This window comes from Oncorhynchus gorbuscha, linkage group LG18 (genome assembly GCF_021184085.1).
Source record: "Oncorhynchus gorbuscha isolate QuinsamMale2020 ecotype Even-year linkage group LG18, OgorEven_v1.0, whole genome shotgun sequence".
Classification (NCBI taxonomy): Eukaryota; Metazoa; Chordata; class Actinopteri; order Salmoniformes; family Salmonidae; genus Oncorhynchus; species Oncorhynchus gorbuscha.
In genome coordinates, this window is record NC_060190.1 from 54,898,911 (window position 1) to 54,963,664 (window position 64,754).

The window sequence follows — 64,754 nt, forward strand, 5'->3', positions numbered from 1 at the left end:
AATATCCAATAAATGTCGTTCCACTTCATGATTGTGTCCCACTTGTTGTTGATTCTTCACAAAACAATACAGTTTTATATCTTTATGTTTGAAGCCTGAAATGTGGCAAAAGGTCGCAAAGTTCAAGGGGGCCGAATACTTTCGCAAGGCACTGTGTGTATATATATATATACACTACCATTCAAACGTTTGGGGTCAATGTCCTTGTTTTTGAAAGAAGTGCACATTTTTTGTCCTTTACAATAACATCAAATTGGTCAGAAATACAGGGTAGACATTGTTAATGTTGTAAATTACTATTGTAGCCGGAAACAGCTGATTTTTAATGAATATCTACACAAGCGTACAGGGGCCCATTATCAGCAACCATCACTTCTGTGTTCCAATGGCACGATGTGTTAGCTAATCCAAGTTTATCATTTTAAAAGGCTAGTTTTTCATTAGAAAACACTTTTGCAATTATGTTAGCACAGCTGAAAACTGTTGTTCTGATTGAAGAAGCAATACAACTGTCCTTTAGACTAGTTGAGTATCTGGAGCATCAGCATGTGTGGGTTCGATTACTGGCTCAAAATGACCAGAAACAGATCTTTCTCCTGAAACTCGTCAGTCTATTATTGTTCTGAGAAATTAAGGATATTCCATGTGTGAAATTGCAAAAGGATTTTCTAATGATCAATTGGCCTTTTAAAATTATAGTCAAAAATTAACATCCAATCACATTAACCTTACTCTCTTGCTGGAATTCCACTAACGGTCCGTATGTGTCACGTTCTGACCTTAGTTCTTTTGTTATGTCTTTGTTTTAGTATGGTCGGGGCGTGAGTTGGGTGGGTTGTCTATGTTAGTTTTTCTATGATTAGCTATTTCTGTGTTTGGCCTGGTATGGTTCTCAATCAGAGGCAGCTGTCAATCGTTGTCCCTGATTGAGAACCATATTTAGGTAGCCTGTTTTGTAGGTGATTATTTTCTGTTTTCTGTTGTGTGTCTGCGCTAGCCAGAACTGTCTTCGGTCGTTCTCTTTGTTAGTTTTGTTATTTCCGTGTTCATTTAATAAATATGGACACGAACCACGCTGCACCTTGGTCCTCACCTTCTTCCACCAACAACGGCCATTACAGTATGTAGCCAAACATAGCTGCTGCTCATTCCGTTTGCTCAAAAATAGATTTAAAAAAAAAAAGTAAGTCCGCGTAGAGACACATAATAGGACAACAAGGAGGATATTTGTAAAGTACTGGACAGCTTTGTGACATCAAATGGACTTCGATGGTCAAGATGTGTTGGTGTCTGTACTGATAGCGCAAAAGCCATAACAGGTAGACATAGTGGAGTGGTAACGTGCGTGCAAGCAGTTGCTCCCGATGCCACTTGGGTACACTGCAGCATCCACGAGAGGCTCTTGCTGGCAAGAGTGCCTGACAGCTTGAAAGACGTTTTGGACACTACAGTGAAAATGGTTAACTTTGTTAAAGCAAGGCCCCTGAACTCTCGTGTATTTTCTGCACCATGCAATGATATGGGCGGCGACCATGTAATGCTTTTGCAACATACTGGTTATCAAAAAGCAAAGTATTGACAGGTTTTTTTTAAATTGAGAGACAAGCTTGTCTGACCGCTTGCATGATGCTGAGTTTCTCACAAGACTTACCTATCTAGGTGATGTTTTTTCTCGACTCAATTATCTGAATCTAGGATTACAGGGAGTCACCTCAACTATATTTGATGTGCGGGACAAAATTAAGACTATAATTAAGATGTTGGAGATCTTCTCTGTCTGCATTAACAAGGACAACACACAGGTCTTTCCATCATTATATGATTTTGTGTGCAAATGAACTCAAGCTTATGGACAATGTCAAATGTGATACAGCGAAGCACCTGAGTGAGTTGAGTGCGCAATTACACAGGTCCTTTCCCGAAACGGAAGACACAAACAACTGGATTCATAATCCCTTTCTTGCCCTGCCTCCAGTCCACTTACCGATTTCTGAACAAGAGAGCCTCATCGAAATTGCAACAAGCGGTTCTGTGAAAATTGAATTTAATCAGAAGCCAGTGAAAGATTTCTGGATTGGGCTGTGCTCAGAGTATCCTGCCTTGGCAAATTGCGCTGTTAAGACACTGATGCCCTTTGCAACCACGTACCTATGTGAGAGTGGATTCTCGGCCCTCACTATCATAAAAACTAAATAGAAGCACAGACTGTGTGTGGAAAATTATTTAAGAATGAGACTCTCTCCGATACAACCCAACATTGCAGAGTTATGTGCATCCTTTCAAGCACGCCCTTCTCATTAATCTGGTGAGTTATTCACAATTTCCAATCAACACATAAGATTTTATATGTAAGATGGTTAAATAAAGAGCAAAATTATTGATTATTATTATATTATTATTTGTGCCCTGGTCCTATAAGAGCTCTTTGTCACTTCCCACGAGCCGGGTTGTGACAAAAACTCACACTCATTCTTATGTTTAATAAATGTATTGTATAGTGTGTGTGTGTGTGTGTATGTGTGTGTGTGTGGCAGACTTACAATGATGGCGAAAAACAACATTTGAGAGTGCGCTGACCCTGGTGCTAGAGGGGTACGCAGCTGGAGTGTGCTGACCCCAATGTTTGAAGGGTTACGACACTATAAAAAGTTTGGGAACCACTGGTGTAGTGTAATAGTCTAGTGTAGTAGTATCTTTTTTCCTCTCAGACTTAACCAAGTACTGCTGCTGGCATTTCATACACTTTGCCAAGCATCTCACAGACAGTACTGCCAGATGACCTCACACCCAACTTTCACCACCTTCCAGTCATTGTGCAGATGCTCGCAGATACAGTCATTGTGCAGATGTAGCAGATACCCATAGACTTCCAGTCATTGTGCTAACGCTAATTAGCATTGGCTCGCAAATCTATCTCTACCTTCCTTCATACTGGACACAGAGACATACAAATGTATTCCTTTAAGATTAATTACTTACTTTAAGTCGCTCTGGATAAGCACATCTGCTAAATGACAAAAATGTCAAATGTAGATGTTTTACATCCAGATCTGATGTAATTTTTTTTTACAAATATTGATGTCACATTTTTTACATTTGACTGTTTAAAATGTAGTTATTTGTTACATTTGACTGTGTAAAACCTAGCAGTACTACTTATTTCTCTGAGAGACATTTTGCAAGAAAACATGATTATTTGTCACTCTGAAATGAAACCAAGTAAGTGATAGATTTTAAACAAATATGTCTGTCATTGAACAACCCAATGATATGATTAGATAGTGAAAAAACACACCAATTTCTTTCACAATTTCTTCAAACAATAAAACCTCATTTACCAACATTTCTGAAAATGATATACTGTATAGCGTTTTGGAATATATGTAATAGTAATTTAGTGATTGTGTTTTATAGCATAGTCATGGAGTTCAGCAGTTTTGATATATGAATGAAATAAGATATTAAGTTGATAGGTCTATTTCTATGAAGGTCAACTTACAAATGCTGTATATTTACAGGCTCTGTGACCTGACCATGCAGCTGGTCATTCAGTAGCAGCCTTGAATCTCCATGCCAGACAAGATTATTGTCTGCAACACATTGGCAGGAGAGAGCAGGAGTTTACTTTGGGGCAACCAACAGAGCCAAAATAAATCTGCTCTGAGGAAAGTTCTGCCCTCTGATATGAGACCCCCTTTAGTTTTATGGGTGATGCACAGTGACCAGCAGATACAGTTCAAACTGACTGGTACGTCAGTGGAATTGTGACTGGCAGAACTCTTATGCATGAGTCACAGTAAGTTTAGGCCAAATATTTCCACACCCATATCAGTTTTTGTTACAGTTGTATCCTATACTAACCAGTCAAATATGTCCGGTATGTACACTACATAACATTATTTCAGCTTTAATACCAAACAATTATCTAATTACATAGGAATGCAAGCCTTGTCCCTCATCATTGACTATCTTCTATCAACACAGTGTAGGTGTTGTTTTCCGGATCCTGACGGTACCACAGAAATATTGTGTAATGAATTTCTTCAGCTTACCTGTTGTCATATTGATTTATTTGACACTCATTCAATAAAGCATACATTATGTATGCACCCTTTAGCTACTGCAATATAATAGAATGGATTGCAAGATCTAAGTTGAAAAATATTCACTGTAAAGTAACCAGGTCCAATAATCACACACATTCATCAAAGTATAAGTAAGTATAAGTATATCTACCCCACATCGTAATATGAGTACCCTACATTGACAAATGTATAAGTATAAATGGTAATGGCCTACCATTGCACAATGAAATCAACAGGTGCTTACCTTTGTATCATAAGGTCCCTTCACCAAGGCTGTTTTCTCTGTGGAGATGATCTGCACCTGTTTAACCCCATTGATAACAGTCATCCTCGAGTCTCTGTTATCACAACAATGGAGTTAATAGAAAGACCATCTGTTATAGGAGCGTACAGCGTCAGTCTTCTGAATCTATGATCCTGGAGAGAAAAAAGAGGTGAAGAGAGAAAAAATAAAGTTAGCGGATGTCAGTCAGTCTCAGCCTCCCACTGATGATTCACTTGTCTTCAACAGTCCCTCTCTCTCCTCTCCTTTCATCACCTGATGCACTAATGCTATTAAACCATTAGCTTCTCAGGGAGACCATCAGCCCATCATGGGGTTTCAGACTGTTTTTTTTCTTCACTTTATACAAGGCCATTCAGTGAACATGTGGCAGTATCTCAGATTTCTTAATTGAATTCACAACTAGGCCACCTCTCAAAATAGTGTTCCTCAGAGAGATGGTGTGCCTCAGAGAGATGGTATCTTACAACTTCATAGCTCTGAGCAAATTGTGGGCCCTTTTTTGTATTATGTAGATTGTTATGTTCTCCTTTTGTTTGGTTATGGGTTTCATGTGGATTTAATTTAAGCATTGTAAAGATAGGGTAGCACATCCTGAGTAATGCAGCTTATTTTTCCACCAGCAGGTGGCTGTGTTATTTTGTGATCCTTGCTGCTCATTTCAGGAGGTTGACTACACACCATTTCAATATTGTCCACTTGGTGACTGTGAATGTGCTCCGTGATTAACTAACTGGGTGATTCAATGCAATAAGCCCATTCTCTAACTCCTCACATCTGGTCTACAACAGCACCACAACAGAGAATCTGGTGTTATTACTTTATATTTTTTTACAAGAAAGCCATACTGCACTGGATTGTAAAACAATTATTCTAACTCTTCTACTCACAACAGTTTATTGTAGACACATCCATGTCGGTTTCTGTTTAGTTTCAGATCTAGGACTATATTCTGTTTCTATATTGATTCGTGAGTTTGCATGCTCAACTAATGATGTTGCTGTTGAAAGCATTGGTGCATATGAGAAAAAGGGATTGGCTCATAGACGACAGGCTAATGTTTTTAGTCAACCAGGGGATCAACTAAGCTGAGGTAGCCATCATTAATATTTCATTATGATTCTCATGAACAATACACACATTTGCTTCATATGGCAGAATGGTGTATTGAACACACCTCGTCATAGTTGATTTGAGGTATTGCATACCATTGCATTATCCTGCTGTCTGCCTTTTCAGCTCATAATAACGGGTCTTTTGGGAATAACCAAGTTACTGAAACCTCACATCTATGAAGGTTCTGGGAGGTAGGTATCAAGGGGGCTGTGAAAGAGCAGATAATTAACTCATGGTCCAACCAAATGTGTAGTATTCTGATAAATTATTCAGCATTTGCACTCCATTTGCACTTCCTGCTCATGTTACAGGAAGCACCCTGAAACATTAGCAATTAATCTATTCTATTGTCATATTATTACCATTGTTCAAAATTCGAGCCTCGGCCTCATGATTCAAAGTTGATGTATAAGGCTTTGAAGAATTACAAAAAAATGTAGAAAAGTACATAATCTTTCAGAATTTTTGGGAAAAAGAGCCTGTCCATCCCTTGTCATCATTTCAAACTACAACACTTGCTGTTCTGAATCTGCCTCTGTTCAATCGTACATGTTACTTTTAACAGTAGCTTACATGCAGTGTGAACAGAAAATGAAAATTTTCTCTCATTGGTTTAATGAGAGAAAAATTATGGAAATCTCACTAAGGCTTCAAAGGGGTGGCTGGCTGATGGTGCACAACCCCCTGAGGTCAAGGATACGGTTCCGTGCCCCACACATGCCTCATAATGAGGTTTCCCAAATGACATGGGATTGTATGGCCACCAGAGGAGGCTGGTGTGATGAGCTATAGGGGGATGGGCTCATTGTAATGGCTGGAATGGAGTCAAATGTGGTTTCCAAATATTTGCTGTGTTTGATACCGTTCCATAAATTCCATTCCAGCCATTACAATGAGCCCATCCTACAGCTCCTCCCATCAGCCTCGTCTGATGACATCTATGCCCTATTACATCTTTGACCAATCAGCATTGCCACAGAGCCTATTGTGTTTTCATGCACTGCATTTGTGATAGCACTTACACCCTGACATTTGAATACATTTACCTGCATTGTAACCCCTACCCTCTGACATAATACAACGGGTGTATCCCTTCCCCCAGCCCTGAATTGTACTCTGGACAATATTACCATAATTTAATGGATGACATAGAATTGTAGTTCTATATGATCATTTTGAAAATGCCAATTTTTACAACTTTCTTATCCAGAATTGATGCTGACCTCATTATCTAATAAGATATTTCACAATACAACATTCACTCTTTTCTATTTCGCTCTCTCTTTTTGTTCATATGTTTATTTTTGCGCTGTCTACGTAGCAATTTAAAGGCATGAGCGAATAAAATCCCGGCAAGGGTTAAATCCCTCTGTGTTGCTATGGAGACCATGCCATTCTCAGTAGTACGGTCACCACTAGATAGCACAGTCACAAAGTAAAACATTCGTACAAATGTGCTTTTCGGTCTTAATTTAAGGTTAGAGAGAAGGTTATCCGTGTCGTTAAGGTTAGGGTTAATGTTAGGGTTAATTTTACAATCAGATTTTAAGAATAGAAATTGTAGAAATATGCGGGGTTAATTACTTTGTGACTGTGGTAATTAGTGAAGACCATGTAGTCTGAACGTTCTGCCCATTGGGTGAATGTATGTCACATGTTATATTCTGGAACGCTAATTCATATATTTTTTCCTCCCACCCCTGCTCCTACACTTGTGCTGGTTTATTCCGACTGTATCAGAAAAAAACAAGATTCAGAGATGGTGTAGAGTAACAGGAAAGGAACACGAGAGTATTTCCAAGCAAGGAAATACAAGGCATTTGGGGAAGGTATGGCAACAACATTTTATTTTGTTATGATAGTTCGTTATCGGCCTCGGTCCTCTAGTTGTACTTCTGCGGTTAATGGCCGTGTTTGTCTGAGCGTGTACATGCTAGCCGGGAGGGACCTTTATTGAGCAGACAACCTTCGGTGTCTGACTGGTAGAGCCCTGACAGAGCTGGCTGGCTGACGTTAGCAGTTAGCTAGCTAAACAATAGGAACTTCATTGCATTTGTGCATTACACAGGAACACACCAATGAGCAGGTATAAACGAAACTATTTTGTGTATTTAAAAACAAAAGTGCTCGAATCAGCTAGGTGGTGTTCTTGCCTTTGCATGGGTTGTACATTCTCCAACACCCAGCACTACCTTCCCTGGACATTTTTGGGGGGGGGGTTGGTGCCTTTTGAGACTGTGTCCCTTGGGTAACGACCCCTAGGGCGTGGGGGAGGAGGGGGTTACTTATTTTGACAAGTGCAGTAACGTTAACGTTATGGCTGAACGCTCATTGTAGTAACGGGCTAGTTGTAGTGCCCTTGGCTCTCTGTGACCCAAATTACACAAATATATCAATATAGGCTACATGAGTACCCCACACCTCTGTTCAATGTGTGTCTGGGTATATTACATGCATATTACATACCTAGCAATCGTCACTATGTAAGCTGTTAAACTGGACAATAAAAAAATAAAACATTGGTTACTACTATTACAGTGAGGCTCCTGTAATTTCCTCGTGGTTTTTGAGGTTAATTGTAATGGGACTCCCATTTAGTGCTCAGTATGACAGGAAAGTAGTATGGGATAGACATAGTATCTTCCCTTGGATGCCAGGTCACAGTGCTCTGGGAGAATTATTTTGAGTAGTGTGTAGGTTACTATTTGAGCATGCACAATTTACAGTCATCCCCTGTGTGTGGGAGGGTGGGGGGTTCTTAACTCACTCATTTGACCCAACCTAATCGGATATTTAGATTTCCGACTATATGACAACAACTTGCTGCTGGCCAAGGCACTCATTCCATTGTATTCAATACTTCTGAAGACTCTAGAAATATGCAAATCTCTGCTGTTGGGATAAAGTGGCATTATTTTTATGGTTGATAGTCTACTCTGTAAATAAGCAAGATGGTGGAACTGCCCTTTTACCGCTAGTCTTGCCCCTGTCCCACCCATGATGCATCAAAGTTGTTATTAATTTACTTCTTCATGGAGAGCTAATCCTTTACCTCTGCAGAGATCATCCCCCACAGGGAGACCTCCTGGTCATCATTGGGATTGGTGTCTGCAGACTTCAGCTGCATGAGCCCATATCAGGGGGATATCAGTTAAGTCTGGGCCTCCACTGCATCCCAGGGAAAGAGGGCTTATTGAAGACCGTGTCACCCTTGTGGTAGTCTGGGCTTCTCTGAGGATGATTGGAGTGGATGGATGCTTGGCTTTAGTTTTCTCTAGGAGTGTCTGCTGGCTTGTAACTGCAAAGTCATATTTTCTCATCCACAACTAAACAGCATGAGTTGCTGTTTTCCTTTTATTAACTGAAACTAGATATAGTTCAGAGTAAGCAGTGAGACCGCTCATGTCTAAGGGTAGGCTAGCTTTATTCAAGCAATAATGCCAGAGTAGGTGTGTATTTAAGCCTGACCCACTTGGCACACATTGGTTGAATCAACGTTGTTTCCAAGTCATTTCAATGAAATTACGTTGATCCAATGTTGAATAGACATCTGTGGGGATGGGGTGTGGTGTATTAATAATAATGTATACTTTTACTATGGCGCTTTTTATTAAAATCTAAAAATGCTTTAAAATTGCAATATGTAACTTTTTGGGGCAACCCAACCAAATTCCCATAGAAATGTTAGTTATAGATCTGTAATCCTCATTGACAGCTAGTCTAAGAAACGGTAGATATATTCTGTATATACTTTCTATGTTTCCCGTTCTGATGTTTTTTTAGTCTTTTAACTTTCATTTTTTTTACACCACCTGGAAACACAATATTTGGGGTTATTGAAAATATATTTCACAGCAGTTTAGATGGTTTTTAGCAACCAGGAAATGGTGCAGCAATTTCTGCATATTGCGCCAATAAGCAAAAAAATAATAAAAAATGACATTGGCCATATACCACAACCCACCGAAGTGTCTTTTTGCTACTGTAAACTGGTTGCCAACATAAATGGAACAGTAAACAAGTATTTTTGTGTCTAATATACACGGCTGAAATACTGTTTCAGCCATTTGGCATCCAGGACCCAAACTACCCATTATGACACTGAGGTATCACACAGCACATTGTCTTCCAAAGCAAGCATTTCTCAAGAAAACATTGATAATGATATCAGAGGGAGCAGAACATCCAGCCAAGGGTTTTGGGAGACCCTGACTATCATGACAAAAAACAAGGGCATAGCAGGCCAGTCACCCAGCTGCATTGAAGGTACAGTAGTTGACTGCTAAGAAAGCAAATCAACCACCATCCCCAGGGTGGTCTTGTCATGCTCTCAGTTATGTCCAACCAGAGACAGGCTGGCCCACAGCTGGCAGAGTCTTGCTAAATGTCTTCTGATGAGCCCAGTGCTTTCACTCCTCTGTGCTCACTAGTCACTACCATTGCTCATGCCTGACCTATTTTTTCATTTGTTGTTTAGTCCCACATAGGGGAACGATTCCTTTGAGATTGAGTCATAGAATAGTGTCTGGTTTGAACCATGCTGATAATCTGTGGCTTTGGGGGTGCTGTTTGATAGAGGTATTTATAGACTGGAGTAAGCGAGGAATGTTCAGTATGAGATTAGTTATGTGGTTCTGTTATTGAGGTTTACTGGGGGAGTCAGTGGGGTTTTAGCACCTAACAGCTGGGTGTAGTATTGTTCTAATTGAAGATGTAGAGAAAAGCAGAGAAAGAGCAGGCAGGTCCTCTGGGCTACATCTGGTGTGGGCGATTTTTTTTTTTTTTTTTTTTGTAGCATGCTGCCACATAAGGCTGAACAGTATGGGCCCAAAAATCTAATAACGATAAAAATACTAGGGATGCACGATATGTATCGGTGAACATATCGGAATTGAACAATATTAGCTAAAAATGCCAACATCGGTATTGGCCCGATATCTAGTTTAACGTCAATGTTATAAACCGATGTCAACAGGACGTAATCACGCTACATAACATTTTGCGCTACACGTGCAACACAGCATTCCTAACCTAGCCCACAATGTCTGATGTGTGGATCGAGCAGTCAACAAGTCGAGCAGTCATTTGAAAGAGTAAGACATTTTCAGAGAGACAACTCAAATGCGAAATACATTAACGCCAAGATAATGGAATTCATTGCCCTTAATTAACAATTAGCCGTTCTCTGTCATGGGTGATGTTGGCTTTCGCCGATTGGTCGAGCACCGGTACACACTACAAAGTGCGCTATTTTCCAGATGTTGCTGCACCGGAACTACACAGTAATAGCGTCACTGCTATTAGCTTCACAACATGCATACTATGGAACACCGTTGGGTCATTGCATGTCAAAAAAGAAACAGTAGCACTGTCAAAGTTGTACAAAAAAGTCTGCAAACAAGTAAACACTTGCTACAAACTATGTGTTTACAGTATTTGACGTGTGTCTTTTTTGACACGCTTAGACCCAAACGGCGTTCCATAGAAATCCAGGTTGAGAATGAAACGACTGAACAAATGAACAAGAAACAGCACAGCAAGTAAGTGAAAGAAATAGGTTTTGATTATGTTTTACTGGTAATGGGGACATATGTAAATGCCAACAAAATAACGTTTTGGTGTGTGTGTGTAACCTTTTATTTAACTAGGCAAGTTAGTTAAGAACAAATTCTTATTTACAATGACGGCTTGGATGTGTGTGTGTTAACTATTGAACTGTACTAGAATGCTTAAAAGGGTGCTAAAATTGTAAATATCGGATATCGTTTTTTTTTTGCAAGGAAAATATTGGGTATCGGCCAAAAATGTCATATTGGTGCATCACTAAAAAATACATTTGAAAAAGATTGCGATTTGACTTGGGATTTAGATCAAAACACATGGGTGAACTGTTGCAATTGGAAATCAAATGTATATTCTAGTTCTATAGTTGGAATTACAATGGGCACTTTGAATGTGTTTGACATGTTAACAAATTAAAAAGCCAGGGAGGAATTCTTGTGACATTGTAGGAACCTGTTGGCCAATGTTTTCTAGGGGACCCTAAGATGTTACATTTTTCTCTTGATTCATGTAACATATTCATGCTTTGCCTATTCTTCTTTTATTTTGAACATACCGTAGCACAAACAACTTGCTGATCTAGGCCTATGGATCTAAGCCTAAATCAGCACTTGTGTCAGGCTGTAGCGAACTAGTGATTAACATCAGCGGGTAGCACAATCTTTTTTATGCCACAACTTTGTAAGAAAATACAAACTAACTAGCTATTTGCAGAGAGTAAGATACACAAACAAATAGTGTAAATATAGAACTCATATGGATTGTTGCATCTGTTGCATTGACCATGCACAGTGAATTTGGAACGGCAAGTGGTGGTGTTCGAGCAACTGCACTCCTTGATTGACAGGGGCGGGGCCTGGTGTGTGTGGGAAGTGGGAGAGAGATGACTCAAGTAGAAAATGGAGTAAACAATTAAAGCGGACATTACGTGCGGCAGAGTGGCGTTTCAAAATATTGCAGATTCACAGCCTCTTGCAATATGGAATTTTCTATCTAAATTGCCACGAGTCATAGACACACACACCTGGAAGGGGGCCAGACTCTCTTTGTAATGGCCTACTCAGCTGTGTTATAAAAGTCCATCCGAGTCAGACAGCTCAATTACACCCCAGATCGATCCGGCCTCTGGATCAAGGGAGACTTTCTCTCTCTTGTTACTATGGGGGATATACCATTTATACTGTTTCCTGGTGTATTGTTTTTTGGGGGTGGGGTGGGGGGTTGAGGGCATCCCTACATTGTGGGGGTGCGTGCTACGCCACTGCTTATAACTATAAGTAGAACTCTAAGATGTGTCAAATACATTTTATTCACCTCAGGGCTCCAGCAATGCATTTGGTTTGCTAACATGCTAGCTAAGTGGCTAGATGTCAAGCTCAAGCTTGTTGGTTACAGCAGAGACATATAATCTGCTCCTGGATCAAAGATCCCTGTTGCTTAAATTGTTTTGTATGTCAAATATAGTGCCCCTTGTGTGCACTTCTGGTTATACCGTATAGCCGGTATGGTACAGAAACAGTAAGACTATGAAAATCTGGATTTGTTTTTTAAAACTTTTATTTAACCAGGTAGGCCAGTTGACAGCAAGTTCTTATTTACAACTGTGACCTGGCCATGATAAATCAAAGCAGTAGGAAATGTGAGGTGCCTGTACTCTGCTACGGTGAGCGGAGTACAGAATGTTATACATTGAGTGCAATCTTCGGGCCGGACCCAAGTTTTTATATTTATATATATTTTTTTTACCCCCTTTTTTTTCTCCCCAATTTCGTGGTATCCAATTGGTAGTAGTTACAGTCTTGTCTCATCGCTGCAACTCCCGTACGGACTTGGGAGAGGCGAAGGTCGAGAGCCATGTGTCCTCCGAAACACAAACCAAACAAGCCACACTGCTTCTTGACACAATGCACATCCAACCTGGAAGCCAGCCCTAGTGCGAGATGAGACAAGGATATCCCTGCCAGCCAAACCCTCCCTAACCCGGACGACACTGTGCCAATTGTGCGCCGCCACATGGGCCTCCCGGTCGCGGCCGGCTGCGACAGAGCCTGGGATCAAACCCAGAATCTCTGGTGGCACAGCTTGCTTTAGACCACTGCGCCACCCGGGAGGCTTCGGACCCAAGTTAATAGTTGATACGATGTTTCAAGTTTGTTGCAGACAGGCCATGTGTAGCCAATGTGATTTATAGGATTTTTTTTTCAATATATTTTCTACCTGCAGGCTGCAATGTTTTTATTTGTTGGAGTTATGTAGACTATTTTACAGCCTTGGCAGTGGCAATATAAGTTATTTTTTAGGTTAATTATTTTCATTTATATTTGGATAGAATTTTGATTAACTACATGACAATAATTTTGAGATATGAAAATGTTATTATACATTTAATGAAAATGTGCATATGAAAACCATAACTGGTTTGCAGATCGGTAAAAATGGAAAGATAAATTGGCATTCAACATGAGAAAGGTTGCCGACTCCTCGTGTAGCGTATTATCGGAAACTTCAGAATCTGAGAAAGCCAGCAGGAGCGGGAGGAAAATAGTTGGATCAGGTTAAGTTTTTCTTTTCTTCTGGTTATCTGATATCTGGCGCCCTCTTGAGGTGTTTGTCTTATTTCATCAAACCGTAAGCTTAATGCATCAGACAAGTGTAACGTTCTGGGTGTAGTGGGTGAGAAGTCAGGCGCAGGAAGCAGAGAGTTCAGAGTAGTGCTAATTTAATGCACAAAACGGGGAACATAAGCCAATCCCACGAAAACACAGGGCGTACAACAAAACAAACGCCCCAAACACGGGGACTTAAACTGTCCCGCAAAAGCCACGAAATGGGAAACACGTAACCCACAGACGTGCACACAAGTTACACAAAACAATCCCGCACAAAGAGCAGGCAGGCCGGCTGGCTAATAAAGCCCAACTATTCAGCAAATACACAACAGGTGTAACCAATAAACCGACAAGGAGGGGGAGGAAACTTCGGTAGGAGTCGTGAAAACAAGCTCAGTGCAAATATTGGCTTTTATTAAAACACAGGGTGTGTCTATATGTGGAGAAATACATGTTTAAAAATGTAGACTAATCAACCAAATTTTTGTCGGGGACAGCCCTAATGAGTCTGGCGCTGCTACGGCAACGGGCCTACCTGCTCTGCTCGGAGAAGATGGGGGAGGAGAGGAGAAAAAAATTCAAGGAAAATGATAGCAGTGGCAGCTGTACAGAACTCATCCAAAGGGCTTTGACTTCTCAAACACGGCAGAAAGCTAACGCAATATGATGCCCCATCACCTTATTAATTCAGCCACTTACTTAACTAGCAAGTAGTGATGCCCCGATATGACATTTTTGGCCAATACCGATATCTGATATTTTCCTTGCCAAAGAAAAAACCCAATACCGATAATAATAAAAAATGTGCGGCCTTTTAAGCATTCAAGTTCAGTTAATTAGTTAACACACACACATGGACACAGCAGTCTAATGCACTGCATCTCAGTGCAAGAGGTGTCACTACAGTCCCTGGTAAGAATCCAGGCTGTATCACATCTGGCCGTAATTGTGAGTTCCATAGGGCTGGGCACAATTGGCCCAGCGTCGCCCGGGTTAAATAAAGGTTACACACACCACACTGACTAAAAAGTAATTTTGTTGGCATTTACATATGTCCCCATTACCAGTAAAACATCATCAAAACCTATTTCTTTCACTTACTGTGCTGTTTCGTTGTTCAGTTGTTTCATTCTCAACCAGGATTTCATCATACATGTCAAGCAGTGAAGTTTCAGCTCTGTCTGTCCGTGGCCTCTCTTCCTTGGTGCACACTGTCACTGTCCGTTTCCATCTTGTCCAGCTGTGTATGTAACATTTCAGGTAAACCCTGTTTTTTGTCTGCATCGAAGTAGCGGGCCTTGTACATAGCATTGAGCTTGGTGACGACACAGTAAAGAGAGAATGCCAGCAGACGTTTCAATGTCATGACAGAGGATAGCACGTCTGCTGCAGGTGCAGTTGATGAGGTTATTTCTTGAGTCAGTTGTGCGAATGGAGCTAGCAAGTGTGTTCATGTTTCCAAGTTTCAAACCTGTTCTCAAATGCCATTAAAATGGCAGCAGCGGTATGACAACCAGCATATTCTTGAGCATGCAATACGACTTTCCTCAGTACGAAATCCTCAACGACCCACTGTGCTGTCAGACTCAGCATGCTCATGGGGCTGATATCGTTGGTCCAAATGTCAGTCGTGAAGCTAATAGCAGTGACGCTATTACTGTGTAACTCTGGTAGGGCAACATCTGAAAAATTGCGCACTTGGTAGTGTGTACCGGTGCTCAATCAGTCGGTGAAAGCTAACATCCCCCACGACAGAGAACAGTTGATTGTCAAGGGCAATGAATTCCATTGTCTTGGCATTAATGTATTTCGCCGTGGAGTTGTCGCACTGAAATTGTCTTACTCTTTCAAATGACTGCTTGACTTGTTGCAGACATTGTGGGCTAAGTTAGGAATGCTTTGTTGCACGTCAAGCTCTAAATGTTATGCAGCGTCATTACTAGGGTTGCACATTTTGGGGAATATTCAGAGGTGGAAACTTTCCGTGAGAATTAACGGGAATATATGGGAATTAACAGAAATATATGCAAATTAATATTAATACCGTTTTAAATGTAATGTTTTTAGCATTAGATATATTTAACATATATGGAGACAGAAACATAATAATTTTACCTTATCCTAAGTAGACATAATTGCAAATGATTAAATCCTTCCAATAGAAAAAAATAATAATTTAGTTTCGAATTTTACTTTACTTAAATGAGTTGACTCTTCACATGGGATGATTTCACTGAACATCAAAAGAATGGGAATATTGAATGATCCCCAATGATCCATCGCATCTCCCCAAAACTTTTTCAACATACAGTTGAAATCGTTAGTTTACATACACTTAGTTTGGAGTCATTAAAACTTGTTTTTCAACCACACCACACAATTCTTGTTAGCAAACTATAGTTTTGGCAAGTCAGTTAGGACATCTACTTTGTGCATGACACAAGTAATTTTTCCAACAATTGTTTACAGACAGATTATTTCACTTAATTCACTGTATCACAATTCCAGTGGGTCCGAAGTTTACATACACTAAGTTGACTGTGCCTTTAAACAGCTTGGAACATTCCAGAAAATTATGTCATGGCTTTAGAAGCTTCTGATAGGCTAATTGACATCATTTGAGTCAATTGGAGGTGTCCTGTGTATGTATTTCAAGGCCTACCTTCAAACTCAGTGCCTTTTTTCATGGGAAAATCAAAAGAAATCAGCCAAGACTTAAAACAAAATTGTAGACCTCCACAAGTCTGGTTCATCCTTGGTATCAATTTCCAAACGCCAAATTATCAGATAAATTGGCATTCCACATGAGAAAGGTTGCCGACTCCTCCTCGTGTAGCTTATTACCGGAAGAATCTGAGTAACGGCAGAATCTACGAAAGGATTATTTCACTGAGATTGGCTCAACTCAGACAGGTGTCTCATGTGCCATAAAAATATATATAAACAACTGAGACATTAACTGAACATGTTCCACAGCCATGTGACTAACATAAATGGAACGATGTGTCCCTGAACAAAGATGGGGTTAAAATCAAAAGTAACAGTCAGTATCTGGTGTGGCCACCAGCTGCATGAAGTACTGCAGTGCATCTCCTCCTCATGGACTGCACCAGATTTGGCAGTTCTTGCTGTGAGATGTTACCCCACTCTTCCACCAAGGCACCTGCAAGTTCCCGGATATTTCTGGGGGGGAATGGCCCTACCCCTCACCCTCCGATCCAACAGGTCCCAGACGTACTCAATGGGAATGAGATCCGGGCTCTTCGCTGGCCATGGCAGATCACTGACTTTCCTGTCTTGCAGAAAATTAAACACAGAACGAGCAGTATGGCTGGTGGCATTGTCATGCTGTACCACATGAGGGAGGAGGATGTCTTCCCTGTAACGTACTGCGTTGAGATTGCCTGCAATGACAACAAGCTCAGTCCGATGATGCTGTGACACACCGCCCCAGACCATGACGGACCCTCCACCTCCAAATTGATCCCGCTCCAGAGTACAGGCCTCGGTGTAACGCTCATTTCTTCGACAATAAACGCGAATCCGACCATGATTCTTGGTGAGACAAAACCGCGACTTGTCAGTTAAGAGCACTTTTTGCCTACAAGCCCTCAGTCCAGCCTCTCTCGACCTATTATGGACAGTCTGAGCACTGATGGAGGGATTGTGCCTTCGTGGTGTAACTCGGGCAGTTGTTGTTGCCATCCTGTACCTGTCCCACAGGTGTGATGTTCGGATGTACCGATCCTGTGCAGGTGTTGTTACACGTGGTCTGCCACTGCGAGGAAGATCAGCTGTCCGTCCTTTCTCCCTGTAGCGCTGTCTTAGGCGTCTCACAGTACGGACATTGCAATTTATTGCCCTGGCAACATCTGCAGCCCTCATGCCTCCTTGCAGCATGCCTAAGGCACATTCACTCAGATGAGCAGGGACCCTGGGCATCTTTCTTTTGGTGTTTTTTTTAGAGTCAGTAGAAAGGCCTCTTTAGTGTACTAAGTTTTTACAACTGTGACCTTAATATATGCCATTTAGCAGACGCTTTTATCCAAAGCCTTAATTACCTACCGTCTGTCTTAACGACTGTTCCACAGGTGCATGTTCATTAATTGTTTATGGTTCATTGAACAAGTATGGGAAACAGTGTTTAAACCCTTTACAATGAAGATCTGTGAAGTTATTTGGATTTTTACAAATTATCTTTGAAAGACAGGGTCCAGAAAAAGGGATGTTACTCTTTTTGCTGAGTTTATTTATTTGCTACTGCTCGACAAAAAAAAAATTGGTCGACCAAACAATCGACCTGTCAACAAATTGGGGTCAGACCTAGTTGCACGTCCCTGATCACTCTTATTGAAGCAAAGAAAACACTGACTTTCAATATAAAACGCAACCACTGTCAATACACAGCTGGACTGACCTGGTCCTGCTTTCTCCCGTTGTGCTATTTACAAACAAATACGTGACTGGCTCAACTGTTCTGGGGAACTACAGTAAGCTTCATAATGTAAAATAATGTGACAGGTGAAATGTAGAACGCAATCCGATTTATCTCTTAAACTTCTTAGGGCTGAGATCCTGTTAACGGGATCGATATGGCAACAGCTAGTGAAAGTGCCGGTCGCCAAATTCAAAACAACAGAAATCTCATAATTAAAATTTCTCCAACATACAAGTATTTTATACCATTTTAAATGTAATCTTGTTGTTAATCCCACCACAGTGTCCGATTTCAAATAGGCTTTACAGCGAAAGCACCACAAACGATTATGTTAGGTCAGAGCCAAGTCACAGAAAAACAGAGTGGAGTCACAAAAATCAGAACTAGAGAGAATTAATCACTAACTTTTGATCTTCATCAGATGACACTCATAGGACTTCATGTTACACAATAAAGGTATGTTTTGTTCAATAAAGTTCATATTTATATTTTTTAAATCTCAGTATGCATTGGCGCGTTATGTTCAGTAGTTCCAAAAACATCCGGTGATTTTGCAGAGAGCCACATCAATTTACAGAAATACTCATTATAAATGTTGATGAAAATAAAAGTGTTATACATGGAAATAAAAGTGTTATACATGGAAATAAAAGTGTTATACATGGAAATATAGTTTAACTTCTCCTTAATAAATAATAAATGGCTAAGGTGTATGTAAACATCTGACGTCAACTGTACATGAGTATTCAGACCCTTTCTCAGCACATTGTTGAAGTTTCTTTGGCAGCGATTACAGCCTCGAGGCTTCTTGGGTATGACGCTACAAGCTTGGCACACCTGTATTTGGGGAGTTTCTACCAATTCCTCTCAGCAGATCCTCGCAAGCTCTGTCAGGTTGGATTGGGAGCGTTGCTGCACAGCTATTTTCAGGTCTCTCCAGAGATGTTCGATCCAGTCTCTGGCTAGGCCACTCAAGGACATTCAGACTTGTCCAGTGTTGTCTTAGCTGTGTGCTTAGGGTCGTTGTACTGTGTGAAGGTGAACCTTCACCCCAGCTGAGGTCCTGAGCACTCTGGAACAGGTTTTCATTAAGGATCTCTCTGTACTTTGCTCTGTTCATCTTTGCCTGACTAGTCTCTCAGTCCCTGCCTGTGGAAAAACATCCACACAGCATGATGCAGACACCACCATGCCTCACCGTAGGGATGGTGCCGGGTTTCCTCCAGACGTGACACTTGGCACAGGCCAAAGAGTTCAATCTTGGTTTCATTAGATCAGAGAATCTTGTTTCTCATTGTCTGAGTCTTTAGGTGTCTTTTTGGCAAACTCCAAGCAGGCGTTTTTTGAGGAGTGGCTTCCGTCTGGGCACTCTACCATAAAGGCCTGATTGGTGGAGTGCTGCAGAGATGGTTGTCCTTCTGAAAGATTCTTCTCCACAGAGGAACTCTAGAGCTCTGTCAGTGACTATCGGGTTCTTGGTCACCTCCCTGACCAAGGTCCTTCTCCCCGATTGCCCAGTTTGGCCGGGCCGCCAGCCCTAGGAAGAGTCTTGGTGGTTCCAAACTTCTTCAATTTAAGATTGATGGAGGCCACTGTGTTTTTGGGACCTTCAATGCTGCAGAAATATTTTTGGTACCCTTCCCCAGATCTGTGCCTCGACACAATCCTGTCTCGGCGCTCTACGGACAATTCCTTCGACCTCATGGCTTAGTTTTTGCTCTGACATGCACTGTCAACTGTGGGACCTTACATAGACAGGTGTGTGCCTTTCCAAATCCAGTCCAATTATTTGAATTTACCACAGGTGGAGTCCAATCAAGTTGTAGAAACATCTCAAGGATGATCAATGGAAACAGGATGCACCTGAGCTCAATATCGAGTCTCATAGCAAAGGGTCTGAATACTTATGTAAAGGTATTTCTGTTTTAAAACCTGTTTTCGCTTTGTCATTATGGGGTGTTATGTGTAAATTATGAAGAAAAAATATATTTAATACATTTTATAATAAGGCTGAAACGTAACAAAATATGGAAAAAGTCAAGGGGTCTGAATACTTTCTGAAGGCATTGTATATGACCCTATCCTGAATGTTCATGTGTAGACTACAATGTATGCTTATAGACTGATATGTTATAGCCTAACTAATCTCCTAATGCAATAATAACAGATTGAATAATATTTTCTGTAAAATACATAGATAGTTCTATACATTTACAGATTGAGTTTTGTGCTTATCCAATATGATTTTGGTGATGGTTTGGCTATTATATGGCCGAGGCTTCATGCTACCATATTCAGTATTCTGGCAGGGGGAGGGTAGAGGGTGAAATCATTATCATCATCTTCATTAGAGGGGGTCCTTCTGACCAATCAGCATACTGCACTGCACTGGGGTTCCATAGGCACCCAGTTGACTGTCGCTAGGATACCTCATAATCAGGAGGAAGGCAGGGGCCTGGTTGGCAGGCTGTGTCTGTGTTGATGTTGGGATGGGGAGCGGAGTGTTAGTAGGGATAGAGAGAGAGGCTAATGTTTGAATCCACCACACAGACATAGGCAGACAAAGAGAAGCAGCATCCTACAGGACCAGGGTCCCGGGGGATGGGGCATCACACTCCTGCAGCACGCTGGGGGGCCCAGAGGAGGTAGGAGCATTGGGGGCGTTGTCTCTGCAGCACCCCTTGTTCTATTATACCCATGAAGCCTTTCTAAAAGCCATTGATGTACATTAGCTGTGCTCTTTTACTATATTGATCCTGATCATTTGACTAATGCAGTGTGTGTGTGTGTGTGTGTGTGTATATATATATATAAATAATTTGTGTCAACACAAACCGTCCTCGTTAAGTGATGGGGGCTACTGCTCTTACTGCACTTAGCTCTGTAGAGACAAATGCAAATTGACACCAGACTCTCATTTTGGTTTAGAATGACAAGAGCAAGCCTATGAATCCAATAGCATATTTGTTATAGCTCTGTGTCTAGAGATTTGGTTTGCGATACAGCCCACTCCTAGTGTAGCCCTGTGCTCTCACCAACGCGACCCAGTACAGGATTCCTGCTGCCTGCCAGTTGTGGGGGAGTAGGGTTCCATGACTGATGGATGAGTGATTCCTCTTGGAGAAACAGGGACAGTAGGTTTGCCAGAAAAGGCAATAAGTCCGAGGCTGTTCCCTACACCATGATGAAGAGAACGATGCTTTGTTCGATCCAAAATCCCTGTGTAACCAGACTAGATGTCAGGCATAACTCTCTCTCTGGAGCAGGATTAATTATAGGGGGTACATCCAGATGTGAAATAATGCTCTCAATGATTGGAATTTTTGGCAGCATAATGCTTTTGTATTGTATAGCCATGGATAACCAGTAACTGTGTGATGCTGTGTGTTGGAGTTAGTCTGGTTGTGCATGAGGTTGTAGTACACAGTACCAGACTTTATGGTGGAACAAGGTGAGGTTTGTCATCACTCAATGTTTCTTAACCTACAGTGCACTGTATGCTACAGCTTGCCTGAATCCACTGAAAGTAGAATTAAAAGGAGGGGAGAGAAAATAGCTTAAGAATTGCAGCATCGCTGTTAAAGATCATATTAAATTATTTCCATCACAACCCTCCCCCAACCACTCACACAGTCAAAATCCACAATACATTCCAAAAACTCAATCTCATCCCTAGGTTCTCTCTTTTCCAGTCCACCTTCCTCCCAGCGTTCTTAACCCCGTCAGCTGTTCTGCTCTCTCAGCCCATCCATCTCATCTGCTCAGTCTACTGAACCTCACTTCCTCTGCTAATGGGGCAGCAGAGCACTAGGGTGACAGTCAGTCACTGGGATGCTCTAGAGTCAACTACTAATCTTTTCATTCTCACATGTTGAAGTTTGAAGACAGAAAGGGTTCAGCAGCCAAAAGTCTAATAAAAGAGTGATTGGAGTAGATACAGTATAGGTGTACTTTAACTGTCATTTAAGTACTTATGTTGTCAGTCCAGCTGTGATTAGATACACCCTTCTTTCACTTAAATATGTCACTGGAATTCATTATCTTTCAGAACTTGCATTTTTCTGCCACTACCAAATTGGATTTAATGCTCACCATTAGACATGTTGAATTAAGTGGGCTATTGTTGTGGTAATCTGAGAATGGCGTGGGTTTCGTTTATTTTTAAAAGGCCCTTGAAACTCAGTTCCTCTTCTCTGTTATGAATTTCAATACGAAAACAAAACTGCCTTCATTCACCAGAGAGCTCACGCATGGCATGGTGTGATAGTTACGGGCATTTGTATTGATGAAAACCTACACGTCCCCTTGTCTGTCACGAATGTTGAATAAAATTAAGTTGCCTATTGTCCATGGGGTTGGTTCTTATATAGGTCGGAATTTGAAATAGAATATCCAAAGGAACATAATAATAAACCAACTTTCCAAACGTGGGTCTGCTGCACTCTCTTCCTTTGTTAAAGTAAAAGTCACCCCACAAGTTATCGCTTGCTTGTGCACATAAGGAGCACGTGCATTACTTTTATTTTGACATGTGTTGAAGCAGAGAGTGAGTAGGTGATATGCAATGCACCTGCTGCAAACCCACGTTTATTTAAGTTCCTTTGGATATTTTGTCAAATTCCACCCTATATAAGAACCAACCGCATGGCAATCGGCGGAATAAGTTCAAATGGAATTGTATTCAACATTCGTGACACAGTGGACGTGAAGCTAGCTTTCCTGTTTTGACAATAGCGTTTTGCGTGCTGATATCCAGGAGATAGCATCGGTGCATCACGCCTGAGTGTGATGGGGCCTGTGGCGATGTGGACTGCAGCCAGCTAGTTATCTAGTTTCCTAACTCACTCATTCTCCTCTATTCCCCATTCATGGACCAAAACATAAGTGCCTGAATATGACCTGCTCATTTTTTATTTAGCTAGCTAGTGTTCTTGATACTGTAACATTGTTATGTTAATGTTCAAAATCGCTATGAAGGCCAAGTATGCATATCATCACCCTTGCAAGATGCTTTTAGCAACGCTGGTATATTGACACTAGCGTTGTTGGGAATTGGGTTGCAAAAAAACCTTAACAGACGGCAGGAAGCCAGAAGTTATATAAAATTTAATTTCAATTTACTCTGCCGGTGGTCTGGATGGTTGGTCCTTATAACCGGGGAATTAGAGACAAAATATCTAAAGGAACGTATTAATAAAAATACTTTCCAAACGTGTGTCTGTTGGATTATTGTGGGTCTGTTTTATTTTGACATGAGGTAAACAGAAGAAGTGGGTCAACAACAGATCCACTTTTGGAAAGTCTTTAATAATACGTTCCCTTTAGGCATTTTGTGTCAAATTCTGCTTGGCCTTCATAGCGACATTAGACATTAACAACGATGTTACACAGTATAAAGAACATTAGCTAGCTAAATAAAAAATATGGGCAGGGGATATTCAGGCAGTTATGTTTATTGAATGTGTATTGGTAAATATGATTACTGAAGGCCTAAATATTAGCTGTACATTGAGATATTTCCTGTTTACAATTTAATGTTTATAATTAAAATTGAGGTACTTGAAGCTCACCTGTTTTGAAGTCTGAGTTTAATTTACCCCTTTTATTGGACCAAGAGGCATTGTTCAGGGAAGGGATAGGCAATTTAATTGTTTTCAGTCTGCTGAGGTTGTGAAACAAAGAGGGGCTATATTCCAAATGAACAATGTCATTGTAAGCTGTGCCATGTCGCTTATGCATTTGTATTTAGCTGTCTAGGGATCTTAAAGTTAATTCAGCAAAAACATATTTGTAACTCAATTTCCTTTTTGTTTTGTGTACATAGTTTGGTATTTTCATCATTCACTAATGTTATATGGACATCCTTTATTCCTGCACCTGTAAATAACCCATTCTGTCTCATTTTAGCACATACTGAAATAAGACAAGTATGTATACACAATGATACATTGTATATCGCCTTAGGAGTGTCATGTCATGCTTATACAGGCTTATAGGCTTTAGGGATGCGTTCTTAAGTTATACTGAGTGGGCTTACATAGTGACTGTCATGAACATGGCCCAATATGTCTGAGCCCTATGGCTTCATTTTAACGTCCCTGTTTCCTGTCTTGTAGGTTCAGGAGAGCTTGTCCAAAGGGCAGCAGGGGAAGGGCCAAACGAGGAGAGGGCACCATGGACATTGAGCAGGGGCCTCCAGCCTCTACTGCCAGCAGCACTGGAGCCACTGCCACCAGTACCAGTACGACCAGTAGCAGCAACAGCACAGGAAGGCAGGCTGTGCCTCAGATCTCTGTGTACAGCGGGATTCCTGACAGGCAGACGGTTCAGGTAAACTTCAGGGTAAAAAAACATGCCAGTCCAGTGTGACACACACCCACATACACGTATTTTGCATAAACCGTTTTCTCCATTTGCGTTCCCTGCAATAATGAAATTGTCATTGCCCTACTGCCATCTGCTGGTTAAACCATGCATGCACTGTAAATCGACCAGTATTGTACTAAGCTCACTATGGAATTTACTACAATGCTTATAATAAACCAGACTATTATTACATTTAGACGAAGGTGCAATTATGATAATGTTTTCGCATTGTTATTTGATGTAGTACACTGGCATCATGTAATCTATCATTACTGACGACAGCAGATCAGGGTTGCTATGGTTCCAGACTCTGTCCTCTGCTATTTGACCATTGACCAATGTGAAACCCAGCTTGGATTAGGCTCTGTTTACCCTCCTCTTAAAGGGTGACTGACAGATCTTATGTCTCTTCTATCCTTTCTTTCTAATGCATGTGCTCATCTGCCCGTAGGGAACTAGCAGCATTGTCACTACCGGCCTACTTAACATAGTGCAAGGCTTGTCATTTGGGCTCAATAAGAGAGAAGTGAATGGATGTTCATCACAATCTCCGCCCTCTTTTCCCCCTTGAAAGCTTAGGTCAAAGAAGCTCTATTAGGCTATGTGCTCTGGGTCAATCCATCTCTCATGTTGCTTTGGCAACTATGCTGAGGTTGTCAGTAAAAAAATGTATCATGAAAATTGAAGAAAATATGTGCTCAAGGCCATAGGGGTGAGCATAGGATGCAAATAAGTCCATTTACAATGTGCAGGGGGTGCAGGAGTGAGGCTGTTCTCCCTATATGAGAAGCACATTTTGCAACGGGGACCAATATAACTTAGGAATCTCCCATACCTGCTTTTCAATGGCTCAGTAAAAACAGTGCAATTGGGACTTATTTTTTTCAGAGCATTACTCCAACCCAGTAAAAGTCATTTTTAGAGCCTGTTGTTGAGAATATTACCCCAACTGCTAACCTGTCTCTTTCTCCCTGTGTACTTAAGGTGATCCAGCAGGCATTGCACCGGCAGCCCAACACGGCTGCGCAGTACCTGCAGCAGATGTACGCAGCGCAGCAGCAGCACCTCATGCTGCAGACAGCAGCCCTCCAGCAGCAGCACCTGAGCAATGCACAGCTCCAGAGCCTAGCCGCCGTACAGCAGGTGAGCACTGGAGACACGAGACTGTTAAACTGGCTAATTAAATAGGCCGCCAACCAGCTGTGTTAGGATTTTACCAAAGACGTGAGATAAGGTCAGTGCTGGGGTTAGGGTTCTGAAAGTTTAGTTAGTAAATCTAACAGTTATCTTCAGATTAAGAGAAATATACTGTAAGTGTTGATCCCCTAACTGTTCTCACCTGTCATGCCACAGGCCAGTATTGCGGCAGGAAGGCAGAGCTCCACCCAAAATGGCACTTCATCCCAGCAAACAGGATCATCCCAGGCCACAGTGAGTGCAGTGAGTTATGTCTAGTAACTTCGGGGCCGGGTTCATAGATGTGTAATGTTTTTGTTGTTGGTGATGTTCTGTAATCCTTTCTGTCTTCTCTGTCCTTTCCCCAGATTAACCTGACCACGTCCCCGGCTGCAGCCCAGCTGATCAGCCGAACCCAGAGTGTTAGCTCCGCCCCAGCCGGCAGCATCTCCCAGCAGGCCGTGCTCCTGGGCAGCACGTCCAGCCCTACCACCCTCACTGCCAGTCAGGCTCATATGTACCTGCGTGCCCAGATGGTAAATCCCCAGGAGCATGCCCAATGGCACACACTAGCTGGCTTAGCCAAACATCTGGAGGCTTAGTGGCTTAGTGGAATGGAAGATGGAAGTGTCACCGCTGTTGGAAGGAGTGTAGTAGGAAGGTTGTCCTGCATCTCAAACTGAATCAATTCAGTCTGATTACATCACATTTTTTAAAGAGTTTTGGACACATGATGCATGGGGAGAGTGAGTGTGAAAGAAAACGACAGAGAAAAATCAGCTGCTTACAGTATTCTTTTTCTGTGCCCAAACCCATAGAGGAATTGTCTACATATACAGTACCAGTCAAGTTTGGACACCTCATTCAAAGGTTTTTCTTTATTTTTACTATTTTCTACATTGTAGAATAATAGTGAAGACATCAAAACTAGAAAATAACACATGGAATCGTGTAATAACACCCCAAAATGTAAACAAATCCAAATAGATTTGAGATTCTTTAAAATAGCCACCCTTTGCCTTGATGACAGTTTTGCACACTCTTGGCATTCTCTCAACCAGCTTAATGAGGAATGCTTTTCCAACAGTCTTGAAGGAGTTCCCACATATGCTTGTTGGGTGCTTTTCCTTCACTCTGCGGTCCAACTCATCCCAAACCATCTCAGTTGGGATGAGGTCAGGTGATTGTGGAGGCCAGGTCATCTGATGCAGCACTCCATTCCTCTCTTTCTTGGTCAAATAGCCATTACACAGACTGGAAGTGTTTTATGGGCCATTGTCCTATGAAAAACAAATGATAGTCCCACAAAGTGCAAACCAGATGGGATGGTGTATCGCTGCATAATGGCTGTGGTAGCCATGCTGGTTAAGTGTGTCTTAAATTCTAAATAAATCAGTGTCACCAGCAAAGCACCCCCACCACACCTCCTCCATGCTCCATGGTGAGAACCATCATCCGTTCACCTAGTCTGCTTCTCACAAAGACACGGTGGTTGGAACCAAAAATCTCACATTTGGACTCATACTAAAGGACAAATTTCCACTGGTCTAATGTCCATTGCTTGTGTTTCTTGGCCCAAGCAAGTCTCTTCTTATTATCGGTGTCCTTTAGTAGTGGTTTCTTTGCAGCAGTTCGACCATGAATGCCAGATTCACGCAGTCTCCTATGAACAGTTGATGTTGAATGTGTCTGTTACTTGAACTCTGTGATGCATTTATTTGGGCTGTAATCTGAGGTGCAGTTAACTTATCCTCTGCAGCAGAGGTAACTCTGTGTCTTCCTGTCATGAGAGCCAGTTTCATCATAGCGCTTGATGGTTTTTGCGATTGCACTTGAAGAAACTTTCAAGGTTCTTGAAATGTTCCGCATTGACTAACCTTCATGTCTTAAAGTAATGATAGACTGTCGTTTCCCTTCGCTTATTTGAACTGTTCTTGACATTCTTTGGACTTTGTATTTTAACAAATAGGGCTATCTTCTGTATACCACCCCTACCTTGTCACAACACAACTGATTTTTTCAAAATCAACAATGAACTTTTAACAGGGCACACATGTTAATTGAAATGCATTCCTCGTGAAGCTGGTTGAGAGAATGCCAAGAGTGCAAAGCTGTCATCAAGGCAAAGGGTGGTTACTTTGAAGAATCTCACATTTGTTTAACACTTTTTTGGTTACTAAATGATTTCATAGTTTTGATGTCTTTGCTATTATTCTGCAGTGTAGAAAATGGTTAAAGTAAAGAACATCCCAATGAGTAGGTGTGTCCAAACTTTTGACTGGTACTGTATGTTGGTGTGTGATTTTCAGGCACAGCAAAGCAACCTTGTGCAAGTAGCTAGGAGCCTAGGCCGTGCTGTTCCTTTGTCCCCCCAGCTCATCTTCACACCTACGGCCACAGTGACTGCAGTCCAGTCTGAGAGCTCCACGCAGTCCTCTGGACAACAGTCTGCCCCCTCACAGGTACCCTATTATTATCTCAACTATAGGGGAATACCATACACACAGTTGCTGTAGTAACTGCACTAGATGGCATGTAATATCTGCACAGTGAACCATAATTCATACAGGTGGATAGCAGATGCATTATGTTTACAGTTATGCTGTGATAATGAATTTAGTCTAAAAAAGTGCATTTCTCACTAGTTCTGGAAACACTTGACTGCGGGGCACTCCACCTCTCTTGCCCAAGGCCATGTGTCATTGCCTCCAGCACCTGACCTCTGTGTCTTTTCAGGTCCAGAACCTGGCTATCCGTAGCCAGCAGGGGGCGACCATGTCCTCCTTTCAAACACACAACCTCCAGGCCCTCAGCCTAAAGCAGACCCCTGTCGCCATCCAGCCCTCTCCCCTGCTCAAAAACCCCAGCCAGGGGAGCCGGGGCTCTGGGGGGAAGGGCAGCTCATCCGACGTCCCCTTAGATGGGAGCAAGAAGGGGGAGAGCATTGTGACGGAGGTGTGCGCTATAAACATGAGTCGCAGCATCACAGCTTTGAGTGGCCAGCCTCTCAGCACTCCAGGTATGTATCAACCCAATGTTCGCTAGCTTCTACAGACACAGGCTTTCATATTATTTCATGAAGTTGACCCATTCCCCGCTTGGAGATTTAGGCAGGTTTGCTGAAATTATGTATTGTTTTTTGTCCAGCATCACTAAATCCATTGGCTGTTGTGAGAAGGCATCATTTTGCTGAGCTCCTTGATGACACTGAATACACTGCCCCTGTGACTGTTTGTAGGAAGCTAGCTAGATGTCAAGTGGCTAGATGTCAAGATAAAGCTTATTCGTTACAGCAGAGACATTCAATCCCCCCCTGGATCGAGCTCCCTGTTGCCTAAATTGTTTTGTGTGTAAAAAAAAAAGAAATAACGCCCCTTGTGTGCACTCCCGGTAATACCATATACGCCAGTATGGTACAGAAATAGTATGAAAATCTGGATACCGCCCAACACCTACTCTGTGCCACAGATGCATCATTTTAGACCACTTATTGTGTGACTGAAAGTCAGCAGCTGGGTGGTTTTGTCACAGAGAATGGCTGTGTATATGCCAGCAGTTGAACAGATTAACTCTGACTATGTGTATGTGTGTGAGAGCGTGCGTGTGCTTGTGAGAGTGCGTGTGTGTTGTGCCGTACGCCAGACTGGATGGATTAGCTGAGCGTGCGACTGCACAACTGTGTCTTTGTCTCGCTTTGTTTAAGTAATGGATTCTAAAGAAACTAAAGGAAGGATGAATCTAAAAACCTGGCTACATACACTTATAAAAATTAACATGGGTTGCCATGGCAGTGGCCATGGGGAACAGACAGGTGTGCCCTGGAGATGTGAGAAATATTCTGTCAGTTCACAGTGGATGAGACAAGGGGGAGATGGGGTAGCAGCCGTGGTGCCTGCCTGGTGGACTGGGGTTTAGGGTTGGATAAGAAGCTTCAATTTATAGAGCTGGGTGACATGGACAAAAATCCATAGCCTGAATTGATGTGATAAATAGAACGATAAGTTTATAACATTAATTTGCACCACATTTGTTTTAAATTATCCTTTAAACTGCTATTACAAGTTTGATGGTTGTAGCCATTAATTGTCCCATTAACGATCACCCATATTAGCAAACTTCACATTTCTCTAATATGGGCTACTTATTGGAATGAAGGATACCCCTGCGATAAGTCTCTGCTCTACCATCTTATTCTATATGCACTGGCATCAACTGGGTCATTCATTATATATATTGGTTCTTCAATGGACTCTAAGGTATCAGCATGCCTCAGTTTGGCTAGCCGCAGTCGGCTCGTCGAACCGAACGAGTGTGATCACATACCCCCTTAAAAAATCCTTTGCTTGAAAAATGAGGGGAAAAGTGTCAATAGTACTTTTTGTCCCTTTTGAGACACCGTAGCCAGTATACACTTCCTAAAAAATAGTCTGAATTAATCTATGATAACGCAAGAAATCTGTCATGAATTTACGTTTTTGCCGAGGAGATCTTAGTCCCACAATTTTACATCTAACTTAAGATGCTTGGTGCAGTATTTCTCAATTAAAAAATGTGCATGAAAACAAGTGGTCTCTTTGTTGAATGACAACAAAGACTATTGAAGAATCCCTACTGTTGACCAATCACCGACGACGGGGCTTAGACTTCGGCTCCGAATTTCGGCTTGCCTCCAGAAAGATGTGTGTGCCTGAACAGCCGAAGGGAAAAGACCAAAACGTCACAAGATGTTGTCGTAACATGCACAAACTTTTCCAAACTATTTCGGTTCTGAAGCATGCGGACGCCTTTATTCGATTAGGCAATAGAATTTTGTAATTTTGAAGAAGGAAATACTTCAATGAAACACAACTCTAATCTACCCCTCAATAATAATAATATTAGTCTACATAACAAATGTCTAAAGCAGTTTTACTTTCAACATGCTGTGAGAGAACACAGCATAGGAATAGGCCTAGTTTGTGTTGCCGTCTATTTTAGGACCGAGTAGTAATTGAGCCATCGGAGAGAAGAAGAGAGCAGATCTTGTGGGAGCAGCAGTGTGTCTGCTATTCCTACCACAGACAGGAGCTCGTTGGTTGGAAGCAGCTGTTCTGTTCATTGTGTACTTTAGTCTTTTCATCACCTCCTCCTTGGCAGACAAGTCTTCCCAGCACCCTACTACACCCACAGAACAGCACCGCATCAAACCCCACAAAGACTACCTTCCAGACTAACAGTCTAGTTCTATGCCCCTGCTAACTGCACTGTGGTTTTCATTTTTTTCAACAAACATATCCGGCCCTGGTGTCAAGTCTTCTCTTCAGTTGTCTTTGTGATTTGAAGCATAGCTTTAAGTTGGTTTTTAGCTAAGCATCTGTTTATGTGTTTGGACTGAGTGTAGTACACCTGAAGGATCTCCCCATTCTCTGTTAATTCACCAAGCCCTTGAGTGCTTCCATGTACCCATACATAGTATCTCCATTACTTACTCATTTTAACAAGCACTTAAAACACAATTAGTATAGATGTTTGACATGTACACAGTTTATTAGGTACCTCACCCTGTTCATAAAAATGGTTTCGGTCCTACAGACAGTGAATCATGTGGCCGTGGTTTGCTATATAAAGTAGGCAGACAAGCATTGAGGCATTCAGTTACTGTTCAATTGAACGTTAGAATGGGAAAACTGACCGACGCGACTGAGCGTGGTATGATCTTCGGTGCTAGGCGCGCCGGTTACAGTATCTCAGAAAGGTCTGGCCTCCTGGGCTTTTCGAGCATGATGGTGTCTAGGGTTTCCCGAGAATAGTGCGACAAATTAAAAGAACATCCAATCAGCTGCAGTCCTGTGGGCGAAAACAGCTCGTCAAAGGAGAATGGCAAGAATTGTGCAAGCAAACAGGCAGGCCACAAACAGGCAAATTACAACAGCGGTGTGCACAATGGCATCTCGGAGCGCACAACTCGTCGGTCCTTGTCACGGATGGGCTGTTGCAGCAGACGACCACACCGGTTTCCACTTCTATCAGCTAAAAACAAGAAGAAGCAACAGATTACTAACACTGGACAATTGAGGAGTGGAAAAACATTGCCTGGGCCGACGAATCCCAGTTCCTGTTGTGTCATGCTGATGGCAGTCAGGATTCGGCATAAGCAGCATGAGTCCATGGCCCCATCCTGCCTGGTGTCAACGGTGGTGGTGTAATGGTGTGGGGAATGTTTTCCTGGCACACGTTAGGTCTCTTGATACCAATTGAGCAACGCCACAGCATATCTGAACATTGTTGCTGACCAGGTGCATCCCTTCATGGCAACAGGTTGGTCCGACACGGTACTAGACAGGTGTACCTAATAAGCTGGCCAATGAGTAGATTTTCTCAAGCTGTGTTAAGATGTGTATAAAGTGATTTACACTGATGTGTGGGTGAGGTTTCTAAACTAAAGCAGCAGCAGTCGATTGCAGAAACTCGGGGATTTTCCAAGATCTGCTGTTGAAACATTTCCTCTAGACATCCTGAAACAACACACAGGCATGGGGGAGTGGTAGCGTAGTGGGGCCATAGAGGGGGGTCCGGACTGAGTCATTCCACTCCTTAATCCCAAGGCCTTAAGGGAGAAAGGCATTTCAATGAATCCCCCTTTCTCTCCTTCCAAGACATTTCTCTGTTACTCATTAAAATGCTAGAAAAAGCTGTCAAGCAGGACTCTGAGTTCTGTTTCTTGTATCCGGTGAGCACCGGTTGGGAAATCCACTCATCTGTTCACACAAGGGCTAGCTAGGTCTATTTGCTGAATTGATAGTCATCATTATACAACCTCTGTTTTCTATTTATCCTTAATAAGGGCTGGGTGGTAGGTGCTATCATGTAATGTAACACTTTACTGTGTTATCATGTAATGTAACACTTTACTGTGTTATCATGTAATTGATAGTATCCGTCCAGGGATTTTATCATAATACTTTCTGGAAGATGTCGGTCTTTACCCTGTACTTAGTGAAACCATAGCTAACCACATGCTGTGGTTTACATAGTTTTGCCGTGTGAAAATCAAACACTTTCCAGCAGATCCTGTGGTATAAATAACTAATGACATGCAATTCTGCCGGATGGAAACGTCTCTATTTTCACAGCAGGGTAGAGACTGTGGTTACAGAGAAACATTCAGACCAGATGGAGCCTATCCCACACAAAATATACAGATAAGGGGTGGGACACTTATATATTTAGCATCAATCCATAATCAAAAGAGCTGCACAAAGGTTAATGTTAGACACCTTTAGTTTACTAAAATCATGAAGCTACTGTAAGACCATAAGGCTTACTCCTGAGACAAACAGCTAAACAGCTCCTAGGAGAGATGATGCAGATCCAACCTCATTGTTTCCTAGGGAAAATTGCTTGGGAAACTGAAGGTTTGGGGGATTGATTCACAGATGACTACATACAGCATGTCATAGATTATTGGCTTCTTATTACCCTCTTGCTTTCTTCCTGCATCTGTCTGGCCCGGGGTGGCAGGTAGCCGAGCAGTTAAGAGCGTTGAGCCTGTAACCGTAATGTCACTGGTTTGAATCCCCGAGCCGCCTAGGTGAAAAATGTCTATGTGCCCTTGGCAAGGCACTTAACCCTAATTGCTCCTTTAAATCGCTCTGGATAAGAGCGTCTGTCAAAAAAAATATTTTATTATATTGCCCTGTTGCTTTCCTCCTGCACATGTCTGGCCCGGGGCTACTCTGTTGGTGTGTAGGGCACTTTTCACTAAATGACAGTATTTGATTGGTTCTGGGAAGATATGGGTCCTGGTTGTAATTTTGTCAGCAAAAACCCTGTCAGGTGATGATAGACCCTTTGGAGACATTAGTGAGTAATGTCTGGTCAAAACCTTGACAACGGTTTAGGGCAAGTCTGTCTTGTGCTCTTTGATGTTACATTTTGCCAACAGTAGGTGTACTACTGGCAAAGGAGAGTAAAGAAACAAAACATTATTCCACTCTTCAATTGTTTTTTGAGTTAGGTAGAGTCCATTTTCCTTTTGTGTACAGACTTAACTGTCAGATTTTTTATGTATCCTATTTCTCGATTTCTGTTCCAGCATACACCCAGATACACCCTTCCCACTCCCTGGTCCAGCAGCATAAGCAACAGCAGTTTGTGATCCAGCAGACCCATGCTTCCCAGAGGACCCAGGGACAGCTACTGCAGACTGCCTCCATCCAACCCCACCTGCAGACTCCCCCCCTGATCCCCCGGTCCCCCAGCCAGGCAGGCCCTGTCCCTGTGCTGCCCAAGCCTGCCTCTCTCCACCAGCCCTCTACACCCAGCCAGCAGGCAACCATCTTCCACTCCACCATCAGCCCACATGCTCTCCACTCCAGCCTGAGCCAGACCAAAGCCCAGCCAGTGCAACTCACAGCCATCAACCTCCAGATACAACCAGCGCTCTCACAGGTGAGTACACAGCAGTAACAACAAGAAGTATGGAAATGGAAGAGAATCACTCTCTCACAATATATAATGAATCAGTAAACAAAATACTGTATATCAGTCATTTCTAATCAATAGTCAAATATTCTGTTTCACTAAACTCTTTCTCCCTTCTCTCTCTATTCTATTACGGGCTCCCAGGCTTCCCGATTGGTCCAGGACAGTAAAGGACAGGAGAAGCCAAAGTCATTGGTGGTCAGGGAGCTCTGCCCAACTCCCAGTGTAGAGCAGCAGCCCACCCCATTTACCCCCTCTGCCCCGTCTCCACCACAAGCCACCAAGCCAGCAGAGCAGCCCAAGACTGACCCAGTTATGCCCATCAGCCAACCACAAGGTAACAGGACTTTTGGTTTTAATAAGTTAACAAGTTTTTATCACCCACTTTCTTAGTTATGTTGCCTAGTGGCAGGACTGTAACTAGGGGTCTATTGTTGTCATATCATATTTGCAACCAATTACAACCTTGGAGAACCAGACCAAAGATCAGTCACTCTGCTATGTATTGCTCTCCAGGTGTGGAGGCAGATCTGTTGTCTTATTATTTATTGTAAACTGTGCTCGTCGTTTTGAGTCAGGGTGAAGAATTTTGTCTGATTATCCCCAATGGGACCATTGAGGAGAAGTGAACAGTGTTCCAGTCAAGGAAAGTTAAATGATAGATGTGTCAAATTATCGTGGTCAGGAAAATGTGTGTATCTATCCATCTATCTTTCACTCAAATGGAAAATAATCTGTGTTTTATGATGGGAGTTTTACACTCGCACACTAAGGCCCATTCAAATTGCTGAACATACAGATTATATTAAGAGCTTTCATTTTTATTGCTACTTTTCTTGTAAAAATGAAAAATGTAAACTCACAAGGCTCCTTTTTTATGCTTGGGTGTGAATGCATAGTTGAGGTGCTCCACTTGTTGAAAGTAAACATACAGTTATCTTTGATGTCTAAAAATAGAGCAGTAGGCCTGCAAGACCACTGGTTGTCTGCTTGGAACAGATTGCAACACATTCAGAGCCTGCTGAGTGGTTGAACATATCCCAAAGTTACAGAATAGCCAACTGATCCTGGTTTTAATGGAGTCCATGGTATTTATTGTGCATCTTTCGACAGACATACCAAGAAATGTGCAGTATAGTATGTTGCCATATAAAGAGAAATGGTTTGCAAGAATTGTCTGCAACATTGGGCCACAGGACCTACATTTGTATAAAGTGGTTCCTGTATGCCAGTAGTTATTCAGATAGATTTGAGACCTGTGAATTTTCAGGGCTAATATAGATGTGAGAAGAACCAGAAATGTATATGTCAACATAAGTGAAGTGTTTTTATTTTAATGTGTGGAAATTGAATAGTAAACTCAAGAAAATAAAAAAAGAAACATCCTCTCACTGTCAACTGCGTTTATTTTCAGCAAACTTAACACGTGTAAATATTTGTATGAACATAACCAAATTCAACAACTGAGACATATACTGAACAAGTTCCACAGACATGTGACTAACAGAAATGGAATAATGTGTCCCTGAACAAAGAGGGGGTCAAAATCAAAAGTAACAGTTAGTATCTGGTGTGGCCACCAGCGACATTAAGTACTGCAGTGCATCTCCTCCTCATGGACTGCACCAGATTTCCCAGTTCTTGCTGTGAGATGTTACCCCACTCTTCCACCAAGGCTCCTGCAAGTTCCCAGAAATTTCTGGGGGTGAATGACCCCAGTCCTCACCCTCCGATCCAACAGGTCCCAGACATGCTCAATGGGATTGAGATCCGGGCTCTTCGCTGGCCATGGTGGAACACTGACATTCCTGTCTTGCAGGAAATTAAACACAGAACGAGCAGTATGGCTGGTGGCATTGTCATGCTGGAGGGTCATGTCAGGATGAGCCTGCAGGAAGGAAACCACAAGTGGGAAGTGGATGTCTTCCCTGTAACGTACTGCGTTGACATTGCCTGCAATGACAACAAGCTCAGTCCAATGATGCTGTGACACACCGCCCCAGACCATGACGGACCCTCCACCACCGATCCCGCTCCAGAGTACAGGCCTCGGTGTAACGCTCATTTCTTCGACAATAAACGCGAATCCGACCATCACGCCTGGTGAGACAAAACCGCGACTCGTCAGTGAAGAGCACTTTTTGCCAGTCCTGTGTGGTCCAGTGACGCTGGGTTTGTGCCCATAGGCAACGTTGTTGCCAGTGATGTCTAGTGAGGACCTGCCTTACAACAGGCCTACAAGCCCTCAGTTCAGCCTCTCTCGACCTATTGTGGACAGTCTGAGCACTGATGGAGGGATTGTGCGTTCCTGGTTTAACTCGGGCAGTTGTTGTTGCCATTCTGTACCTGTCCCGCAGGTGTGATGTACCGATCCTGTGCAGGTGTTGTTACACGTGGTCTGCCACTACGAGGACGATCAGCTGTCCGTCCTGTCTCCCTGTAGCGCTGTCTTAGGCGTTTCACAGTACAGACATTGAAATGTATTGCCCTGGCCACATCTGCAGTCCTTAAGCATCCTTGCAGGATGCCTAAGCAACCTTCACACAGATGAGCAGGGACCCTGGGCATCTTTCTTTTTGTGTTATTTTTTTGAATCAGTAGAAAGGCCTCTTCAGTGTACTAAGTTTTTATAACTGTGACCTTAATTTCCTATGTTAGTGTCTTAAGGACCATTCCACAGGTGCATGTTCATTAATTGTTTATGGTTCATTGAACAAGCAAGGGAAACCGTGTTTAACCCCTTTACAGTTAAGATCTGTGAAGTTATTTGGATTTTTACAAATTATCTCTGAAAGACAGGGTCCTGAAAAAGGGTCGTTTCTTTTTTTTTGCTGAGTATATATGAGCAGAGTACCTGTCTATGGAGAGAGAAAAAAAGGGCGGTACCTTATTCAAGTATTTCATTCTTCAGCTCTGCCTGCCTCACCATTCGAGCAGGGCTGGGTCGAGCGAGCGTCTCCGCTCTGTCTTGCCTGCTTTGTACAGTTGACTGGATTCTCGCTTTCAATGAGAGAGAGGCAGGCGACAGCGCGTTTTTGTATTGAATCGGATAAAAGCTCAAGTGAATCGGGCAGGAATACGTTTGGTGAGCGAGTTCTTGTTATTTCACTTTTGATATGGGACAGTTCAAATTTTGCAGTACTTTGCAAATGTTTATCATTGTTGCAAGTAGCTACCGAATCGTCTGCTGTTTTCATTCATAGCTAACTACTAACGTTACTCGTTTACCGTAGCCATACGTGTTTTTGCTTTGAAAATTGCAAACTAGTAGTCGACCCGTCAAAAATGAGCGATGCTTTGGACTCGAATTACTTTTGACAGCCGTTTGTTTTCTCTTTATTTTGATTTCGTGATCAATGTACATTAGTAACTATAATACGCGTCTAGTGAGTGGCATTACAAACGCTTGATATTCGAAGTGGACCCCTTTGCACATGATTTGGCAGGTGGATGATAGATACAGTATATGATGCTAATTTGCTTGAGTACTTAAACGACTGTACAGCAGAGAACGTTAACTACATACTCTGAATAAATATTTTAGCCTAATTAAAGTGAAATTAATCAAATTAATCTACTATAAAAATTGTGTACACATTTTGGCCACATAATTGAAAATTATGCAATGTGTTAACTACTGCTTTGTTTTGTCATTGGCAGGAGTCCCTACTACCAAGAGGTTGAATGCTGCACCTGAGGCACCACCCCCAGCCATGACATCAGGAAATGAGAACGAGGCACCCACTGTGACCGGCAGCATCCCCCAGAATGGAGAGAACAAGCCACCCCAGGCCATCGTCAAGCCCCAGGTCCTCACCCACGTCATTGAGGGCTTTGTCATCCAGGAGGGTGCTGAACCCTTCCCTGTAAGTGCCCTCTCCCATGGTACTCCTTAGCAGCTACCAGTAAGCAACATGTCACCATTTCGAGTGCATTCCCACAGGGGCATTTCCCTATTGGCAATAAAAACAAACCATACAACTGCACTTACCGTGCTAAGCAATAATAAAGGGCAATGCCTTTCTATTGGTTAACTTAGTAATGCATTCTAGTAGCCTACTGTAGTTCCAAAGCAGTGTATACAGAGATGTCTGTGAAAGAAGGCGCACAAATGTTAAGACCATCTTCCCAGTGTTATCATTCTGAGCAAAATGTTGATACACACACTTAAGTGACTCTGTTGGTGCCTGTTTTACTTATCGATTAAAGATGGCATCCTAGTGGATGTTTGCTGCACAAGTCTTTTCTCAGGCTTTATTATAGCTTATGGACACTGCATGGTAAGTTTGCCATTGTAGTATTACTGTCATAGCTTGGAAAGAGTAGCATTCATGTGTCACCCTCTGTCTTAACCAGATTGAGCGGTTGCCTGTAATGATGGACAGCCCAAAGAAGCTGCATGAGCAGCTCTCCTCTGACCCAGACAAGACCCCTGTTAGTAACCCCACCAACACCACAGACTCTGAGACAGAGGAGCTGACCCCTCAAGGTAAGGGAGAGCATGGCTGGAGTGATTTAAAGGCATGTTATTTGACTATAAACCCCATAATGGACTTTCTAAATACTAACAATTCAGCTGTAAGAGATGTTGTTTGACTATTTTGATTTGCACACTGAATTAAAAGACCAAGAGGATTCAGATGCCCCCAAACTGAGATGTGAATTCTGTGGCTGGGTGGACTTTGCCTACAAATTCAAGGGGTCAAAACGGTTCTGTTCCATGGTGTGTGCGAAAAGGTAAGTCACATTTGATGGGCCATTTTCTATGCTTTGACTGGGTTATATGCCTCAGGGTCAGAGCTTCTCAGTAGTGTTGTCTTGGGAAGGTAGTGGCCATAACAGCTATTATCGTTGTTGTGGTGGAATAGGTATAATGTTGGGTGCACTAAGCGGATAGGCCTCTTCCGTCCAGAGAGGAGCAAGGCATCCAACCGCTGGCGCAGAAGGTCACACAACAGCTGCCGCCAGAGTGTCGAACCTAAGAAGCAGGTAGGATCCTCTCCTACTTCTCCACTGACAGGACGGCTTTCCTGTGAATTAACATGCTCCCCTCAGTTACACCAGGGCTGACTCATGGGTTTTATGTTACAGAAGCTTTCCCCTACACCTCAGCAGACTCAGGGAGGTTCAGTGTCCTCCCCGCTCCCCTCCCAACCCAGCCAGGAGGAGTCCAGCCCCTGCTCAGACATGTCCAGCTATGAGGAGCCTCCGTCACCCCTGTCAGGAGCCAGCTCAGGTCCCACAGCACCCCAGGCGTCACACCAGGCAGGGAGAGGCTCAGACCAAGAGGCCCCCCGAGGCAGAGAGCTGCCACTCCTCACTCAGCACTTCCTGCCCAACGACTCCACCAAGTGGAATGTAGAAGAAGTCTACGAGTTTATCCACTCCCTTCCAGGTCAGTCTCATACAAACACTACATGACCAAAAGTATTTGGACACCTGCTCGTTGAACATCATTCTAAAATCATGGGCATTAATATGGAGTTGGACCCCCCCCCCACACACACACACACACAGACTCCCCCTTTGATGCTATAATAGACTCCACTCTTCTGGGAAGGATTTACACTAGATATTGGAACATTGCTTCGAGGACTAGTGAGCCACGAGCATTAATGAGGTTGGGGACTGATGTTGGGCAATTAGGCTTGGCTTGCATTCAGCTTTCCAATTCATCCCAAAGGTGTTCGATGGGGTTGAGGTCAGGGCTCTGTGCAGGCCAGTCAAGTTCTTCCACACCTATCTCGACCAACCATTTCTGTATGGACCTTGCTTTGTGCACGGATTCATTGTCATGCTGAAACAGGAAAGGGCATTCCCCGAACTGTTGAAGCACAGAATCATCTAGATTGTCATTGTATGCTGTAGCGTTTATTTCACTTCACTGGAAAAAAGGGGCCTAGCCAGAATTATGAAAAAAACGGCCCTAAACCATTACTCCTCCTCCACCAAACTTTACAGTTGGCACTATGCATTGGGGCAGGTAACATTCTCCTGGCATCCGCCTAACCCAAATGGTGAAGCATGATTCTTCACTCCATAGTATGTGTTTCCACTGCTCCAGTCCAGTGGTTGCGAGCGTTACACTACTCCAGCCGACGCTTGGCATTGCGCATGGTGATCTTAGGCTTGTGTGCTGCTAATTTGTGTCTTGTGTGCGGTTGCTCGGCCATGGAAACCCATTTTATGAAACTCCAGATGAACAATTCTTCTGCTGATGTTGCTTTGAGGCAGTTTGAAACTCTGTAGTGAGTGTTGCTACGTTCTGTGAGCTTATGTGGCTTACCACTTTGTGGTAGCCATCGTTGCTTAAAGACGTTTCTACTTTACAATATCAACACTTACAGTTGACCGATGCGGCTCTATCAGGGCAGAAATGTGATAAACTGACTTGTTGGAAAGGTGGCATCCTATAACTGTGCCACGTTGCAAGTCATTGATCTCTTCAGTAAGGCCAATTTTGTCTATGGCAGTGGTTCTCAATCCTGGTCCTTGGGATCCAAAGGGGTGCACATTTTGGTTTTTGCCCTAGCACTACACACCTGACTCAAGACTCATCAAAAGCTGACTTTGATGACTATCATTTGAATCAGCTGTGTAGAAAAACAAAAATGCCTGAACCAAAATGTGCAGCCCTTTGGGTCCACAGGGCCGGGGTTGAGAACCAGTGTTCTATGGAGATTGCATGGCTGTGTACTCGATGTTATACACCTGTCAGAAATGGGTGTGGCTGAAATAGCCGAATCCACTAATTTGAAGGGGTGTCTACATATACACCCACACACACAAAAGTGTGTGTATATACACTGCTCAAAAAAATAAAGGGAACACTTAAATAACGCAATGTAACTCCAAGTCAATCACACTTCTGTGAAATCAAGCTGTCCACTTAGGAAGCAACACTGATGGACAATAAATTTCACATGCTGTTGTGCAAATCGAATAGACAACAGGTGGGAATGATAGGCAATTAGCAAGACACCCCCAATAAAGGAGTGGTTCTGCAGGTGGTGACCACAGACGACTTCTCAGTTCCTATGCTTCCTGGCTGATGTTTTGGTCACTTTTGAATGCTGGCGGTGCTTTCACTCTAGTGATGGCATGAGACTGAGTCTACAACCCACACAAGTGGCTCAGGTAGTACAGCTCATCCAGGAGGGCACGTCAATGCGAGCTGTGGCAAGAAGGTTTGCTGTGTCTGTCAGCGTAGTGTCCAGAGCATGGAGGCGCTACCAGGAGATAGGCCAGTACATCAAGGGATGTGGAGGAGGGCAACAACCCAGCAGCAGGATCGCTACCTCTGCCTTTGTGCAAGGAGGAGCAGGAGGAACACTGCCAGAGCACTGCAAAATGACCTCCAGCAGGTGGTTGGGGGTTGTGCTTATAGCCCAACACCGTGCAGGACATTTGGCATTTGCCAGAGAACACCAAGATTGGCAAATTCGCCACTGGCGCCCTGTGCTCTTCACAGATGAAAGCAGGTTCACACTGAGCACATGTGACAGACGTGATAGAGTCTGGAGACACTGTGGAGAACGTTCTGCTGCCTGCAACATCCTCCAGCATGACCGGTTTGGCGGTTGGTCAGTCATGGTGTGGGGTGGCATTTCTTTGGGGGGCCGCCCACCCTCCATGTGCTCGCCAGAGGTAGCCTGACTGCCATTAGGTACCGAGATGAGATCCTCAGACACCTTGTGAGACCATATGCTGGTGCGGTTGGCCCTGGGTTCCTCCTAATGCAAGACAATGCTAGACCTCATGTGGCTGGAGTGTGTCAGCAGTTCCTGCAAGAGGAAGGCATTGATGCTATGGACTGGCCCGCCCGTTCCCCATACCTGAATCCAATTGAGCACATCTGGGACATCATGTCTCGCTCCATCCACCAACGTAGCACAAAAAGACTGTCCAGGAGTCCAGGACTTCACCTCATCAGGAGCATGCCCGGGCGTTGTAGGGAGGTCATGTCATACACACTACTGAGCCTCATTTTGACTTGTTTTAAGGACATTACATCAAAGTTGGATCAGCCTGTAGTGTGATTTTCCATTTAAATTTTGAGAGTGACTCCAAATCCAGACCTCCATGGGTTGATAAATTTGATTTCCATTGATAATTTTTGTGATTTTGTTGTCAGCATATTCAACTATGTAAAGAAAAAAGTATTTAATAAGAATATTTCATTCATTCAGATATAGGATGTGTTTAGTGTTCCCTCTATTTTTTTGAGCAGTGTATATTTGTGCATTTTGTTAGGCCTACACCATAACTACATTCTTCTGAAGGTATGTTGTAGTAGTGATAGTATGTTTATTTCCCCCCTGGGGATGAAAAAAGTTTATTCATTCATCTGTGGATTGTTTAAATGTAGACAGTGCTCATTAATTGTCTTTGAAATTAGATAGTCAAATTATTAGTCACATGCGCCAAATACAACAGGTGTAGACCTCAGGGGCTTGTAAATAAGCATTTCACTAACCAACAATGCAGTTTTAAAAAATATGAATAAGAAATTAAAGTAACAAGTAATTAAAGAGCAATATAAAATAACAATAACGAGACTCTATACCGGAGGTGTACCGGTACAGAGTCAATGTGCGGGGGCACCAGTTTGAGGTAATATGTGCATGTAGGTAGAGTTATTAAAGTGATTGCATAGATAACACAGAGTAGCAGCATTATTTAACTGGTTCACTGTGGCTTTTTCTTCCTAGGCTGCCATGAGATAGCAGATGAGTTCCGCTCGCAGGAGATAGATGGACAGGCCATGCTCCTACTGAAAGAGGACCACCTTATGAGTGCCATGAATATTAAACTGGGACCTGCACTTAAGATCTACGCACACATCAACATGCTCAAAGACTCTTAGCCATGATGGGTCGATATAGTGCTGGTTTGTTGTATGTCTGTGTATGGTGTGCGTATGTCTGTGTATGGTGTGCGTATGTCTGTGTATGGTGTGCGTATGTCTGTGTATGGTGTGCGTATGTCTGTGTTTGGTGGGAAGGAGTCACACTCTGGGACAAGACAAAACATGTCACCATCGCACTGATGACTACCTGACCTCTGCACTACCATCTTTCATCCCACCTTTGGATTGGCTACTTCACGGTACGTTTAGCCATGGCCTGCAAACAGACAACTGATCATCCCTTTGGCTGTCAAAAAGAACAGTTTACAGTAAATTTAATGGACTGACTGCCTTAGAATAATGGCACTAATAGTGCTAAAAGCACTGCAAGGATACATTTGAGTCTGTTTGAAAAGAGAAATGTGGGTATATCTGAAATACTTCCTGCTGAGATATAATTGTGAATTGAATTATCATTGACTGCATATGTAGTATGTTTCTTTTGGTGCTGATCTGATGTTATTGACAGCCTTACATGTACTTTGTGTGTCCCGGGACAAATGAAAGCCGTCGCCAGTCTGAGTCTTATCCAACAGATGCTAAGCTCTATTTTGTAATGATCACCAACTATACACATACATACACTGCATGGCCTTTGACTTTGCTCAGAGCAGTTTACGCTATGCTTTGAAACATTGATTTTGGTTTGTGATATTGATTTTGGTTTCATGTACAAAATTGTTATTTCCCTGTACATTGTACTGGTTTAGAAGACACAACCTTTTTTCAAAATGTGATTTACCAAGACATCATGCCATACCTTATTTATTACTGGGTCAGATTTCAGTGATCTTCTATGACAGTATGTGTTGACCCTACCCTAGTGGTGAAAAGACCACTAGGAACCACTAAGACCTCTTACTCCACTAGCACATCAAATTATTGTTTCTGTTCTCTTTAGTTTTAATTAATACAACCAAAATGACTTGATTGGGTCTGAAATTAATAAGTTAGGTTTGTTTTGAGTTGTTGGGCTATTTTGCTCCTGAGAAAGACTTAAGGTCTGTATGAGTCTAAAGCTGCCTGTATTTTTGCTTTTAAGTTATCCATAATTGTTATGAAAATCAAGTATTTAGAAATATGCAAACATGTAAATATCATACCTTGAGGGAAGTGTCTTTTTTTAGTGTTTTTATAAAAATCTTGTTTACTTGTGCTTGTTGTCATGTAATGAATGGTCGATTGTTTTTAATGTTTTGTTTGAGAATACTCTGTCAAATGCCTGTATTTAACAAATAAATGATTTTGTTATGCAACATTTTTTAATGATAAATAATCTGAAACAAGTTATTTGTCTTTTTGTGTAAAAAGCTATGTTCTAGAGTTTGATATTATGGCAAGTTCAGTACAGTAGCAAGATCCTTTATTATTTGCAGTTCTTAACAGAACTCTGAAAGATCCTTCTTCCTTCCTGTATCTTAACTAATTTAAAGATAGGTGAGTGGATCAGAAAACAAGTCAGTATCTGGTGTGACTGCCATTTGCCTCATGCAGCGTGACATCTCCTTCGCATAGAGTTGATCAAGCTGTTTATTGTGGCCTGTGGAATTTTGTCCCACTTCTCTTCAATGGCTGTACGAAGTTACTGAATATTGACAGGAACTGTTCTCTCGTTTATGGCTCCTGCCCATACCATAACCCCACCACCACCATTGGGCACTGTTGAGAGCAAACCGCTTGCCCACACGATGCCATACACCTGGTCTGCACGTGTGAGGCCGGTTGGGCTTACTGCCAAATAATCTAAAAGGAGTTTGCTTATGTTAAAGAAATTAATGTTCAATTCTCTGGCAACAGCTCTGGTGGACATTCCTGCAGTCATCATGTGGCCTTTTATTGTCCCTAGCACAAGGTCCACCTGTTTAATGATCATGCTGTTTAATCAGATTCTTGATATGCCATACCTGTTTTGGTTAGTGATTGTCTTATTTCACTGTAGAGCCTCCAGCCCTGCTCTATATTCCTCAGCTAACCCTCTTGTCCCACCTCCCACACAAGGTGACCTCCACCGGTTTAATTAATGTCTGTAGAGACAATACCTATCTCATCGTCACTCAATGCCTAGGTTTACCTCAACTGTGTTCACATCCATACCTTTGTCTGTACATTATGCATTCAATCGATTCTACCGCTCCCAGAAACCTGCTCATTTTACACTCTGTTCCGAACGTATTAGACGACCAGTTCTTTATAGCCCTTAGCCGTACCCTTATCCTACTCCTCCTCTGGTGATGTAGAGGTTAATCCAGGCCCTGGATTGCCTTGCTCCACTCCCATTCCCCCAGGCCCTCTCAGTTGTTGACTTCTGTAACTGTAAAGGCCTTGGTTTCATGCATGTTAACATTAGAAGCCTCCTCCCTATGTTTGTTTTATTCACTGCTTTAGCACACTCTGCCAACCCGGATGTCCTAGCTGTGTCTGAATCCTGGTTTAGGAAGGCCACCAAAAACCCCGAAATTTCCATTCTGAAATTAACTTTTTCTGACCAGATAGAACTGCTAAAGGGGGCAGAGTTGCAATCTACTGCTTGCTGTTTGGGGTTTTCTGTACAGCACTTTGAGATATCAGTTGATGTTTTGATTTGAGATAGCCTGCAGAGTTCTGTCATACTATCCAGGTCTGTTCCCAAACAATTTGAGCTTCTACTTTTAAAAATCCACCTTTCCAGAAACAAGTCTCTCACCGTTGACGCTTGCTATAGACCACTTTCTGCCCCCAGCTGTGCCCTGGACACCATATGTGAATTGATCGCCACCCCATCTATCTTCCGAGCTTGTGCTGTTAGGTGACCTAAACTGGGACATGCTTAACCCCCCGGTCATCCTACAATCTAAACTTGATGCCCTCAATCTCACACAAATGATCAATGAACCTACCAGGTATAACCCCAAATCTGTAAACACAGGCACCCTCTTAGATATCATCCTAACCATCCTGCCCTCCAAATACACCTCTGCTGTCTTCAACCAGGATCTCAGCGATCACTGCCGCATTGCTTGCTTCCATAATGGGATTGCGGTTAAACGACCACCCCTCATTACTGTCAAATGCTCCCTAAAATACTTCAGCGAGTAGGCCTTTCCAATCGACCTGGCCCGGGTATCCTGGAAGGACATTGACTTCATTCCTTCAGTAGAAGATGCCTGGTTATTCTTTAAAAGTGCTTTCCTCATAATCTTAAATAAGCATGCCCCATTCAGAAAATGTAGAAACAGGAACATGCAGTGCCTTGCGAAAGTATTCGGCCCCCTTGAACTTTGCGACCTTTTGCCACATTTCAGGCTTCAAACATAAAGATATAAAACTGTATTTTTTTGTGAAGAATCAACAACAAGTGGGACACAATCATGAAGTGGAACGACATTTATTGGATATTTCAAAATATTATAAACACTGTCATGAACTGCAGAGATCTACAGCCACTGTCCATAGGATAACGTAATTGCACAAATTTTCAGTTTTAAATCCACAATAATTGAGAATTTCAAGAAGCATTTCTCTACGGCTGGCCTTGCTTTCCACCTGGCCACCCCTACCCTGGTCAACAGCCCTGCACCCAAGAAGCATTTCTCTACGGCTGGCCTTGCTTTCCACCTGGCCACCCCTACCCTGGTCAACAGCCCTGCACCCCCCACAGCAACTTGCCCAAGCCTCCCCCATTTCTCCTTCACCCAAATCCAGATAGCTGATGTTCTGAAAGAGCTGTGAAATCTGGACCCCTACAAATCAGCTGGGCTAGACAATCTGGACCCTCTCTTTCTAAAATGATCAGCTGAAATTATTGCAACTCCTATTACTAGCCTGTTCCACCTCTCTTTCGTATTGTCTAAGATCCCCAAAGATTGGAAAGCTGCCGCGGTCATCCCCTTCTTCAAAGGGGGAGACACTCTAGACCCAAACTGCTACAGACCTATATCTATCCTACCCTTTCTAAGTTAACAAACAGATCACCAAACATTTAGAATCCCACCATACCTTCTCCGCTATGCAATCTGGTTTCCGTGCTGGTCATGGTTTCCCGTCAGCCACGCTCAAGGTCCTAAACGATATCATAACCGCCATCGATAAGAGACAATACTGTGCAGCTGTATTCATCGACAGCCTTGGTTTCTCAAATGACTGCCTTGCCTGGCTCACCAACTACTTCTCAGACAGAGTTCAGTTTGTCAAATCGGAGAGCCTGTAGTCCGGACATCTGGCAGTCTCTATGGGGGTGCCACAGGGTTCAATTCTCGGACGGACTCTTTTCTCTGTATATGTAACGGATGTGAAACGGCTAGCTTAGTTAGCGGTGTGCGCTAAATAGCGTTTCAATCGGTTACGTCACTTGCTCTGAGACCTTGAAGTAGTAGTTCCCCTTGGTCGCGGCTTTTGTGGAGCGATGGGTAACGATGCTTCGTGGATGACTGTTGTCGATGTGTGCAGAAGGTCCCTGGTTCGCGCCCGGGTATGGGCGAGGGGACGTAAAAGTTATTCTGTTACATCAATGCTGTTGACCCGGATTACTGGTTGCTGCGAAAAAAAGGAGGAAGGTCAAAGGGGGGGTGAGTGTAACGGATGTGAAACGGCTAGCTTAGTTAGCGGTGTGCGCTAAAATAGCGTTTCAATCGGTGACGTCACTTGCTCTGAGACCTTGAAGTAGTAGTTCCCCTTGCCCTGCAAGGGCCGCGGCTTTTGTGGAGCGATGGGTAACGATGCTTCGTGGGTGACTGTTGTTGATGTGTGCAGAGGGTCCCTGGTTCTCGCCTGGGTATGGGCGAGGGGACAGTTTAAAATTATACTGTTACATATATATCAATGATGTCACTCTTGCTGCTGGTGATACTCTGATCCACCTCTACGCAGACAACACCATTCTGTATACCTCTGGCCCTTCTTTGGACACTGTGTTACCTAACCTCCAGACGAGCTTCAATGCCATACAACTCTCCTTCCGTGGCCTCCAACTGCTCTTAAGTTGGTGGTTGAAGATATCCCTCTAGTGGTGTGGGCGCTGTGCTTTGGCAAAGTGGGTGGGGTTATATTCTTCCTGTTTGTCGCTGCCCGGGGGTGTCCTCGGATGGGTCCACAGTGTCTCCTGACCCCTCCTGTCTCAGCCTCCAGTATTTATGCTGCAGTAGTTTGTGTCGGGGGGCTAGGGTCAGTTTGTTATATCTGGAGTACTTCTCCTGTCCTATTCGGTGTCCTGTGTGAATCTAAGTGTGCATTCTCTAATTCTCTCCTCTCTTTCGCTCTCTCGGAGGACCTGAGCCCTAGGACCATGCCCCAGGACAATATAATAATATATGCCATTTAGCAGACGCTTTTATCCAAAGCGACTTACAGTCATGTGTGCATACATTCTACGTATGCGTGGTCCCGGGGATCGAACCCACTACCCTGGTGTTACAAGCGCCATACTCTACCAACTGAGCTACAGAAGGACCAGTCCACCTGACTGTGCTGCTGCTCCAGTTTCAACTGTTCTGCCTTATTATTATTCAACCATGCTGATCATTTATGAACATTTGAACATCTTGGCCATGTTCTGTTATAATCTCCACCCGGCACAGCCAGAAGAGGACTGGCCACCCCACATAGCCTGGTTCCTCTCTTGGTTTCTTCCTAGATTTTGGCCTTTTTAGGGAGTTTTTCCTAGCCACCGTGCTTCTACACCTGCATTGCTTGCTGTTTGGGGTTTTAGGCTGGGTTTCTGTACAGCACTTTGAGATATCAGCTGATGTACGAAGGGCTATATAAATACATTTGATTTGATTTGATTTGATCTTAAATGCAAGTAAAGCTAAATGCCTACCTGGTTAAATAAAGACGAAAATAATAATAATAATAATCAATACCTGTCAAGTGAATGGATTATCTTGGCAAAGGTGAAATGCTCACTAACAGGGATGCAAATACATTTGTACACACATTTTGAGAAATCAGCTTTTTATGCATATGGAACTTTTCTGTGATATTTTATTTCAGCTCATGAAACATTGGACCAACACTGCATGTTGCGTTTATCTTTTTGTTTAAGTGTAAACCTAGATTATTTTGTCACACGTATCCTGTCCTCTAGTGGTGCTTAGAGGGTGGTGCTTGTACAACAGTTGAAGAATAGTTCAGTCAATGTAAAGTGGGTTTGAATCGAATAGGTTGGGGAACTGAATAGTTGCTCGAGTGGGTGCTCAATCACGTCAGTGCGTGTTTAAGTGCAAAGTCCCTCTTTCAATAATGTATACCATTGAATAGGATGTGTGACAGACAAATTATTTGGCACGATTTTTATGTTGTTGTTTAGAAATGCAGTATATGATCCTCAAGTTTATAAAAACGTATGGGGGTGGGGGGGGTACTAGTTCTAGAGATTACTTGATTCCTTCCTTACAACTAAAGAATGTATGACCTCTTTGCTTTGTTTTAGTCGGACTGCCCATATGCCACTCACAGCAAGTTGCCATGGTACGTTCACATGCTTTCGTAACAAATTCAAAAAACGGACTAATAAGGACATTTCCGGTTGTTTTACGGTTTCCATCTATTTCACTTTAGAGAGAACTTTAAAACTGCACGCGCTTACTTTATTGTTTATTAACTCGTAGCATTATACATAAAAGCGAACTTTGTACCACTCCTACTTTTCAAAACATTGCAGTTGCATTGAAAGGACAATCTCCGGGCTGTACTAGAAAAATGCGGCAGGGCACGCCCCTCTGTTTTGATTCAACCATGGAGCAAACCATCTGTCTGTGTATTATATAGACTTTGAAACCAGAACATAAACCGAAAGGGCTATTTTTAAGGGTATGTTAAATTTATAAACATATTTACATCTCAAATATCTAGAGCATATCATTTTGTAGTAGGCATATGCCTACTACATATGGAAACTTCAGGCATAAATCATATCCCAACCTTACGTAATGGTTTGGTCTGCTTTTAAACTTCAGAGCGCCGATCTTTAACTGTAGCAGACAGATGCTTCCCTGCTGTATTCATGTACTACACAGTCACATTTTATCGTGTGAATATAAATTGAAACTTCACACTGATTTGTAAACGTTGTCTGAAGACTCAGCACAATTGCTGGTGAGTTTGGTTTTCTCTTTGATAGTTCATTAAGCTAACCAAAATGCAGTAGGACTCTTTTTTTCATACCCTGTTTTGTTGATGGTGAATATGTATTACCTGTATCGACAGACCAAATAATATTATGAGACCATGATTACTTTATTTTCATGGTCCAGGCATGCAGAATGCAAACCCAATAGAGGAGGCGGGAGGCGACACATCCTGTGATGTGCCCTGTCTCCAGAAACTTGACTCCCCAACAGGTAACAGGCACTCCTCATGAACAGCTATTGGTATGGATTCATATTTTGAATTATGTGATTTTGTTGGTATTCGGTGTGTAATAAAGGTATTTAACTTATATCTCTCTCCACTCTCTGTCTGTATGTCTGTATGTGTGTGTGTGTCTGTCTTCATCTTCCAGGGAGCCCTCCCAAACAAGCCTCTCTCGCAGATATGATTGAGTTTGAGAATTGCGTTTCCAATCTCAGCCTTGCACATGAGATAGTGATGAACAGAGACTTCAGCTTCAGACAGAACAGCCCCCCCAAAGACAGGCAAGAATAGCTATGAAACACACACCATTTCTGTCTAATGATGGTCAATAATCACTGTATTATCATAATTTCAGTCACTTTAAAGTCACAGATTTTTAATAATGATTTATTTTTTAGCTTGCAAGGGAGAATATCTGACATAGTTCACAGTGCTTTCTGGGACTGTCTTCGTGAGCAGCTTTCATGCAGCCCTCCAGACTATGTCCATGCTGTCATTCTGATCCAAGAGGTGAAAACTGTGAGTATAGTCATGTACATTTACTAGCTCACTCCTTCCCCCAGTTTCTCAGCATAGTATAGCAAACAAAGAAAGGCTAAGTGACCCACTATGTGGCTGTCCCCTGTGTGGTCAGACCGTGCTGTCCTTGCTCCTGCCTGGCCACGTGCGTCTGAAGGCACAGGTGGAGGAGGTTCTGGACCTGGAGCTGATCCAGCAGCAGGCAGATCACGGGGCCCTGGACCTGCAAAGATTGTCAGGCTACATCATCAATACCATGGCCTCCCTGTGTGCCCCTGTACGGGACCCAGAGATCAAGACACTACGGGATCTTTCGGACCCAGTAGAGCTCCTCAGGTGAGGGACATGCTCAATTAACTCATTTTATGGTTAAAAAAAGAAGGAATTATGTAGCATAATATCAGATATGAAAATGTAATGACATTACCCTTGGAAAGACAAAATCTAAAAATAAAAATAAAACTCTGGGAAGCTCCTTCGTAGACTATTCCACTACTCATTCATAGTTACTTTGGGTATGGTTCACACATGTCCAGTAATGAACCAAGGCCTAATTTTGGTTAATGCTAAGAAATATGTTCCTTTCCTTACTAACAGGGAGATCTTCAGAGTCCTTGGCCTGATGAAGACAGACATGGTCAACTTCACTGTACAGAGCCTCAGACCTAATCTTCTTCAGCAGGCGGTCCAATACGAGCAGGCCAAGTTCCAGGAGGTCCTGGAGAAGCAGCCTGGTAAGTGAGACAATGTTCTAAGAGAAAATCTACACAAATCTACAGTTCTACCAAATCTGATGTAACGGATGTGAAACGGCTAGCTTAGTTAGCGGTGGTGCGCGCTAAATAGCGTTTCAATCGGTCACGTCACTTGCTCTGAGACCTTGAAGTAGTTGTTCCCCTTGCTCTGCAAGGGCTGCGGCTTTTGTGGAGCGATGGGTAACGATGCTTTGTGGATGACTGTTGTTGATGTGTGCAGAGGGTCCCTGGTTCGCGCCCGGTTATGGGCGAGGGGACGGTCTAAAGTTATACTGTTACACTGACATGCTCCTAACATCCAGATGGAAGAACTTGTGCTTCTACATCTGCATTGTCTGCTCTTTGGGGTTTTAGGCTGGGTTTCTGTATAAGCACTTTGTGACATCTGCTGATATAAAAAAGCTTTATAAATATATTTATTTGCTTGATTGTTTGATTGAACTCGGTTGGATAATCCCTTTAATTACATTCACGCTTTCCATCAAATAAATGTCAGGAACTTCAAAATGGATATTGTTTGTCTAATGATGGTTTCTATATGTTTTTGTTGCTTTTCTAACCATCCTTCTCAAGAGTTCCTGGACAAGACCACCGTTTGGCTTCAGGTGGCAGCACGAGAGGAGGCATTGGTCAGTGCCCAGTCTGACCTTGACACTGGGACTCCCAAGCCATGTGGTCCATTAAGTCCTACTGCCGTCCTGAACAGGGCTTACCTGCAACTGCTGAGCTGGGACCCCCATGACCAGAACTACCCTGAGGTAATCAAACGAGGACCCTGATTGGTTCTGTCTTCCCAGTGGTATAACAAGAATGGAGACAGTTCAAATCAAATTTTATTAGTCACATGCACCGAATACAACAGGTGTAAACCTTACAGTGAAATGCTTACTTACAAGCCCCTAACCAACAGTGCAGTTTCAAAAAAATATGGATAAGAATAAGAGATAAGAGTAACAAGTAAATAAAGAGCAGCAGTAAAACAATAACAATATCTACAGGTGGGTGCTGGTACAGAGTCAATGTGCAGGGTAACCGGTTAGTTGAGGTAGTATGTACATATAGGTAGAGTGAATTAAAGTGACTATGCATAGATGACAACAGAGAGAGTGGGGGGGGGGGGGGGGTAGTAGTCATGGTAGCCATTTGACAAAATGTTCAGGAGTCTTACGGCTTGGGGAAGAAGCTGTTTAGAAGCCTCTTGGACCTAGACTTGGCGCTCCGGTACCGCTTACCATGTGGTAGCAAAGAGAACAGTCTATGATTAGGGTGGCTGGAGTCTTTGACAATTTTTAGGGCCTTCCTCTGACACCTCCTGGTATAGAGGTCCTGGCTGGCAGGAAGCTTGGCCCCGGTGATGTACTGGGCCGTTCGTACTACCCTCTGTAGTGCCTTGCGGTCGGAGGCTGAGCAGTTTCCATACCAAGCAGTGATGCAACCAGTCAGGATGCTCTCGATGGTGCAGCTGTAGAACCTTTTGAGGATCTGAGGACCCATGCCAAATCTTTTCAGTCTCTTGAGGGGGAATAGGTTTTTCCTGCCCGCTTCACAACTGTCTTGGTGTGCTTGGACCATGTTAGTTTGTTGATGTGGACACCAAGGAACTTGAAGCTCTCAACCTGCTCCACTGCAGCCCCGTCAATGAGAATGGGGGCGTGCTCGGTCCTCTTTTTCCTGGAGTCCACAATCATCTCCTTTGTCTTGATCACATTGAGGGAGAGGTTGTTGGCCTGGCACCTCACTGCCAGGCATCTGACCTCCTCCCTGTAGGCTGTCTTGTTGTTGTTGGTGATCAGGCCTACCACTGTTGTGTAATCTGCAAATTTAATGATGGTGTTGAAGTCATGCCTGGTCGTGCAGTCATGAGTGAACCGGGAGTACAGGAGGGGCTGAGCACGCACCCCTGAGAGGCCCCTGTGTTGAGGATCAGCGTGGCAGATGTGTTTTTACCTTTTCATTTTCTTTTTTTTCACCTTTATTTAACCAGGCAGGCCAGTTGAGAACAAGTTCTCATTTACAACTGCGACCTGGCCAAGATAAAGCAAACCTTACCACCTAGGGGCGGCCCGTCAGGAAGTCCAGGATCCAGTTGCAAAGGGAGGTGTTTAGTCCCAGTGTCTGCTTATTGATGAGCTTTGAGGGCACTATGGTGTTGAACTCTGAGCTGTAGTCCATGAATTGCATTCTCACATAGGTGTTCCTTTTGTCCAGATGGGAAAGGGCAGTGTGGAGGGCAATGGAGATTGCATCATCTGTGGATCTGTTGGGCGGTATGCAAATTGGAGTGGGTCTAGGGTTTTTGGGATGATGGTGTTGATGTGAGCCATGACCAGCCTTTCAAAGCACTTCATGGCTACAGACGTGAGTGCTACGGGTCGGTAGTCATTTAGGCAGGTTACCTTAGTGTTCTTGAGCACAGGCTCTATGGTGGTCTGCTTAAAACATGTTGGTATTACAGACTGGGACAGGGAGAGGCTGAAAATGTCAGTGAAGACACTTGCCAGTTGGTCAGCACTCACAGTACACGTCCTGGTAATCTGTCTGACCCTGCTGCCTTGTGAATGTTGACATGTCTGAAGGTCTTACTCACATCGGCTGCGGAGAGCGTGATCACACAGTCTTCTGGTACAGCTGGTGCTCTCAAGCATGTTTCAGTGTTATTTGCCTCGAACCGAGCATTGAAGTAGTTTAGCTCGTCTAGTAGGCTCTTGTCACTGGGCAGCTCTCGGCTGTGCTTCCCTTTGTAGTCTGAAATGGTTTGCGAACCCAGCCACATCCGACGAGCATCAGAGCCGGTGTAGTACGACTCGATCTTAGTCGTGTATTTAGCAGACGCTCTTATCCAGAGCGACTTACCTGTTTGATAGTCGTTTAGTGGAGAATACAATTCAGGAAGAAGGTGGTTGATGCCATTTTCAACAAGGAAATTACATCAGGGAATTATCAATGAATGGATGAATAACCTATTGTTCCAATAAATTAATAGATTGAGATTAAATAATAATAAATCCCAGTGGTTTCACCCCCACACAATCTACTCACCCCACTTATATACTGGAAAACATTTTATAGTAGCTCATGTCCAAATTTCTCCTCTCCCTCTACAGACAGTTCTGATGGACAGAGCCCGCATAGATGCACTGGGGCAGAGGCTGAGTCTGCTGGTTCTTGAGGCATCAGTTCTGCTGTTGACTAGCACACAGTGTGGGGCCGCTGTTTTCTCTCTGCAGGGGTTTGTAGGTAAACTCAAGCAGACCATCACTGCCCTGCTGGAGGGCAGTCACAACAGGTAAGAGATGGGGGGGTTACTGTCTCTCTCGGAGCACAGGTAATGTATAACAGAAAAAAAGTAAGTTGACAAAAGATTCCAGCTGCCACACTTCAAATGTCTGCAACAAGGCTGGGTTTCTATACAGCACTTTGAGATATCAGCTGATGTACGAAGGGCTATATAAATACATTTGATTTGGTTTGAACAAACCCTGGCTTCTTCAGGCTCAAAATATAGCTCAAGTTAACAAGTTAATAAACATTTAAAATAAAAATGTTTATACATGATTTCATGAAGCTATTCATGCTCTAATCTAAAGTACAATCAAATGTATTATTGAGGGTTCAATAAATCCTTATCCTGCAGTTGTTCTGAATGGATGTTTGACACCAGTCTCTCTGGTGCGTTCAGGGACTTTGACCTGCAGGGGGCGTTGCTGGGGCTGAGGGAGCAGGTGCTGGTGCAGGTGAAGGAGGCTCTGATCACCCAGGAAGGACCAGCGCTGCCTCAGGACAGTGAAGATTTGCTTATGGGACAGATCTCAGACCTGGCCAAGGACAACAACCCCATCCACACTCTCATAGGTCAGTCACCACCAGTGAGGGGCAACCCAAACCGACCTCCCAAATTCAGCATTCCAGAGTAACTAGTTGCATGAGTTCCATGTTAATCCTGTGATATGTGGAGGTCAATTTAACCATTACTGATAAAATTATGAGTCCGATACAATTGTACAGTTTAGCAAGATATGTTCTGTGTCTGCAAAGGTTCTTGTAAGTCAGATTGGCAGTGCAGCAGGCTGATGTCTCTCTTTTTGCATACCACACATGTTGTAGGAGAAAGAGTGCAGGGCTACCTCCAGGCCATGCTAGAGGGAGGCCCCACTAAAAAGAGTCCGTCCATGCCCCCTGCCCTGAGGCTGCTGAGTGCTGAGGTGGCAGAACTGGGAATGGCCTTTGGACGAATAGTCCATTTCAACCGCTCAGTTTTCGGCCCCTTCTACGTCCCCATCCTAAGGAAGATGCTGTTTCCATCGGGAGAGGCCGAGATGGGAGAGGACTCCCGCTAGTCCTCCGAACATCTCCGGTCCCCTGGATAAGCTGCCATTCAACATTTACACATTGTAGAGCAGGGTTCCCAAACTGGCGACCTGCGGGCCAAATCTGGCACGCCAACAATATTATTTGGCTCCCCCAAAGACCCCCAAATTAAATGTTAATATTTTTTAAATAAAAAAAATGTATACAAATCTCATATCCGATATGCAAAACCCCCCAAATGCAATGTCCCAAGAAGGAAGTTACCCTACCTAAATAATGCAAAAGTTAAGTTTTAACTTCATTCATGAGGAGAGAATGCAGGAGACAGTCAACTAATAAAGCTGGCAACGACCATTTTGTGGTGCTGAAACTTAAAGCTGCAACCACAGCACAATCAATAGGAGGTGAACAGCACCTGGTGCTGAAAATATAGCTAACCTGTTATGCAAGTGTTGCACAACGACAGATGGAGAAAACCTACACCAGTCGAGTAATTCATTTCAACAATAATATTCATTTTAATTTGACTTTACAAACAAGAAGAGGGCTTAATTGTCTTCTGAGCCAAGGCCTACATAAAATAACAACTGGCTGTGGTATGCCATAAGGCTTAACAGCATCTTTCACAAGAAAAAATTATATGGCCGATGCCATTTAGGTTCGATGCTGTGATGCTCATTTGCAGGGGATACTTCTGACCGGTTGGAGGGGAAATTGGTGGAAGACCTCCTGCAATGAGATCAAGGTCAGGTCATTTGACCTCACTCATCCAGCCACTCGGGTCATGTGACAATGTTGATGCCCATTCTGTGTTTTATATATATAAAATGCACATTTAAAAAAAAAAAAAAAATGTTGTCCACGTCCAAGACTGCAGCCATGAGTTCAGTTATTGAAATTCTGGCATTATGAGATGCGTATTAAAAAATAAATATGCACAAAAAAATCATTCCAAAGACAGTTTCAGAAGTGGGATTTTTTTTTTTTTACAAGGTCTCCTTTCAATTGCAACTGGCCAAAAATGGAGCATCCTAGATTAAACAATAATTTAAAGAAAAAAAGGTGAATGTCTATCAGGACAGCCTGCTCCTATAACGACAGAACAAACAGATCATACTGTCAGCTTGAGACCTAAATATCCCTGGATAAGCACACAATAATGTTAGTATTTACTAAGTACTGTCATATAGGCCACTAAGTTACTCACTCAATGGGAAATGTTGCATTTCCCCTCGATCTTATGGATGTCACGTGAGATGGATGTGATATTGTCTATATTGCGTTCATAGAGGAAAATGAGGACTCGCAGGATTAAGTCGATCCAAACATTTTTAGCACATGAAATGCACGTTTCTTTATTGGCTGTATTCCTGAGCATGCCACCCAAAACGCACACAAGTACTCGGTACCCCTGAGCGCATCCCTGATTTGGCTTGATGTCTGTAATTCAATCAGCTCAGTTTGAATTGCGGCCTAATTTTTTAAAATTTAAACTTTATTTAACTAGGCAAGTCAGTTAAGAACAAATTCTTATTTACAATGACGGCCTACCAAGACCAAACCAGGACGACGCTGGGCCAATTGTGCGCCACCCTATGGGGCTTCCAATCACGGCCAGATGTGATTCAGCCTGGATTCGAACCAGGGACTGTAGTGACGCCTCTTGCACTGAGATGCAGTGCCTTAGACTGCTGCTCCACTCAGGAGCACAATCCAGTGAGGGTATCGTTTTCTTAGCAAGGGAGGAGTGTTCTCCACCTGGGCAGACTGTGAGAGGAGCACATACAAACGCAATGATATCCATGGGCATTCCGTAGTCTTCAAATCTGGTGGAGGAATTGTCAGCCAAAGAAGCAGTTTATGTAGCTTGCAGTTAAAGCTTAAATGTTTCTGCGTAGGGCTCTGTCTCAGGCGGGAAGACCACCTTAAAAGTTCCATGCTTAGATTCATAATAACGTATGAGATTAAATGATTTGCAAACAGCAACATTTTCATTTCAAATAAGACACACTGGCTTGGCATTGGGAAAATATGGTAAGATGAATGCAATCTCTTTGTACATTTTCCCTGATACTTATTGAGAGCGACATGTTGATGTTAAAAAATACTAGTGCAGGCTACAGTAAACCTGTTTTCCCCCACCAATCAACACACAGTGAAATAGACAAAAATAATAACTGAATAGAGACATGGTGATTTTATGAGCGTAATCAGATCAAAATTATTATTATTGTCACAGAATGTATTATGTACTGATCAGATGTGTTAAAAATGTTGTTCAATTTGTAGTGTAGGCCAATTAATTGTGCTAGTATTTTATACTAATTATGTTCTGGCCCGCTGACTATTAGCTCAGAGACAAATTGGGCCACGGGCCAAACCTAGTTGACGAGCCCTGATGTAGAGTGTTTATACTGTATATTTAGATTTTAGAATACTGCTCAAAAAAATTAAGGGAACACTTAAACAACACAATGTAACTCCAAGTCAGTCACACTTCTGTGAAATCAAACTGTCCACTTAGGAAGAAACACTGATTGACAGGTAGAAATGATAGGCAATTAGCAAGACACCCCCAATAAAGGAGTGGTTCTGCAGGTGGTGACCACAGACCACTTCTCAGTTCCTATGCTTCCTGGCTGATGTTTTGGTCACTTTTGAATGCTGGCGGTGCTTTCACTCTAGTGGTAGCATGAGACGGAGTCTACAACCCACACAAGTGGCTCAGGTAGTGCAGCTCATCCAGGAGGGCACGTCAATGCGAGCTGTGGCAAGAAGGTTTGCTGTGTCTGTCAGCGTAGTGTCCAGAGCATGGAGGCGCTACCAGGAGATAGGCCAGTACATCAGGAGACGTGGAGGAGGCCATAGGAGGGCAACAACCCAGCAGCAGGACCACTACCTCCGCCTTTGTGCAAGGAGAAGCACTGCCAGAGCCCTGCAAAATGACTTCCAGCAGGCCACAAATGTGCATGTGTCTGCTCAAACGGTCAGAAACAAGACTCCATGAGGGTGGTATGAGGGCCCGACGTCCACAGGTGGGGGTTGTGCTTACAGCCCAACACCGTGCAGGACGTTTGGCATTTGCCAGAGAACACCAAGATTGGCAAATTCGCCACTGGCACCCTGTGCTCTTCACAGATGAAAGCAGGTTCACACTGAGCACATGTGACAGACGTGACAGAGTCTGGAGATGCCGTGGAGAACGTTCTGCTGCCTGCAACATCCTCCAGCATGACCGGTTTGGCGGTGGGTCAGTCATGGTGTGGGGTGGCATTTCTTTGGGGGGCCGCACAGCCCTCTATGTGCTCGCCAGAGGTGGCCTGACTGCCATTAGGTACCGAGGTGAGATCCTCAGACCCCATGTGAGAACATGGGGTATGCTGGTGCGGTTGGCCCTGGGTTCCTCCTAATGCAAGACAATGCTAGACCTCATGTGGCTGGAGTGTGTCAGCAGTTCCTGCAAGAGGAAGGCATTGATGCTATGGACTGATTCAGGTTCCACAGACCTGAATCCAGTTGAGCACATCTGGGACATCATGTCTCGCTCCATCCACCAACGTTGCACCACAGACTGTCCAGGAGTTGGCGGATGCTTTAGTCCAGGTCTGGGAGGAGATTCCTCAGAAAACCATTCGCCACCTCATCAGGAGCTTGCCCGGGCGTTGTAGGGAGGTCATACAGGCACGTGGAGGCCACACACACTACTGAGCCTAATTTTGACTTGTTTTAAGGACATTATATCAAAGTTGGATCAGTCTGTAGTGTAGTTTTCCACTTTAATTTTGAGTGTGACTCCAAATCCAGACCTCCATGGGTTGATAAATTTGATTTCCATTGATAATTTTTGTGTGATTTTGTTGTCAGCACATTCAACTATGTAAATAAAAAAGTATTTAATAAGAATATTTCATTCATTCCGATCTAGGATGTGTTATTTTAGTGTTCCCTTTATTTTTTTGAGCAGTGTATATACATTAGTAACGTTTGTTAAATGAAAAACAGGCCATCAGATAAGTAGAATATATGAAGACCATATAAAGAATAATACTGGAATATATTTTCCTCAGGACACATATAATATTTGTTGTCGCAACCATTGTGATAATCGTTTTACTAATATCTAGAGTTTGCATGTATGTCAGCTTGAATTGATTATTTGTGCATTTGCTAGAGATTGTTGTGTACAGTAAGTTTATTGAATGGTATGTACTGTATAATTTAAAGCACTTACCAAAGATATGTATGCACTTTTTAACTATTTAAAATACATCTATATTTTAATATTTTGGAACTGTACATTAAATAATGTGTGAAATTTGTTGGGGGATTATTGATTTACATTTTTTATGCATTCTGACCAACTGTTGGTCCCATGTTTCATGAGCTGAAATGAAAGATCCCAGACGTTTTCCAAATGCACAAGAAGCTTATTTCTCTGAAATTGTGGGCACAAATTTGTTTACATCCCTGTTAGTGAGCATTTCTCCTTTGCCAAGATAATCTATCCACCTGATAGGTGTGGCATATCAAGAAGCTGATTAAACAGCACGATCATTACACAGGTTTATCTTGTGCTGGGGACAATAAAAGGCCATTCTAAAATGTGCAGTTTTGTCACACAACTCAATGCCACAGATGTCTCAAATTTTAAGGGAGTGTGTAATTGGCATGCTGGTTGCAGGAATGTCCACCAGAGCTGTTGCCAGAGAGTTTCATGATCATTTCTCTACCATAAGCTGCCTCATGTCGTTTTAGAGAATTTGGCAGTACGTCCAACTGGCCTCACAACTGCGGACGACGTACGTACATGGCGTTATGTGGGCAAGCGCTTTGCTGATGTCAACGCTGTGAACAGAGTGCCCCATGGTGGCAGTAGTATGGACAGGCATAAGCTACAGACATCAAACATGATTGCATTTTATCAATAGCAATTTGAATGCACAGAGATAAATCAAATCAAATTTTATTTGTCACATACACATGGTTAGCAGATGTTAATGCGAGTGTAGCGAAATGCTTGTGCTTCTAGTTCCGACAATGCAGTGATAACCAACAAGTAATCTAACTAACAATTCCAAAACTACTGTCTTATACACAGTGTAAGGGGATAAGGAACATGTACATGAGGATATATGAATGAGTGATGGTACAGAGCAGCATACAGTAGATGGTATCGAGTACAGTATATACATATGAGATGAGTGTGTAGACAAAGTAAACAAAGTGGCATAGTTAAAGTGGCTAGTGATACATGTGTTACATAAGGATGCAGTCGATGATGTAGAGTACAGTATATACATATGCATATGAGATGAATAATGTAGGGTAAGTAACATTATATAAGGTAGCATTGTTTAAAGTGGCTAGTGATATATTTACATCATTTCCCATCAATTCCCATTATTAAAATGGCTGGAGTTGGGTCAGTGTCAATGACAGTGTGTTGGCAGCAGCCACTCAATGTTAGTGGTGGCTGTTTAACAGTCTGATGGCCTTGAGATAGAAGCTGTTTTTCAGTCTCTCGGTCCCAGCTTTGATGCACCTGTACTGACCTCGCCTTCTGGATGATAGCGGGGTGAACAGGCAGTGGTTCGGGTGGTTGATGTCCTTGATGATCTTTATGGCCTTCCTGTAACAACGGGTGGTGTAGGTGTCCTGGAGGGCAGGTAGTTTGCCCCGGTGATGCGTTGTGCAGTCCTCACTACCCTCTGGAGAGCCTTACGGTTGAGGGCGGAGCAGTTGCCGTACCCGGCGGTGATACAGCCCGCCAGGATGCTCTCGATTGTGCATCTGTAGAAGTTTGTGAGTGCTTTTGGTGACAAGCCGAATTTCTTCAGCCTCCTGAGGTTGAATAGGCGCTGCTGTGCCTTCTTCACGACGCTGTCAGTGTGAGTGGACCAATTCAGTTTGTCTGTGATGTGTATGCCGAGGAACTTAAAACTAGCTACCCTCTCCACTACTGTTCCATCGATGTGGATAGGGGGGTGTTCCCTCTGCTGTTTCCTGAAGTCTACAATCATCTCCTTAGTTTTGTTGACGTTGAGTGTGAGGTTATTTTCCTGACACCACACTCCGAGGGCCCTCACCTCCTCCCTGTAGGCCGTCTCGTCGTTGTTGGTAATCAAGCCTACCACTGTTGTGTCATCCGCAAACTTGATGATTGAGTTGGAGGCGTGCGTGGCCACGCAGCCGTGGGTGAACAGGGAGTACAGGAGAGGGCTCAGAACGCACCCTTGTGGGGCCCCCGTGTTGAGGATCAGCGGGGAGGAGATGTTGTTGCCTACCCTCACCACCTGGGGGCGGCCCGTCAGGAAGTCCAGTACCCAGTTGCACAGGGCGGGGTCGAGACCCAGGGTCTCGAGCTTGATGACGAGCTTGGAGGGTACTATGGTGTTGAATGCCGAGCTGTAGTCGATGAACAGCATTCTCACATAGGTATTCCTCTTGTCCAGGTGGGTTAGGGCAGTGTGCAGTGTGGTTGAGATTGCATCGTCTGTGGACCTATTTGGGCGGTAAGCAAATTGGAGTGGGTCTAGGGTGTCAGGTAGGGTGGAGGTGATATGGTCCTTGACTAGTCTCTCAAAGCACTTCATGATGACGGAAGTGAGTGCTACGGGGCGGTAGTCGTTTAGCTCAGTTACCTTAGCTTTCTTGGGAACAGGAACAATGGTGGCCCTCTTGAAGCATGTGGGAACAGCAGACTGGTATAGGGATTGATTGAATATGTCCGTAAACACACCGGCCAGCTGGTCTGCGCATGCTCTGAGGGCGCGGCTGGGGATGCCGTCTGGGCCTGCAGCCTTGCGAGGGTTAACACGTTTAAATGTCTTACTCACCTCGGCTGCAGTGAAGGAGAGACCGCATGTTTCCGTTGCAGGCCGTGTCAGTGGCACTGTATTGTCCTCAAAGCGGGCAAAAAAGTTATTTAGTCTGCCTGGGAGCAAGACATCCTGGTCCGTGACTGGGCTGGATTTCATCTTGTAGTCCGTGATTGACTGTAGACCCTGCCACATGTCTCTTGTGTCTGAGCCATTGAATTGAGATTCCACTTTGTCTCTGTACTGACGCTTAGCTTGTTTGATAGCCTTGCGGAGGGAATAGTTCATTTAGGGAATTTCTATCCTTCTTAATGCATTTGAGCCAATAAGTTGTGTTGCGACAAGTTAGGGGTGGTTTACTGAAGATAGCCCTATTTGGTAAAAGACAAAGTCCATATTATGGCAAGAACAGCTCAAATAAGCAAAAAAACAATAGTCCATTATTACTTTATATATATTTTTCAGTTTTTTCAATTTTTCAGTTTTTAATTTGTTAAAAAAGTTTGAAATATCCAATAAATGTTGTTCCACTTCATGATTGTGTCCCACTTGTTGTTGATTCTTCACAAAAAAATACAGTTTTATATCTTTATGTTTGAAGCCTGAAATGTGGCAAAAGGTCGCAAAGTTCAAGGGGGCCAAATACTTTCGCAAGGCACTGTACTTATTTTCCACCATAATTTGCTAATAAATTCATTACAAATCCTACAATGAGATTTTCTGGATTTTTTTTCTCATTTCGTCTGTCATAGTTGAAGTGTACCTATGATGAAAATTACAGGCCTCTCTCATCTTTTTAAGTGGGAGAACTTGCACAATTGGTGTCTGACTAAATACATTTCTGCGCCACTGTACCTCTGCTGCAGAGGATAAGTTCATTAGAGTTACCAACCTCATTAATTGCAGCCCAAATAAATGCTTCACAGAGTTCAAGTAACAGACACATCTCAACATCAACTGTTCAGAGGAGACTGGGTGAATCAGGCCTTCATAGTCGAATTGCTACAAAGAAACCACTACTAAAGGACACCAATAAAAATATGTGACTTGCTTGGGCCAAGAAACACAAACAATGGACATTGGAGCAGTGGAAATATGTCCTTTGATCTGATCAGTCCAAATTTGAGATTTTTGGTTCCAACCGCCATGTCTTTGTGAGACGCAGAGTAGGTGAATGGATGATCTCCACTTGTGTGGTTCCCACCGTGAAGCATGGAGGAGGTGTGATGGTGTGGGGGAGGTTTGCCGGTGACACTGTCAGTGATTTATTTAGAATTCAAGGCACACTTAACCAGCATAGCTACCACAGCATTCTTCAGCGATACGCCATCCCATCTGGTTTGCGCTTAGTGGGACTATCATTTGTTTTTCCACAGGACAATGACCCAACACACCTCCAAGCTGTGTAAAGGCAATTTGACCAAGAAGGAGAGTGATGGAGTGCTGCATCAGATGACCTGGCCTCCACAATCACCTGACCTCAACCCAATTGAGATGGGTTGGGATGAGTTGGACTGCAAAGTGAAGGAAAAGCAGCCAACAAGTGCTCAGCATATTTGGGAACTCCTTCAAGACTGTTGGAAAAGCATTCCAGGTGAAGCAGGTTGGGAGAATGCCAAGAGAGTGCAAAGCTGTCATCAAGGCAACTTTGTTTAGTTTCTACATGATTCCTTTTCTGTTATTTCATAGTTTTGATGTCTTCACTATTATTCTACAATGTGGAAAATAGTAAAAAATAAAGAAAAACCTTTGAATGAGGATGTGTGTCCAAACTTTTGACGGGTACTGTATACATAAACCATTATACACTGTACATACACTTGTCTTATAAAGGACTTCTGAAGTATAAAATTGTGAGTATAAGGCCATATGATCTTGGTCAATAATATTCTGTAATAATTTCTAGGATAAATTATTAGGCTATTACTGCCCTTAACAAATAATTGAGGTGCCACCCAACCTGATGGAATTCAGCATGCCATCTCATAACAGAGTTAAACATTATTATATTATAACCAC

At 43.1% G+C, this 64,754-nt stretch overlaps 2 protein-coding genes across 6 annotated transcripts; both read left to right on the top strand.

The window, feature by feature from the left end:
- The first annotated feature begins 7,162 nt into the window (after nt 1–7,162).
- On the top strand, nt 7,163–44,292 carry LOC124002526 (polyhomeotic-like protein 2). Of its 5 annotated transcripts, none has more exons than XM_046309974.1 (15): nt 7,163–7,313; nt 24,210–24,435; nt 25,444–25,602; nt 25,813–25,899; nt 26,004–26,171; nt 27,945–28,097; nt 28,372–28,654; nt 33,710–34,065; nt 34,243–34,435; nt 37,759–37,964; nt 38,455–38,587; nt 38,724–38,835; nt 38,967–39,087; nt 39,190–39,493; nt 42,810–44,292. In XM_046309974.1, the coding sequence occupies exons 2-15, from the start codon at nt 24,268–24,270 to the stop codon at nt 42,962–42,964; spliced, it is 2,598 nt and encodes an 865-aa protein (XP_046165930.1). In that variant the 5' UTR covers nt 7,163–7,313; nt 24,210–24,267; the 3' UTR covers nt 42,965–44,292. The 5 variants fall into 5 exon arrangements, with proteins under 5 accessions (XP_046165930.1, XP_046165935.1, XP_046165932.1 ...); XM_046309979.1 differs by having other exon boundaries at nt 28,011–28,097; XM_046309976.1 differs by having other exon boundaries at nt 25,813–25,890.
- A 5,626-nt stretch (nt 44,293–49,918) lies between these two features.
- On the top strand, nt 49,919–56,958 carry LOC124002527 (T-complex protein 11-like protein 2). Its single transcript, XM_046309980.1, has 10 exons — nt 49,919–50,077; nt 50,236–50,322; nt 50,484–50,616; nt 50,734–50,854; nt 50,970–51,190; nt 51,452–51,588; nt 52,183–52,367; nt 54,714–54,895; nt 55,289–55,461; nt 55,714–56,958. Exons 2-10 carry the CDS (start codon nt 50,238–50,240, stop codon nt 55,944–55,946), a joined length of 1,470 nt encoding a protein of 489 aa, XP_046165936.1. The 5' UTR covers nt 49,919–50,077; nt 50,236–50,237; the 3' UTR covers nt 55,947–56,958.
- Nucleotides 56,959–64,754: the final 7,796 nt, after the last annotated feature.

What these genes read in the sequence shown, in the direction of transcription:
- LOC124002527 (XM_046309980.1), top strand. Translation starts at nt 50,238, where the DNA reads ATGCAGAATGCAAACCCAATAGAGGAGGCGGGAGGCGACACATCCTGT. An exon ending in GACCCAGTAGAGCTCCTCAG is followed by an intron (nt 51,191 to 51,451) that starts GTGAGGGACATG and finishes CCTTACTAACAG; the next exon opens with GGAGATCTTCAGAGTCCTTG. An exon ending in GGTCCTGGAGAAGCAGCCTG is followed by an intron (nt 51,589 to 52,182) that starts GTAAGTGAGACA and finishes ATCCTTCTCAAG; the next exon opens with AGTTCCTGGACAAGACCACC.
- LOC124002526 (XM_046309974.1), top strand. Translation starts at nt 24,268, where the DNA reads ATGGACATTGAGCAGGGGCCTCCAGCCTCTACTGCCAGCAGCACTGGA. An exon ending in CGGTTCAGGTAAACTTCAGG is followed by an intron (nt 24,436 to 25,443) that starts GTAAAAAAACAT and finishes TGTGTACTTAAG; the next exon opens with GTGATCCAGCAGGCATTGCA. An exon ending in CCCAGGCCACAGTGAGTGCA is followed by an intron (nt 25,900 to 26,003) that starts GTGAGTTATGTC and finishes TCCTTTCCCCAG; the next exon opens with ATTAACCTGACCACGTCCCC.